Genomic DNA, 66,722 nt, shown 5'->3' with positions numbered 1-66,722 from the left:
TATTGTAATTTTTAAAAGGCATTTAATCAATTGTCATAGCTGCTGTTTTAATTACTTTAGAGCCTTTAAACATTTTATAAAACTAGTGGTTTCTCCACTAGTATTATCCATGATTTATTTGACACATTTTGGACATTTTAAATTTTAACGTTTGAAAACCTTTATTGTTTGCCTGATTTTGAATTTGAATTTGAATCGACTTCGAACTAACTCGAGTTCATCAACAGTAACCGAGGTGACGTGGCACCATTAGCAGAGGTTTACTGTAGCTTGATTATCCGGGCGTCACAATTCTCCTCCACTACAAGAAATCTCGTCCCGAGATTTAAGAGGGGAGTAAGGGGGAAAGTTCTAGTTACGATATTCTAACGGATCTTCTCGAGGAAGTTAATCCCTTTCGTTGATGTCTTCAATTCTTTATTCCAATGCATCATGATAAACTTGTCGTCATTTCTTCGGGAACTCCACCGTACTTACGAAAGGATAAGGGGCAGCTCAGCTACGACAGAATGCTTTTGAGGGAAACAATCTGGGGTTAACCCATGAATGAGCATAGGATTATCTCTTGAGTTGAACATATGAAATTCATTGAGAGTAAGGTACGAAGGTACAATAAGAGGTGCCAAGCGGATAGATAGTTGCTCGAAGCCTGAACCAGAGTGAGAAAGGGGTTCAGAGTAGCGAGAGTAAGTATTGCGTCTGATACCAAAATAGAGCACTAGGAAGGTGGCCCATGAATTAAATACGAAGCCAAGCATGGAGAATAACCATTAGAAACAGGGTGGTACAGGAGAGTCAGGTTTCGATCCTGTGGAACTGTGGGTTATGGGCCCACCATGTGGGTTAAAAGTAGGAAGGGCGCTGACATCTCGCACGGTCAGGGTGGCAAGGCATGTCAAAGGATAGCCTGTCAGTTATGTCGGCAACAACATCGGTACCAAGGGCGAGGAACGAAGAGAACCATTTTCCTGCTCGTTGAAATGAGGCGGACCAATAGGGAAAGTTCTCGTCCATCGGTGGTTACCGGAAGTCATCAACGGTAGAAACAGGGTCTCGCTGACAGAGTTGTACACCGAGGTGCTTCCATAAGCAGTGAATTATTACTGCTTAGCTCATATAGATCACAAGAAACGTTAACCCAACAAATGTAAAGGAAAATATGATTATCAGATTAAATAGAACAATGGAAAGGAAAATGTGTTTAAACACATATTTCAGGGGTATATCCTTCCCACGGTCAAGTAGGGTATGATATCCATGACAGGTTATAAGGTAGAAAACCTTTTAGGTAAGGGGAGAGAAACTTCATGACATTACCCATACAACGGTGTTTGGATAACTGAGGAAGAAACATTAGCATTGGGCTTCAAATGTTCTTGTTGAAAATCAGAGTACCACAGACATGCTTCGAGATAGCATTGACATGGTCATCAAGTAAGGGTCAGAATTTGGATGCACAAAGGATCCATCAGGAACAACTTATAGAATAAGCCTTACGATTTCCTCATGGAAGAATGGACAACCTTGCTGAAAAGGAAACTATAACAATAGTCCTCCAATCAGGTGTGCTAGGCATGACCTTACCTTACCGGGTCATATAAGACCAACGCTATATCTCTTGGATATATGTCCCAACCATCATATCTGACCAAGATTCAGATCTGATTGGTGTTAGGATAACTCAGATTCAGGATGCCTAAGAAGAAAGGTGCAACACAAATTGTCGAGATGACATTGTAAGGTTCTCAGGGAAATGAACTATGGAAACGAGTTACAAGGCAAGAGTTCATCATTAAAACAGGGAGAGGGTGAGGAGATGGCTGATGGACTCGGTGACAATCCATCGAGATTCTCAAAAGATGGATCTCCCCAATTATGTGAATAAGGAGATAACATTTGTTAATTCAAAATGGTATAATGATGTATGCTCGAGGAAAACATACACAATTTAAACATTGGTTTAAAGCAACAGGGTTGCTGGAAGTTTTGAATTCACACATCATAGTTCATTTGTCGGTATTCCGGTTAGGAACAACACGAGGACCCAGAAGGAATGGTGATGGTGATAAGCATTACTCGTATCAAGAATTCTCAGGAGGTGGTGAAATTCTCACGACATTCTTGCCATAAAATGTGGTAATATCCAAGGTAAAGAAGAACAATGTTGGGTATCAAGGAATCTCAAGGTATAACACAAAACATGAACAAGTTTGTGTTGAACAAAAGGCAATAAGTGGTCGATGATAACACAAATCATCGAGGGCAAGGATGGTATTTCTCATCATGAATTCGATTGGTATCCTGGAAGGAGTTAAAATTATGATGATGATCACAACAAATTTTGTCGAGAGGCTCCATGAGGATGCAATCGCTTGGCGATGACATCAAGCCAAGGGGAATGGTGAAGCAAAAGGTTATTATAACCATAGATAAGATGCCATCTCAGAATTCAGAGTTGTCTCTCAAGACAAACAATATGATGGTGAAAGTTCGATGTAAGCTTAGAGCACTGTCGGGATTGTGTCTCGAGGATGAAGGACATAGGTAGAATGGTCAAGCAGTCAGCCTGACGATGATGATGTGGTCAATCAGCTGGGAATGACACGATCGAGTACAAACCCATATGCATTGAAGATTACTAAGAGTTGTTGAATCGCAGTGCGGACTCGATTCAGTTATCGATGTCTTTGAGTGTTAAATTACTCAGAGCTCATGAAAAATTGGAATCAATGAGAATGTAGCACTTGATGAAGAACTCATAAGAGGTTATGCAGTTCCGTGATAATCTTGAGATACCAGGGGGTAATACTCGACGACAGATCATAGTAGTGGTTGGACTAGGGTAATGCTCTGCAGAAGACAAGTGCTTAACTTTGCCCGTGAAATGGGGTCAAATAAGAACATATGGCCGAAACCACGATTGCAAAAGGCGGGATCCCAGATATAAGAACTTATACCAAGGGAAATATTAATTTAAGAGAAGCTTTAATGATAAGATCTACATCGTGTCCATGGGCATGAACACAAAGTTCAAGGTCGACTCCCATTCTTCAATGCATAACCTTTCATTCACTGCTCTAGATAAAAATGATTTCAGTGTCAAAACCTACTTGGTGAATTACCAGAGGAGTATGACCCATGAAAACTTTCGGGTTCACACAGATTAAGAAAGGCATAGGTTCAACCCGTCAGGGTATCGTGGAAACATATACCACAAGCTTCAATCGTAAATACCACCAGCTCGAAAACAGAGCATGGTTGATAAAACAGAGGATGCAATTTACCAAAGGCATTATGTATCGGAGAAAGAACTCACAAGGTGATTAATTATGAAGGACACCGTCGGATAATAATCCAACAGTGGATATGGCGATCCACAATGGAGCTGATGTGAGTATCAATACCCAATCAGAGGAAGAAAGAATGCAAATGCATCGATTTATAGAACATTTGAATAATTCAACATCTAAATAGCATAGTAATTATGATTTTCAATTCAAGGGATTAGGAGCAAAAGCTCTGATCAAGGATGGATAAGTCAACTAGACTTAGGGGTAAGATCGATGGCAATCTGATTGGCCAAGAACCAGCTCATGTTCGAAAGACGTCTGAGCCGGAAGGTAATTTATAATGATCAACTGATGATTGCGTGCATTCACACACATATAGAATCAACGGACTTAAAATGATAGTGACAAAGGATGCCAATAGGATTACTAGACTTATTGGATTAACCAAAATGTAAGCAAGCAAGAATTTCAAGAGCAATAGGCTCCTGAGGATTTTTGGAAGATCGAAAGGTATTTCAAAGTCCTTTGCGGAACACATGAACAACTGGGAATGAGCGGATACTCGATAAGTGCGAGGATTTATCCGTAGAGGTATTCATGTGGGTAATGAATTGCAAGGCAGTAGGCACAAAGTATTCTCGGAGCAATAGAGAGAATTTTCGAGGTATCTTGTAATAACAAGATCAATGGGATTGAAAGGACAAGTGTATGTAGTTATCCATAATAATATAACAGTGGTGGGGAATTTGCAAAGGCGATGGGCACAAGTGTCTCAAGAGAACAACGGAGATTATCTTTGGAATCTTCTGGTGAAGCAGTCGATCATCTGTAATGAAGGGGCTCTCCGGCAGGAAGTCGTAACGAGAACCTAGAGTTAGATTTTAGTAAAATCATTTAACCCGAATAGAAGAGAGATCAGAGTCCCAGAGTATAGGTCGAGGAATAAAAGATCCTAATACCACCCAATGGCGACGTGGGCCCATGGGCCGCACAGTCATGTTAGTAAAGCAGTTTTCATCGACTAGACTCGACTTCGGCCAAGGAGTGTGGAAGGGGGATTCCTACAGGCAGTCGGTTCTGATACCAACTTGTGACGCCCCCGATTTGACCGTACAATAATCATGCACGCAAATGTGTACGATCAAGATCAAGGACTCACGGGTAGATATCACAACACAACTCTACAAATAAAATAAGTCATACAAGCATCATATTACAAGCCAGGGGCCTCGAGGGCTCGAATACAAGAGCTCGATCATAGACGAGTCAGCGGAAGCAACAAAATCTGAGTACGGACATAAGTTAAACAAGTATGCCTTAAGAAGGCTAGCACAAACTGGGATACAGATCGAAAGAGGCGGAGGCCTCCTGCCTGGGATCCTCCTAACTACTCCTGGTCGTCGTCAGCGGGCATCACGTAGTAGTAGGCACCTCCGGTGTAGTAGGAGTCGTCGTCGATGGTGGCGTCTGGCTCCTGGGCTCCAACATCTGGTTGCGACAACCAGGTAGAAGGGATAGAGGGAAAAGAAGGAGAAAGCAACCGTGAGTACTCATCCAAAGTACTCGCAAGCAAGGAGCTACACTACATATGCATGGGTAAATGTGTAAAGGGCCATATCGGTGGACTGAACTGCAGAAAGCCAGAACAAGAGGGGGGATAGCTAATCCTGTCGAAGACTACGCTTCTGGCCACCTCCATCTTGCAGCATGTAGAAGAGAGTAGGCCGAAGTCCTCCAAGTAGCATCGCATAGCATAACCCTAACCGATGATCCTCCCCTCGTCGCCCTGTGAGAGAGAGATCACCGGTTGTATCTGGCACTTGGAAGGGTGTGTTTTATTTAGTTTCGGTTCTAGTTGTCATAAGGTCAAGGTACAACTCCAAGTCGTCCTGTTACTGAAGATCACGGCTATTCGAATAGATTAACTTCCCTGCAGGGGTGCACCACATACCCCAACACGCTTGATCCCATTTGGCCGGACACACTTTCGTGGGTCATGCCCGGCCGTGGAAGATCAACACGTCGCAGCCCCACCTAGGCACAACAAAGAGGTCAGCACGCCGGTCTAAACCTAAGCGCACAGGGGTCTGGGCCCATCGCCCATAGCACACCTGCACGTTGCAAACGCGGCCGGAAGCAGATCTAGCCCCCTTAATACAAGCGCGAGCTTACGATCCAATGCGGCGCGCGCCACTCAGTCGCTGACGTCACGAAGGCTTCGGCTGATACCACGACGCCGGGATACCCATAACTACTCCCGCGTAGATGGTTAGTGCGTATAGACCAAATGGCCAGACTCGGATCAAATACCCAGATCTCGTTAAGCGTGTTAAGTGTCCGCGAACGCCGACCAGGGCCAGGTCACCTCTCTCCTAGGTGGTCTCAACCTACCCTGTCGCTCCGCCACAAGGTAACAGTCGGGGGCCGTCGGGAACCCAGGCCCACCTCTACCGGGATGGAGCCACCTGCCCCTTCAGCCCCCATCTCCGAACAGTATCATAAGTAAGGTAACTGTGTAAAGTATATAGTATATGCCCGTGATCACCTCCCGAAGTGATCACGGCCCAGTAGTATAGCATGGCAGACGGACAAGAGTGTAGGGCCACTGATGGAACACTAGCATCCTATACTAAGCAGTAGGATAGCAGGTAATGGTGACAACAGTAGTAGCAAGGACAGGCTATGCATCAGGATAGGAATAATGGAAAGCAGTAACATGCTACACTACTCTAATGCAAGCAGTATAGAGAAGAGTAGGCGATATCTGGTGATCAAAGGGGGGGCTTGCCTGGTTGCTCTGGCAAGAGAGAGGGGTCGTCAACTCCGTAGTCGTACTGGGTAGCAGCGGCGTTGGTCTCGGTGTCTAGCGAGAGAAGAGGGGGAAGAAACAATAAATATAATGCAAACAGATGCATAATGATGCATGACATGACAAAACGTGATGCTAGGTGTGCCCTAACGCGGTACGAGGGGGTACCGGTGAAGGGGGAAAACATCTGGAAAAGTATTCCCGGTGTTCCGCGTTCTCGGACAGATGAAACGGAGGGGGAAAGTTGCGTGTTTGCTATGCTAGGGATGCGTGGCGGATAAACGGGCTGCGTATTCAAATTCGTCTCGACATTCTGAGCAACTTTCATGTTGAAAATATTTTAATCCGAGTTACGGATTAAAAGATATGATTTTCTAAAGATTTTATTAATTTCTGGAATTTAATTAATTATTTAAATTAATTCGAAAAACATATTAATGACATCAGCATGATGTCATGCTGACATCAGCAGTGACTTGGTCAACCTGACCAGTGGGTCCAGTGGGACCCACCTGTCATACACTGTTTATGTTAATTAGGGTTTAATTAACCTAACTAATTGATTAGATTAATTAACAGGATTAATTAATTAATTAATTAATTAATTAATTATTTTAATTATTTATTATTATTATTATTATTCATCATTTTTTTTGTTCTGGGGCGGGGCCCGCTGTCATAGGCCCAGGGGGCCTTGCGGGTGCTGGGTTAGCGCTAACGGGCGCGGTTGCTGGGGCGAAGCCCCGTGAGCATGCGGGCGCCCGTAAGGGAAGGGCCGGCCAGCTCCGGCGAGCGGCGGGGCCGGGCCGACCACGCGATAGGGGGAAGAGGCCACGGGCGCGGCCATGGCCAGCCAGGCGCGAGGGGGGGCAAGCGGGCACGGCCTGGGCGTCACGAGGAGGCCGGAGATGGCGATGCGGGGCGAGGGGGCGAGGCTAGGCGAGCGGTGGCCGGCGCGAGCGGGTGCAAGAGAGAGCGCGGGGCCGCGGTGGAGGTTCGTGGGCAGCAGCGGACGAGGGTAGCAGCCGGTCAACAGGGGAGGCGAGGCGAGGCCGTGCACGGGGCGACGGCAAGCCGAAGCGGACGGCGCAGGCAGCGGTGGCTGGCCGGGGCGCACGTGGGCAGGAGCAGGCGCGGCCAGCAGCAGTAGGGACGGGCGGCGCAGTGGCTGGCTGCAGCGGGCGGCGCCAGGCGCGTGCGCGAGGGGAGAAGGCGGCGGCCTCTGAGCAGTAGCGGGCACGGGAAGGGGAAGAGGAAGAGATGGCGAGGCCTCACCACAGGGTCGTGGGGTCTAGGCAGTGGAGGGCGAGGAGGACGGGGACGTCATTCCGGCGGGGAGGTAGGCCGTCGTGGTGGCTTCGGGCGGCGGCGGGGTCCGTTGACGACGTCGGGAGAGGACAGCGAGGCGACGGCGGGGACGGGGCGCAGGGACGACAACGACGGGCGTCGGGGCGGCCGTCTCCTCCCGATCCAATCGGGAGAGATGGGGGGAGGGAGATATTTCTGCGAGGGGGGAGTGGGGGTGTGTCGGTGAGTACTGGGGAGGTTATGGGGTGAGAGTGGGTTGGCCTTGGGACGTGGTGGGTTGAGGCCCAACGGGGTGGGGTTTGCTTTTCATTTTTTTTGTTAGTTTTGTTTCCTGTTTTTGTTCTTTTCCTTTTCCTTTTTCTTTATTTTCTTTTCTGTTTTAATTTCTTTTAGTTTTTGTTTTATAAAATATAAATACAACTCCTAAACTAATGTTATAACTTATTCTACTGCCCCAAAAAGTTTGACACCTAAATAAAATAGTTTGCATTATTTTAATTTTTAAAAGGCATTTAATCAATTGTCATAGCTGTTGTTTTAATTACTTTAGAGCCTTTAAACATTTTATAAAACTAGTGGTTTCTCCACTAGTATTATCCATGATTTATTTGACACATTTTGGACATTTTAAATTTTAACGTTTGAAAACCTTTATTGTTTTCCTGATTTTGAATATGAATTTGAATCGGCTTCGAACTAACTCGAGTTCATCAACAGTAACCGAGGTGACATGGCACCATTAGCAGATGTTTACTGTAGCTAATTATCCGGGCGTCACAGGCCTCGCCCGCCCCCGCCCCCGCCCACCCAACCGTGGCCGACGTGGTGGCGGCAACCCACGTCGGGGCCAAGCGGCGACGGGCGGGCCTCGCACCTCCTCCTACTGCCTCCCCGGCTCCCGCCCCGGCCACCGTCACCGCCCCGGCGCCCGCCCTCGCCGCTTCCCCGGCTCCCGCCCCGACCACCAAGAAGAGCCGGCCGAAGGCGGCCTCTCATGGGCCGCGAGGGGCGGCCTCCAAGGTCACCGGCTCGTCCCCGGACGTGAACAAGCCGCGGAAGAAGCCCACGGCCCCGCCCGCCGCCGTCGCTGAACCTCCTCCCGCCCCGCACGAGGTGTTCGAGGAAATGGCAACCCCATCCTCGTTCATGGACCTCCTCCAAAACGCGGAGATGGACCTCGGAGCTCCGCCTCTAGACCCCTTTAGGGTTGGTGACGACTTGGAGGAAAAGGAGGAAGATGAGGAGGATGAAGGGGATGGCGAGGAGGAGGTGGCCGAGATAGGGGAGGAGGCATTCACTGCCGCTTCCCGCCCACACGCGCGGTCGACAAACTACACCGAGGCGGAAGATATCCTCTTGGTTCGTGCTTGGGCAGCTGTGGGAATGGATGCAACCATCGGCACCGATCAAACCGATAAACGGTATTGGCAAAGGATCGAGGACACCTATTGTAGGATCAAGCCGAAGAATAGTGGGTTCATCTCTCGCACTTACCGGTCGCTTCAAGGCCGGTGGGAGTTGACCAAGCCCGATTGTGCTCGTTGGAGTGCAGCCATGGACCAAGTGAGGGATGCACCACCTAGTGGAACCGTGGAGAGTGACTATGTGAGTGCACTATGCTATTGGTGGGTTCTTATGTGATTTATGTGTGGTTGATAGGAGACAATTGCCGGCATGAGGTACAAGGAGATGGCCGCTTCCAAAGGCAAGCCATTCCCATTTAAGCATGCTTGGACAATTCTTCAAACCTTTGACAAGTGGAAGTTGAGGGATCAAGAGACCGCACCCAAGAAGTCGGCAATGCTTAGGATGGATGATAGTGAAGACGAGGAGGAGAGGAACTTGGGCAAGCCCGAGGGAACCAAGAAGGGCAAGCTAAGGGTGAAGATGGAAGAAGAGGTGTCAAGCCTAAGGGAGAAGATGGACCACATGATGAAGGTAAGAGAGGAATTGACAATGAAGACATTGGAGACGAAGCTTCTTATCACCGAGAAGAAGAAAGAGGTCAAGCTTGCACAAATTGAAGCAAAGCGTGAAGAAGCAAAGCGCAAGGCCGAGTTGGAGGAGAGGATGATCAAGTTCAAAGAGGCAAAGGTATGGAAAGAACTCATGATGGAAGAGAAAGAGCACATGATGATGTCCAAAAAGGACATGGATCAAGACCAATTGCAATGGTGGAAGGACTACAAGGACGACATCGCGGAGAGGAAGAGGATGTTCCGTGTTGCGTCCTCTACTTTTCGAGGTGACACTCCGATGAGTAATTGTGGTGATGGCGGTGTGTACGACTCCACCGGTGCCCATGGAGATGCTTGATGGAGTCCGCATGTGGTCCAGGAGATGGCGCCGAGGTGCAACTTTTTGGTGATGATGCCGATGAGAGAAGGAAGATGATAATTTTGTGATATAAACTATTAAACTATGCATCAATGATTGTCATTTGATAGTTTGTTTGGAAGTTGATTGTGTTCTTGTTGTCATAAATTGTGATATGTCAAATGATAGATTTAAAGGTTAGGATCGAGGCAAAGACTAGAACCTTCAAATCCAATCCTTAAATCAGTTTAAGGATTGAGTTTGAGGGTTTTAATATTTGCCTCTGTTTTTCAATCTTTAAAAGTGTCAAAAAGTGACATTTTTCAACTCTTAAAACTGCTTTAAGGATTTAAGGGTTTGAGGGTTAAAGTTCGCCCACCGCGATGGCCTCTCCGCCCCGTTAAGCCACTTGCTCGCTTCGCACCCGACCCGACCCGTTTGAGCGCCTGCCGCCTTGTCGTCTCCACCAAACTCAACTCCCCCACCACTCCCCCTCCCGTCCGCATCTCGCCACTCCCCCGCCTCGTCCCTGTCTCCGGCGACCTCTCCGGCGGCGGAACGCTCGCCGCATGGAGCAGTAGGCCCAGCGCCGAAGCTATCTCCTTGCCCCTGCGCCGTCTGCGGCCATGGCCAACTATCTGGCGCAGTTCCAGACCATCAAGTCCTCCTCGGACCGCATCGTCATCGCCGGTATGCCACCTCCTCTCTTCACCCTACTCCTAACCCCTCGGATCCCATACCTACCATGAACCGCGCTCTCCCGTGCGCTGCCGCGACTCGCAGCATAGCGCGATCTGCGCAGCCGGCCCGCGTGATCTCGGGGCCACGCGGGAGGGTTGCGCCCGATCGGGCGGCAATTGGAGATGAAATGGTGATATTTCTAGATAATATAGCTGAAATGGTGGTTACGGGCTTGCTGTGACATCTTGTTGAGTGATATTCATGGTGGTGTGAGGGCTGGAGGGTTGTGTTTTGTTTCCTGCTGGTCGCATCTCAATTAGTGACAAGTAAGGTTCGCTGTGCTTAAGCTAATGGGGAATGAGTGTTGTCTCCAATTTCCAATGTGGCCAAACAATCTGCATGAAAACCACATAATGCACCAGCATATTGGCACAAACCTGGTTCATATGTAATTTATCTCAAACTGTTCGCACCTGTGTATTGTTGGACAGGCAGATGCCCATTGGTATAGTCCGGAGGCATACAATGAAAGTTGACTAACACAACTAAGGGTGCGTTTGTTTACAAAGTATTTTTGCAGTTTTCAGGAAATACTGTGGTTTCTGAAAAAAACTTTGGTATTACATACTTTGAGGTGTTTGGATGAAACAAAAACAGAAGTTTCATAAACTGCAGTATGCCAAAAACTGTGTTTTTTTGCAGTATCTAAAAAAGTGGTCTAGACTCCTTTTTTCTAAACAGAAGTGAGAGAAGTTATTGAAGAGAGCGCACTTGACGTCCCTGTCTACGTTGAGATAAGATCAGATGCATGCGATCACTCTTTCCGTTATCTTGTTAGCGAATCTTATTCTATCTCCTAATTAATAGGCGAGTCGGTTAAGATTACCTTCTGTTAATTGGTGTCCCAAGCACTTCTTCTGGTGATTGCAAGTTGCAATGCTGCCGGGCGGCATATACATTTGAGATGGTACCGGTGGATGGGAATACAGCACTAATTATTTGTAGTTATCTTGCACACTTTTATCGACTCGTTGGTTGCCGATTACTTCGGAGCGAGTACCACATGTCTCAAGCAAAGATTGATCATGGAGTAGATTGATTCATCGGTACGCAGTAGGTTGGCTAGCTTGCCGATTGATTACAAGCTGTGCACATACACGCACGAAGAGTTTTGCCCCTGCTGGGTTGCACTCATACAGTAGGTGACGTGCACATAGAAGTGATAAGTCAATCTGCTACAGAGATGCGGATGTGCTGACCTTCTGCATGGCGGCTGTTAGCAGACGCTAATTAGTCTGGTCATGTAGCTCCTTTAGTTAGCTGAGTTAGTTTCATCTGTCATCCTGTCTTATAATCCGGTCAAAACTGTAGTATAAGAACACCACCCAAACACCTGGTAGTTTTAGTAAAACTGAGAAAAACCATGGTTTAAAGAAACTGTAGTATTCTTTGCCCACACATCGAAATACTGTGGTTTTCAATTACCACGGTTTTCTAAAAACTTTGTTGCCAAACTAGCCTAGCTTCTCGCCGCACATGCTGACAAAATGCGAGATCAAATTTGTGTATTTGTTGTATAAATTCCTTCTCATACAGCAAATGATCTTTTGTGACAGTTGAGGATGTGAGTGACTTGTGGCTCAACGTCAAAGATAGTTTTGAGCAACGCTTGCCAGTCAAGAAAGCCTGTCTCAATAACAAGGCGAGGAACCCTGTTCTTGTGGAAAACCTACCAGCTGAGTTTATACAGACAACTGATTCAAGGCTGCGTAGTCGATTTCCGCAAGAACAATACTTGTTTTGGTTTCGCGAACCATATGCTACTGTTGTTCTTGTTACTTGCGAGGTACTTCTCTCCACATTTTTAAATATCATGCTGCATGCTGCTCTTCCTGATTCTAGCTTTAGATAACATCACTTGTCAAATGGACCATGACTTTTTGCCATTCTTCATATATATGAAATGTACAGGATCTTGATGAGTTCAAGACCATTCTTAAGCCTCGCCTCAAATTAATTGTGCAAAATGATGAGAGAGAATGGTTCATTGTATTTGTGTCGAAGGCCCGTCCTAGCAATGATCAAGCAACTAAGATGGCAAAGAAAGTATACGCTAGGCTTGAGGCCGATTTCAACACTAAAAAGAGAGAAAGGTATTTCTTTTGCCACGTCTCCATAGTGGAGTTGGCAACACTCGTATCTGTGTGCTGAATATTTGTATGTATTTGTTGTTTGACTGCAACATGCCGTCACCTGTCATCTTGCATTGAATTTTTTATGAGGATGCCTCCATTTATGAATTCTCAAGGAACTCCTTTTGGGGTTCTCGGTTCAGATGTTACTGCAAATAATACTTAATTACATGCAAATTTAAAATGCCCACCTATGATATAGGTGCTGCAAATTTGATCTTCATGTACCTGATGATGAATTCTGGGACGATTTTGACTCGAAAATGGTGGACTGCATAAGAAACACATTGGATAAAAGGGTTCAGTTCTATGAAGAAGAAAACCGCAGGTTAAGTGAGCAGCGATTCACACCAATATGGAACTTCTGCAACTTTTTTATTCTGAAGGTTAGCAATGGAACCATTTCTAGTGCTTATCAATTGTTGTTACTTATTTCATTCTCAGTGGCACTGTGTTCCTTTATGTTTGTGTGGCTTTCTTGAGCTTACACTCTTATTTGTTCAGGAAAGCTTGGCATTTATGTTTGAGGTGACTAACCTTCATGAAGATTCACTCCGTGAATATGATGAGCTTGAACTATGCTATTCAGAATCAGGTTTTTCTTCAACTTTGATCTGGGGCAGTTATGTTGCATTGAGTTTTGAGCTTCATCTCTAATTAAACTTGCATCATCAAAGGATTTTCTTTCTAATATATCAGGGTTCAGTGTAAGGTGATCAAGACTCAAAAGTCATGCGTTTTTTCATGAACTCAGAGTAACTCCATACATCTATTCATAAGGTGTATGCGATTGCTTTGTAGTTTGTAGGGGTAGGACAACGTTAGCCAAGGCTAATGGTTGTGGTTAGCCACTGCTGGTGGCAATACAGAAAAAAATAGCGCAAGGGAGTTATAGGGGTACCGAAGAGAATTTGGGGAAGATGGATTTTTATCATTGCTTGAGAATAAAATGTGCAATGCTAACTGACCTATATAGCATTGCAGAAGTTCGAGAACTAGGCAGACATCCTGGCAAGAAAAGTTAGGCCAGAGTCCAGGGGAGAGATTAGGAGCGAATCCAGTTTAGAAGAGTCCAAACAGTCCTTCCCAAACACGAGTTGTATTTTTCGAGTTGTAGTCTGTCATGGTAGAATCTGCCTGCAGTGCAGCAGTGCTCTCCCTTTTGCAGGTCTGATTCCGGTTGTGTCCAGCCAGTTGGTTCTTATGCGCCAGTGTCATCTTGTTGCTTTCTCCGATAATGTTGACCCCAATATGAATCTGGAACAGTCCTCATTTCCATACGCTAACAATAACTTGTGCTGACAGAAGTGTGACACAGGTTCCTCATTTATGGTACATGTAGTATGGACCGTAGATTAGAAGTAGTTTGCCTTGAGGTTTCTGAATTTGTATTACTATATAGAGACATGGAACTGAGCTTCTTATAGATGACCAGTGATGATCAGTTAGTTAGACATTGCTTATTAGGACACCGAGGAATAACGAGCCAATGTATGGATGAGCATATGACCAGTGGCTCCGTAAGCCAATGCATGAAGCCTAAACAGCCCCTCTTAACTCCTCCTAGGTATGCGTAAATTATCTAATATGCAAAGTAAAATGAAACAGAGTAGCATGAAGACCAAATATGATTATAAATGATTGACATTATTTCCAACCATAAACTTATAGATCTGTTTGTGGAAGCTTGCTTGTTCTTTCTGGAGGTGACTGTGAGTAACTATTTATTTGTCGACTCTTTGGCACGCTTTTCTTTGCTTCAAATACTATAATGGTGATGTCATCAACTAATTCCTTGTCTTCTATGTTAAGAAAAGAAAGAGTGCTACGTTTTGACATAAAGCTTACCCATGCCGCCAGACTTTTTTGGAATATTAAGTTTCCTGTATATGTATTTTATAAGATAGTTTGCTCATTAGTGTCCATATCATTATGTTTGCATGGATGCAGTAAATCTCCCAGGGAAACCTCGAGAATTTGGAGGACTGGATACTGGTGATGATCAGGCTGCGCTGCTAAATCCAGGGTTCAAAGCGTTGACCCAGATTGTTCAGGATGACGTGTTCAGGGAATTTGAGTTTAGGCAATACATATTTGCTTGCCAGGCTAAGGTATGTGCATAATGGATTATTCGTTTGTTGAAATAGTTTGTGCAATATTGTACAACTGCTTAGTATTTTATGTAAGTATGGAAGTACCTCGATTTATTGCTTTATTTTGTAGCAACTAGAGTTACACAATGTTTACGATTAGGAGAGGAGCATGAAACAATAATAATTACTTGTAATTTAGCACAAGCAGTCAAGCATGAAAGGACTGACACTTATTTAATTAATTAGGAGAGGGGCATGCTCTTGTTGTGCTCAAATGGATCCTGTCATATAGAACTACAACCCCTGGCGTTTTAATTTATGCTAAATTTGTTTCTCATACAATTCATTATTAATGGTTCTACGACAACTTACAATTAAATAGTATATTTATCATTTATTTGATTTCACCTTTTCAGTTATTATTTAAACTGTCTCGACCAGTTGAGGTTGCTGCAAGAGGATATGCTTTTGTTGTCAGCTTTTCCAAGACGCTAGCCTTGCATGAGGTATGTAACCATGGCTTCACTATTTTTCTCCTCGCCAAGAATTAAATATGTTCTAGGAAGACTATCACCCTTTGCAAAATACTACTTTTTTAGTAATCCTGAATGTGTTTTCCCTTTTCCTTCAGAATGCACTACCCTTTTGTTTCCGCGAAGTATGGGTGATAACTGCTTGTTTGGGTTTAATTAAATCCACAAGTACACAATATGATGGTGGAGTTGTTGCTATTGATTCAGAGAAGGAGTTCTATCGTCTTCAGGGTGACTTTTATTCTCTCTGTCGTGCTAAGGCAAGTTTTAATAATCATCTGTCTGCAGTTTGTAATGGTTTGAAGTTCAAATGGACACCAGAGAATGCAGTTCTTGTTTGGTGTTTTGTTGGTTTATTAGCTTCTTGCTGCAATCAGATTAAATGTGCCATCAACTCCTTTTTGCTTATCTTTTGGACTATATTTGCCTAATTCGCTGAAAAACATGCAAAACTCTTTGCTTACATATTACTCTTGATGGATATGGCAGTTTATGAGGCTTGCTTATTTGATTGGTTATGGGGTTGGAATAGAAAAAAGTCCAGTCAACAGGTATAAGATCAATGTCACTATTTTATATTCCGAATTCACCCTTCCATCCAGTTTTGCGTTCGAACTAACATGTTTAACGTACCTGCAGTGCCTCATTAAGCATGCTATCTTGGCCAAAGCCAGCTACCTGGCCTTCGATTCCACCTGATTCATCAGCAGAAGTAATGGCAAAGGAGAAGGCAAGCATTTTTCAGCTTTGTATCATGCCTTCTTATTAGGTTTCATCTGCATTTTTTTGGTTCTTTTGCATCAAAAGTCTATTTCGCTCTTATGTGGTCTAATTGGGCCATACCCATGCGAAGTGACAACATCAACATGTTAGAAATCAGTCACTAAATCTAGTCGCCCCTTCCTCTAATATTGCATGCTCAAAAGGCAAATCTTTCTGTACGAAATGGCATGAAATGAAGCATGGGATATGGAAATAGAAAATGCTATTCCATGCATCCATGTTAGGGATCAATACCATTTTCAGTTTTTTGTTCCTGTGAACATGCAATTTTTCATACACGGAAACTTCAGGTTCATCACTAGTATAATTATGCATTTGGGTGTAGAATAATAGTAAAAGAAACTGGAGATGCCAAATCCTGGAGTCGGAATATGGGAATTCTTTTAAGGCTCTCCCTCAGTCTTGGACAAAGGAAAATGCTTCTAGTGTTTAGCTGCTTATATTGCATATTTCATGCAAACTCTGGCTTAAAGTTGTGAAATATTCTCCTTATGCAGACAATTCTTCAAGCAAAAGCAAGAGAAAAGCTCTTTGACATTCAGAGGAAACCACTGCCATTGGAACCTTCTTCTCTTCTACGTGAAGCTAATAGGCGTAGAGCTTTTCTTTCAGTTGGAAATTTGTCTGAATTATATGATCCAGTTGATGGGTACGGGCAGCCATTTCTCCCATTTATGATGCATTTATATCTGGAGTGGGGAATTCAGCATAAACTGTTGGGTTGTCTTATTCATATATGTGTATATTTTTGTCTGGACAGTTCAGGTTTAGGTCCACATTCAAAACTTTCTCCCAACAAATCTTCTTCCAACTTGATGACAAGAACTATGTCTGGGCCAGCAACCTCTGAGACTTCTCTACCAGTTGATCGGCCCATGAGGTTGTCAGAAATTCATGTTGCTGCTGAGCATGCATTGAAACAGACGATATCTGATCCTGATTTTATGACGTCACTTTCATCACCAGAAGAATTTGAGGTGTTATATTTATTCAGCCACAGCTCGTCATGATAGATTCTTTTCTTACTATCCTGTTATATATATTTTGGAATACTTTAATTGTACTTTGCCATTCTGCTCATTTCCCCCCTTAATCTATTTTAAAATTAGTTTGTTGAACTAATTAATTTTGGAGACACTAATTGAATATCATGTTATTTATATAAATTTTCCCCAAAACTGCAACAGTGTTTGTTTCTGTGTTAACAGAGTAGATATATGGAGCTTACTAAAGGCGCAGCTGACAATTATCACCGCTCTTGGTGGAAAAGACATGGAGTTGTGCTTGATGGAGAGATTGCAGCTATATTTTTTAAGCATGGGAATTATGACCTGGCTGCAAAATCCTATGAGAAAGTGTGTGCTCTCTATTCTGCAGAAGGCTGGGAAGAACTGTTGGCAGATGTTCTTCCTGATCTTGCAGAATGCCAGAAGATTCTTAATGATGAAGCTGGTTATCTGGCTTCCTGTGTGAAGTTACTTTCTCTTGAGAGTAGCTTGTTTTCATCTAAAGAGCGGCAGGCTTTCCAGTCAGAGGTTGTTCGGCTTGCTCACAGTGAAATGAGGCATCCTGTACCCCTTGATGTTTCATCATTAATTACATTCGCTGGAAATCCTGCTCCGCCACTAGAATTATGTGATGGTGATCCTGGTACACTATCTGTAGCAGTCTGGAGTGGCTTCCCAGATGACATAACACTTGAGTCTCTCAGTTTAAGATTGTCAGCTTTCTCTAGTGCAGATGAAGGTCTTAAGGTACAGTTAATTTGCTGTTACATTATCAATTACTTTCTGTTTTTTCCTTGTGGGATGTAGACTTCTTGTTTAGTCTGATACACTAGTATGTTTCCAATTCAAATCCAGTTTCATCATTGTAGGACAACTTTCAGAAGTAATTGCACATATGTATTTTGCAGTCACCTAATCAATGAATGATGCCATGTCGTGCAGGCAATAAGGAGTACAGATGCACGTATTCTTGTACCAGGTAGAAATATTATCACCTTCGACATTCCTCCTCAAAAGCCAGGTTCCTATGTGTTGGGCGCTCTCACTGGACAGATTGGCAAGCTGTCATTCAGATCACATGGATTTTCTCAAGATGGTCCAGTGGACACTGATGAATTCATGAGCTTTGAGAAGCCAACAAGACCTGTTTTGAAGGTAATGCATTAAAATTAGCTGGAGTATTATGACAAATCAGCCCTGGTGAATCATGTCAACTTGCCATAAGTCAGCCAGCATTATTTTCAAAATTATAAATAGGCACACTTAAAATAACAGGATAAACCTTTCTTATATCTAGTGTGTGCGCGTTCTATCGGGTCTGTCTCACTTTTTGTGTGTGCGTTCACTCTAGGTGAGAAAACCGAGGGCTTTGGTTGATATTACTCCTGCTGTATCATCTGCGTTGCTTATGAATGAACTCCAGTGGATCGGGTTGATTGTCAAGCCTATAGACTATTCTTTGAAAGGTGGCATACTGCATATAGATGCCGGTGCTGAACTAAAAATTGAGGAGTCTCAGATGATTGAGATAGAAAGTTACAGAAGCGATGGGGAGCATTCTAGTCCTATTGATGCTTCCAAGGCATTATCAAGGCCCACTGATACTGGAAGGGTTGAGAAGGTTCCTATAGAAAATGGGAAGATAAAGGTTGAGAAGGTTCCTATTGAAAATGGGAAGATAAAACTGCCAGATTGGGCTAGTGACGTGACAACGCTTGTTTGGTTCCCTGTTCGTGCTATCGACGATACAATTCCAAAGGGAACATCCCCAGGTTCGTATGAAACAGATAACATCAGGTATAGTAGTGTGTTTCAGGCAGTCAGTTGACATTTTTGTTGTCTTTATTTGTTCAGCATCCCCTCAGAAACATAGCATAGTAGATGGGATGAGAATGATTGCTCTCAAGCTTGAATTTGGAGCTTTCCATAATCAAATATTTGAAAGGTACCCTCAAGTATTTGTGCTCTCACTTCGTTATTTAGATATGCCAAGTAAAGAAATACCATTGTGATTGCTTTCCAGGACCATTGCCGTACATTTCACTAATCCATTCCATGTGAGCACACGTGTTGTTGACAAGTGCAATGATGGAACTCTACTTCTGCAGGTACAGTTCTCATGTTTGCACAATTGTTAGCTGATACATTGTCAAAAAAAAGCACATAAAATATGCTCCTCATCTTGTATTAGGTGTCAGCAACAATGCTGGCAGCTCTAATAACATATTTGAACAAATGCATGTATCAATTGGTATTAATTTCTCTTGGATTATTGGATCCCAATTTATGTTTTATTTCGTGTCCAGGTAATATTGCATTCTGAAGTGAAGGCTACTCTGCATGTAAAGGATGTATCATTGGACCTACAAGCTGGATTTGAGCACCTAGGCAAGGGAGATGGACGTCCTTCTTCGAGTTTGTTCCCTCTGGTTATTGCTCCTTCTTCCAAAGCTGGAATCTTGTTTGTGATACGTTTAAGTGGCACAAAAGGTATGTCTTCTCTAGGAAGTCCACTTCTCATCTTAAGCTGACTTGCAATGGATGATTGCTCACGTCCTGTTACTCCTTGCTACGACTATGAGTCGTATACTTCATCATGGCAAAGCTAACCACGAAAACTATAGTTTGGTGGCCACAATGAACATCTAAAAATGTCCAACGTAAACTCCATTTTCCAACTTAAACTTGAATCACCCATTTGAACTTTCACATTTTCAGACCTAGATGAGCTGGAACAGGCTGACAGCATGTTGCATATTAAATACGGGATATCCGGTGACCGAGCAACCGGAGCACACTCTCCAGTTCCTGTTAAACCTGATGATTCTGAAGAGCTTCTATTCAAGATTTCACTCAAACTGAAGCGCCCTGTTCTAGATCCATGCCTGGCAGTTGGATTCCTTCCGTTTTCTACCGATTGCCTGAGGGTTGGTCAATTAGTCAACATGAAATGGCGGGTTGAAAGGCTGAAGGACCTGGAGGAAGCATCTCTGTCTGACGTAAGTCTGCAGAACATTCCTTTCTTGCGTCCCAGTAGGCATCACTTTTATGTATGCAGATGCCACTGGAAACTTTCTTCCTAACCGCTTGAATTCTATTTCGCAGGATGAAATACTTTATCAGGTGGACGCTAATCCACAGAACTGGATGGTTGCTGGGAGGAAAAGCGGTCACATTTCATTCTCAGAAGCACAAGGTCAGGATCTAGACACATCTGCGGTTCAGTCCATCTTTATTTAGCACCAATTCACAATTATCGTGTGCACCAATATAACAGTAGGCATCCATTTCACCCACAGGATCAAGGATCGAGATCGCCGTGACATGTGTCCCGCTGGTGTCGGGGTACGTACACCCGCCACAGCTAGGCCTGCCCGACGTAGGCGATGCGAATATCAGCTGCAATCCAGCAGGCCCCCACCTGGTGTGCGTGCTTCCTCCCACTCTCAGCACCTCCTACTGCATACCGGCTTGATTCATGAGCCATCTCCGTGCCATTACGTTAGCTACTTATAGAGGCCACCATTTGAGATTCAAGGTGTTCTGTTTTTGCCTGGAGGCTATTCTTTTCTTTCTACAGGTTTACGTGCACGGTGTATATTGATTGACTGGGTGCGAATCCGAATTCTCGTGATGAGCTGGGGGTTTAACACTCAACATTTGCATTGCCCTGAGTAATGAGTTGGGGGTAAACCCTAAGCATTTGCGTTTGCGCTGTCTCCCTTTGAGAATGCTAGCGTTACAGCTGCTTGCTTTGTTCTTAGTCACTGCTACAGACGTTTCGAGGAAAGTCGAATGAAGCAAGTGCAAGGAGCTCTCGTTTCAGCAAGCAGAAGAAGCTCCTTCGTTAAGCTTTTGATGTAAGTTTTGTGGCTGACAACTTGTTTCAGCAATCAGAAAAAGTTTGCTCGCCAATCCCAAAGTGGGCGCTTCCTCCAGTTCTTTTTTTCTATATTGCGCTTCCTCTTGTTCTTGCAACAACAATCGTTTTTTTTGAAACGGAGGCAAAAGATTTGCCTCATATATTAAATAAGGAAGAGAGAGAGTTTGTTACCACACACACCCAAATTACGGCATGACAATTATTCTCGCAATAAAAATGACCCTAGTTTCTTTGCCCCCGCTTTGATCTTGCCTCGTCTTCAATGATGCTGAGCAAGATTTGCGGAAGTGCGCTCTTTTGCCTGAACACTAATACTAGTAATCGATGCCTTTGCTTTTCTGTCGGTGATGCCCATGCCTTTGCTTTTCTGTCGGTGATGCCCATGGTGCATGTGCTCGCCCACCAGGCATGAACGGAGTCAAACAACAACAATCGTTGTAAGGAATGGACACCAATTTGTTTTGCGCGAAAGAACCCCTCAATCTATTAAATTTCAGCAGTACTCCCGTGTGAAAAATGGACATTACAGAAAGGTCTCCAGCTCAACGGCACCACCTGCACAACACCCCCAGGAGCCTCGCAACAACGAGCCTCGCTGCAGAGCCTCGCAACACCCCCAGAAAGGTCTTCACTGCACCAGTGCCTTCCCCGGCTTCTGCACCACCCAGCAGGACGATTTCCACGCCGTAAACTTGCACCCGTGCTTCGGACCTGCGTGGTAACATTTTAAAACCTTGTCATTCTCCTTAACGACCTTTCAAAAAGGAAAATATCCTATCTACAAAGCCAGGGCGCATGAGTTTTTGTGTTATGCACGTTTCCCTGGTTCCAAGCATGACCATTGAGGCTTGAGCTTTCTTCATTGACCTTTGCGCTCGGGCTTAGCCCAAATGATCGTCTGAATGTTGAGGCCTAGCGCCTGCAAGACCAATGTCAAAAATTATCAAGGCGCAATTAGCACCTACTGCCAAGCATGGCCATCTTAAGACATCTCCCAAACCACCCACAACTGTTCATCAGGTCCACGAAGCGGTTTGGGCATTTGTTTTCGCATAACCCAGACACAAAGGCCAGCCACGCATAACAAGGTCACCATCAACAAAAAATTGGAGATGTCATTTCAATATTTCATCCATTTGTAATGTTTGCATGAAATTCATTATTGTGTTCAATTTGCTTATTTCGAAATGTAACATGGTTGGATCATGGCCAGCTTCCTTGCACATTTCCCTCAGGCTGATGAAGTAAAGGCTTCCTTGGATCACAGGATTTGCAAAACAAAGGAATAGGAAAAATGAAGGATTTGATTGCATGACACAGCCAATTCTATGGATTTTTTTTCAGAGGTCGGTCCTCATGCGTAAATTCCCGTAGAATCAGCACCTTGGCGACAAATATTATACTCCAATTATTTTCACACTGTGAGTAGTCAAGATTTTAGAACATTTTGTTAGTAAAATTAATTGTTTAGTGATAAATTATTTACAGAGAGGGGCATATTTTGCCTGGGTTTAATGTTGATTGCTCAGAGGTGATATCGCTCTACATACAGAGTAAACTGCTAACAAGCCATTAACATTTATGAAGCAAATTTGATAAAAACTCAATTCATACAGCCCTTCCTCAGTTCAGGTCTCCAAATCACTTCATCACCGGACAAAACTAACTTTGATTGCTCACACAAAGTAAAGTAACCACAGAATGAACCGAATTACAGATCAAGCAGCAATTTGATAACACTGATTCGCATGAACTGTCAAGCAAGCTTTATTCCACCATGAGTTGGATCCAGATGAGACAGCTGGGAGACAGAGGTTGTTGGCCGTGGCCTAAAATCGAGAAGGGAGGGATGACAGGCGCAGAGGGAGATGTGAGCGGCGGCGGACAGGACAGAAATCACAGAATTTAGAGAGCCTATATTCTAGATTTCTATCACATCCAGCACCGCCACCGAGGTCCCTCCTCGATTTCATTTCACCCACCAGCCAACCACCGCCCACCTCCAAGCTGTATGCAGGGGCATCTCCTCGACACAAGCGGCTGGAAGAGCAATTGGGGTATTGCAGGCGAGCGGGCGACGAGGAGGTCGGCAAAGGAAGGGAAAACAGGAGCGCACATATAAGAAACAAAAACAGGATCGGGCGACGCGGATGTTAAAAATGTGCCAGAAGACAATTGCTCAAACAGCTGTTTAATGTTGGCTGGAGTTACGGTTACTCTACAGGGTACCAAACTGTTAACAAGCCATTCATTCAGAGAAGCAAATTTTATAAAAACTCAAAATCTTTCAGCGTTTCAGTTTCGATCTCCAAATCGCTTCCACACCTGCTATGACAGCGCATCAGAAAAACGGAAGTATTTAGTTTGATCATCACCTGACAAAACTGACATGATTGCTCAAACAACCAGCCAACCACCTCCCACCTCCGAGCCGCATGCAGGGGCAACACGAATCTCATGAAACAAAAACATGCAAATTTGTGTTGAGATGTACCAGAAGACAGGTAACACGACACAGTTTGATTTTGCGTCGTGCTGTTTAATGCTGGCCGGTGTTTCCGTCCGTCTATGCTTCCCTCTACGGGATGACCAGACTGATATCAACAGGCCATCCTTCCAGGTGTGAAGCAACAAACACAAAACAGTTTTTCAAACGCAAAATGCAAGCGGAAAAATTTGAAATGCACCGATATAATAAGCTTTTCCTCAGTTCAGGTCTCCAAATTGCTTCCACACCGCGCCATGAGATAGCGCATCAGAAGAACGAAAGTATTTAGTTTCATCATCATCGGACAGCTTTAGGCATTAGATCTAGCACAAGATAAAACAAAAACAGAATCTCGAAAAGAGATGGTCCCTCAGAAACATTTGCATAGATGTATCAACAGATTGGTATTTTTCAGACAAGGCTGAAACTTAAATTTTGTCCAGTCATCGGGAGGGCGAAAAGTAGTCCAAAACTTCTCAAGCAAATAGCAAAAACGAGAACCCCAGACGAGCAACAATGTCGGGTTGCTTCTTGGCTCAGATCCCTCTGGGTGATAATATGGATCTCATCAATGTATGAATCAGGCCACTACTTTAACATCACAGGTCATCACCGGGATCCGCGAACAACCAACCCCGATCCATGGGAAGGAAAAGAAAACAAAATACGTACAGAAAAATCAAACGGCAACCAGATGCAGTCTCCTCAGTTCAGGTCTCCAGTTCTTCCACATTGTGAATTTCAGAAGAACGAAAGTATTATTTGGGTCATCATCGGAGAACGAGCAGGGCGAGAGAAAATAAAAGCAAATCGAAGCGAAGCTCGTGCCGAATCGAGAAGGAGAGGCGGAGATGCATAGGAGGGAAAGATGGGGGGAAGAGAGATAGTGGGTCTGGCGGCTGGGTTTGCTGGGTGGTTAGGAAGGAGGATTTCTTTTGTATTTATAGGCTCCCGGTTAGGGTTGGGCAGGTTGCCTGCGCCTCCTACGTAATCTGCACCGTCCGATCTCGATCTCGGCGGGGCCGGTGTTTCCCGTTGCAAAACCTGGGCACACCGTCTCGTCCTCCACCGTGCCTCTGAGCTGCCGTCAGATGCTAATGGGACATTTCCATCCCCTATTTTTCGCTGGGCCTCATCTTTACCCTTATTTCATTTGGTGCCTTTATAAAAAATATCTCTCCGTGCCGTTTTCATTCAGTCAAAGATGTTTGACCGTCAGATGGACGTTTTCTCGACATAGTTGCCCTCCTGTGCATGTGCCACTAACATGTGGGACCTAACTTTTCAGTAAAAAAAAATAATAACTCTCTCTCACTCACAAGTGGACCCTAACTAAAAAAACTCTCTCACACACAATCTCTCTCTTTCTCTCTCTGACTACTGGGTCCACCGGGATTAAACTTAATCCTAAATAGACTCTATTATAGATGGCAAATTAAACAAGGGGGTCCCACGTCTCATAGAGTAAGGATTTAGTTAATTGGTTAATTATAACCCTAAAGTAAACACGCCACGTCGACTCACTGGCGGGAACCAAAATCGACGGCGGAGGTGCATCGTTTGCTCGCTGCAGGGCACAAAATTGCACGTATGCTGGTGGTGGTTTTGGTAGCAGCGGTCACCCATAGAAGGGTCGGCGACAAGGTTTGGCGGCGACCATGGCATGGGTTTGACAGGCACGATGCTACATGGTGAACCAAGGCGAGCTAAGGGCGAGTTTGCTTCCTGGCGATGTTAGGAGCACACTGACCTGCTCAGATGCGACAAGTTCGAGCTCTAGCAATGGTGGCGATGAGTCATGGCAACGACGACTATCTAAGCTTGCGGGGACTGTTCCTACGGCTCAAAATCGAGCATGGGGAGATTGGAAATGAGCATAAGCTCATGCTGATGCGTCAGAACAGGTTAGCGAGCCCGGAGAGGGCTTGACGGCTACAAATCAAACGAGGCGACAACCATCAGTTACGAGGAAAAATGAGCACGGATGGCAGCAATTTCGGGCAGCTCGGCTTGAATCCGCGGGCAGGGAGGGCTAAAGCATCGCGAACCGGTGCACGCCTCCATCATTTTACGTTTTAGAGTGTTGGTCATGTATTAATTGTAGTTAATTAGTTCCGCTAAAAATGGTTAATCTCTTTTCTTAGTTGAAAACAAAATAGTTAATCAGTTTAGGCATGTGATACATCTAATGGCTGGGTTGGGGAGTTGGTTTTGGTAATTTTGTGGCCCATGTCAGTCCATCCGCGGCGTCAGAAGGAGGCACAACAACCGTGTCATGCTTAGAGGCACGGTAGAGGAGTCGATTCCCTCGTCTTTGGCCATGCCGAATAGATGATGATCTCGGAAAATTTAGCAAAACGGATTGGAGAGGTCCATGAAGTTCTGATTAAGTTGCCAAGTGGATATGTTGGGGAGTTCATCTGAGTAAGAGTGAAGTTTTGTAAGGGCATATTTATCCCTAAGTGTTTTGATGATTGATGACAACGCATTTGCGGACTAATCGTGTGCCTTGAGTATTCCAGACACTTCATTGCTAGGCACAAGACGGTTGGGTGCCCCTCGAAGACTGATGAAAACGGCGTCTTCTATACGTTTCTTTTTGGTGGATTTGAGTCGTAGGAAAGCCGTACTATTAAGAGGGGGCCCGTGTTGGAAAGGTTCGGGTGGAATCATCATGTACACGCCTCCTTCTTATCCCCTCCTTTTTCCTTGGAGCTTCCTCCGTTTTCTTGCCTCCCTTGTCTGGCTGATGTGGTTGGTCGTGGTAGTACTGCTCCAGGAAAGCGGTGGTACCGTAAGCATCCGCGGTAGTACCGCGCGGTGGCGCGGTAGTACCGCTCCCCTGGAGCCGCACTACCGCTGCCCACCAGGCTAGTGCCGCCCCTTCGCGGTAGTAGGGGCGGATGTAATTTTTTACATCCGCACCTACCGCGGTAGTACCGTTTTCGCCGCGCGGTAGTACCGCGCTATGCAGTCAGGCAGTAGTACCGCCCCTCGGCGGTACTATTGTGACGGGTTTTTGCTAGTTCCGTTTCTTTGTGGAATTAGGCACGGAAGTTTCCTTTCCCCTGGCTGGGGTTTTTTGCCTTGCGGTAGTACCGCGCTTGCGGAAGTACCGCCCCTAGTTCTCGCGCGTCTGTTTATCTTTACTATCGCTGGGGTTGCAGCAGTACCATGGGTCGGTACGATAATACCGCATAGTCGTGCGGTAGTACCGCTTGGTTGCAAGCAGTAGTACCGCGCGGCCTTGCGGTAATACCGCGCGGCCTTGCAGTATCATACTTGATATGCTGTCTTGTGGTAGCTTTGTCCAACCGTAGTACCGCCGCGGTTTCGCGGGCTTTTCTCAGATTTGAACTTGTTCAGATCTGACGCGGTGCGGTACTACCGTGTCTGATGTGCGGTACTACCGCCTGTCAGGTGCGGTACTACCGTGCTAGCTTGTGCGGTACTACCGTTTACTACCGTGCTAGCTTGTGCGGTACTACCGTTCAGCAGACGCGGTACTACCGCGCTAGCTGAGGCGCTAAGGTCGTACTACTGCTCCTAGACCCGGTACTACCGTGACCTTGCACGGTATTACCGCGTCTAAGAGCAGTACTACTATCTTAGCTTCGCAGCACTTGGCAGTACTACCGTAGGGATCAAATCTCTCTCTAGGCATTTATCATGTGTGCTTTCTGCTTGTTTCTCTTGCTTTGTTGTGGTCTTTGCATTAATCCCTCTTGGTTGTTGTGGGTGTTTTGCGTTTTTGTGTCTCAGGTGGTGGCTCTCGCCGTTCCAATCCCAGTCGTGACACTGGCTCCAAGCGTCTGCGCAACCCCCAAGATGAAGCCCCCGAGGGCTCCAATGCCCCCAAGCGCAATGTCAAGACCACTGCCAGCAAGCAAAAGGAACCTGCTAAGGGCATGGATGAGATTTCTGTCTCTGAGTATGTCGAACGCTGGAGGATCAATCCCTATGTGACTCCTCGAGCTGTGCTCAGAGGCACCGAGATGTTCTAGAACAAGCAACAGGTTCTCATCTATCTGGATGTGATCAAGAGCAAGCAGAATACCTTCGTGGATGTCAAGTGGATAGACATGCATCACATGCGGAAGGACAAGTTTCGTGACTATTTTGGAGAGGCTCTTGACTTGGTGGAGCAGTTTGCTATTGAGCCGGTGATCTCCTTTCACCTTGACTATGACCCTGAGCTCATCTGTCAGTTCTTTGCCTCAGTGTACTTTCATCCCGGGGAGGAGCGGAGGATGACCTGGATGACCAATGGCCGTCAGCTGTCCGCTACATGGAAAGAGTTCGTGGATCTACTGCACATTCCTGATGACGGGTTTCACACCCCCGTTGGTGTTCGCCCCCATGCCAACTCTGAGTCTGCTAACAAGAACCTGCTTCAGCCTTTCCTTATTGAGAAGGTGCTCCCCAATGGCAAGTCAACTTGGGTGTTAAACTCCTTTCTGGATATCATGCATCGCATCTTCCGCAACACTCTGTTCCCAAGCATTGGCGACAAGGACAAGGTCCATGCATATCTAGTGGACATGTTGCTCCTGTGTGCAGAGGCACGTTCTTCTCAGACTCAGCCACTTGATGTCTCACACATCATGTGGTGTGAGCTTCGTTTTGCGGTGTTCACTCGCAAGGTACCTATCTATGGACCGTACCTGTTTCGGCTGCTCTCCACCACTTGGGAGAAGATGTACCCTGGTGATGAGTTCCTTGCTCCAGACTGGATTCGCCATGAGTCCATCAGCCTCCGCGTCAAGCCTAACTGGGCCAACACCACTACCCATGCTGAGGCCTCTTCTGCTAGGAGGGCTGCTGGTGAGGAGGAGGCTGCTGCTGAGAATGTTGCTGAGGACCGTGCTGCTAGGTCCACCACTCCTTCCTCTGAGCCGTCATGTGCCAAGAAGCTAGAGGACAAGATGAAGACTCTTCTGCATGCAGGCAAAGGGACAGTACAGGGCTCACGTGGCAGACAAGGAGAGTCGCCGCCGTGACAAGAAGGTTATGAGGCTCTTTGGAGAGGATGTGTCTGGCGGGTCTGAGGACGTCATCATACCTGAGGCTATCTGGATGTCAAAGCAGGGATACAAGTGGACCAGTTCAGAGGATGACTTCGAGGAGCCTATCCTCGCCGCTGAGTCTGACGAGGAGCACGAGGAGCAGTGGGACGACTTCTCTGCCTGAGCGACCCCGTGTGTGTAGGTGTCCTTTCTGCCTTTTTGGCGTCTCGATGCCAAAGGGGGAGAGAGTGTAGGGATTTGCGTTGTGTCGTGCTTTGTGCGTTTATTTGCTTTGTCTTTTGGACCTCGTTTGTGCTTGTTTGCTCTTGTTTGGTTTGTGCTTTCAAGACCTTTCCTCATATGGTGTAAGACATATGCACTTTATCTATCGTAGTTAACTTATGTTTGTGCTATCTTGTCTAATGATAGATATGCCTTGTCTCTATAATATAGGGGGAGCTTTGTTCCTAGTATTCGTGTGCCGTGCAGTCCAAAGCACTCATCCAGGTGGCACACATCTAGGGGGAGCCCGTCTATATTCTAGAGAGGAGGGGTTTGCATTTACTTAATATTATTTTCCTTGTGCAAATCCCGTATTGTCATCAATCCACCAAAAAGGGGGAGATTGTAAGGGCATATTTATCCCTAAGTGTTTTGATGATTGATGACAACGCATTTGCGGACTAATCGTGTGCCTTGAGTATTCCAGACACTTCATTGCTAGGCACAAGATGGTTGGGTGCCCCTCGAAGACTGATGGAGACGACGTCTTTTCTACGTTTCTTTTTGGTGGATTTGAGTCGTAGGAAAGCCGTACTATTAAGAGGGGGTCCGCGTTGGAAAGGTTTGGGTGGAATCATCACGTACACGTCTCCTTCTTGTCCCCTCCTTTTTCCTTGGAGCTTCCTCCGTTTTCTTGCCTCCCTTGTCTGGCTGCTGTGGTTGGTCGCGGTAGTACAGCTCTAGGAAAGCGGTAGTACCGTAGGCATCCGCGGTAGTACCGCGCAGTGGCGCGGTAGTATCGCTCCCCTGGAGCCGCACTACCGCTGCCCACCAGGCTAGTGCCGCCCCTTCGCGGTAGTAGGGGCGGATGTAATTTTTTACATCCGCACCTACCGCGGTAGTACCGTTTTCGCCGCGCGGTAGTACCGCGCTATGCAGTCAGGCAGTAGTACTGCCCCTCGGCGGTACTATTGTGATGGGTTTTTGCTACTTCCGTTTCTTTGTGGAATTAGGCACGGAAGTTTCCTTTCCCCTGGCTGGGTTTTTTTGCCTTGCGGTAGTACCGCATGGGGGGCGTGGTAGTACCGCGCTTGCGGAAGTACCGCCCCTAGTTCTCGCGCGTCTGTTTATCTTTACTATCGCTGGGGTTGCAGCAGTACCATGGGTCGGTACGGTAGTACCGCATAGCCGTGCGGTAGTACCGCTTGGTTGCAAGCAGTAGTACCGCGCGGCCTTGCGGTAGTACCGCTGGCCGCGGGCTGGTTGGTGGGTAATGGTTGGATCTTTGTCACACACTATATAAGGGGTCTCCTTCTTCCCCGTTGACTTACCTCTTCCACCCCAAGCTCCATTATTGCTCTAAGCTCCATTTTCGCCCGATCTCACTCCCTAGCCGACCAAACTTGTTGATTTGCTCGGGAGTGGTTGAGAAGGCCTCGATCTACACTTCCACCAAGAGATATTTGATTCCCCCCACTAATCCCTTGTGGATCTTGTTACTCTTGGGTGTTTGAGCATCCTAGATGGTTGAGGTCACCGTGAAGCCATAGTCCATTGTGGTGAAGCTTCGTGGTGTCGTCGGGAGCCTCCAATTGAGTTGTGGAGATTGCCCCAACCTAGTTTGTAAAGGTTCGGTCGCCGCCTCCAAGGACACCAATAGTGGAATCACGACATCTCGCATTGTGTGAGGGCGTGAGGAGAATACAGTGGCCCTAGTGGCTTCTTGGGGAGCATTGTGCCTCCACACCACTCCAACGGAGACGTACTTCCTCTCAAAGGGAAGGAACTTCGGCAACACATCCTCGTCTCCACCGTCTCCACTCTTGGTTATCTCGTGCCTTTACTTGTGCAAGCTTATTTGTTTCATATATCTTGCTTGCTTGTGTTCCTATCCTTGTTGCATCATATAGGTTGCTCACCTAGTTGCATATCTAGACAACCTACCTTGATGAAAAGTTTAAATTGTTAAAGAAAAGCTAAAAATTGTTAGTTGCCTATTCACCCCCCTCTAGTCAACCATATCGATCCTTTCAAGCTTGACGTGAAAAAACTTCTTACTCGGTGGGTTAGTTTCACAAAAGGTGGAGAAACTGAATTCTACTAGTGAAATACCAGAAATTGCCGATTTTCTATCGAGTGTTTGGGAAGATGGGGCATTGGCATGAAGAGTGTGGTACTAGCGAGTATGAAGAGTCGCAATTGGAATGGGGACCTTTTATTTTACTCAGAGAGGAGGTCGAGGAAGGGGTCACCCTATGGGCGGGTCGTGGGTCTTATCAATGGAATGACCCTGCACCTGGACGTGGTCATTGTCAGGGAAGGACAGATGGTAATCAAGCAAATAAGGGTGATGAATGGTGCAACAATATGAGCCAGAATCTGAGAGAACGTGATGACATGGACCATGATGCGCTGGAAAAAAAATGACACGATTCTGAGTGTTGATGGACTTAGGAAACAACAATCGCAAGTTGACCCAGAGTCCTTGCCCCCCCCCTCCGAAGAGCTTCCACACATTCATACGTTTCGTGATTGCAAAAGATGCATGGGGGCATATCAACTCCATGTACAAAGGGAAGCTCGAGCATTCAACGCTCCAAGTTTGAAGTCATTCTTGATGAAGCAGATGAGTTTGTCATGAATGAAGAAGAAGGTCCCCATGATTTATATTGGAGGTTGAAGACTCTTGCGGTTTCTCTTTGAAACCATGGGAGCAAGGACATAGATGACAATTGTGTCAAGTGCAAGTTTCTTAAGGCGATTATGCCTTACAATAAAAGCATGTCTTTTGTGATCCGCCAAAGACCAGACTTTCACTCCTTATCCTCCAATGATGTGTTGCATGAATTAATTGATACAAACATCTTGAACAAGACCGCCGACAATGCTCTTGCTCGCGTTCGATTGAAGAAACCCAACCTTGCTTTGAAGGCCAGGGTGATCCAAGAAGAGGAAGAAGATGAAGAGGAGGAGGATTACCCTGAGGACACAAAATATGCTTACCATGAGCACATGGCTCTTGCATCAAGGTAATCTTGGGGAAACAAGAGGGACTTCAAGTCCAACAACTCAAGTGGCTACAAGCCAAAAGGTCAATGAGTGAGGACTTTTCGCAATTGTGAGAACTTGAGTTACTTCCTTGTGGAGTGTCCTTATGATAAGAAGGAAGACAATTTGGGCAATCTTATTCGCGACGACAAGACCAAGTATTACCCAAGCAAGAACAACAACTTCGCGAAGGAGAAGCCCTACAAGGTGTTGGTGGCACAATAAGAGTGCTACTCTGATGATGATTATGATGATGATGACGATGACCCAATGGTGAAGTGGTTGCTTGGCCTCCGTAGACATTGCCATTACTTCCACTCCATTAATGTCTCTCTTCGACTCCCCCAACGAGAACCATCACCACCCACAAGTGCCTCATGGACAAGGCATCAAATGCAAGCCCTCCCACCAAGCTTATCATTACTACTAACCCATCCTTGATGGATTGTGTTGAAGATGGTGTGGAGGTGCCCGAAGAGGAAGAAAATGAGTTTGACAAGTTTATGGCTAGACTCAAAGGTAAAACCAAGAAGCATTATGTTGCTCTCATGGGAACAACGATTTGCACCTTGTTGATCTCTTTGGCAACAACTAGGTGAAGCCCATGTTGTTGTGATGCATTACAGGTAGGCGAGGACTTCTGAGACTGTTCCTGGCTTCACTGGGAAAGTTCCGGGGGCGATTCGGTTCCCGTGGTATGGCCTCCTGGGAGGTGCGTCGTTTGTCTTGAGCTCTCATTGTACCTTTTGTTGTGCTTCATCTCTATAGACTATAGGTATTGTGATGCCCTTTGCTTGCTTCCGTTGCGGTGATTTTTGGACCGCTATTTTTCAAGGTGTCTGCATTTCTTTGGTCATTTTTGTGTGCTTTATTTCATGAAGTGGGTGTTGCTAATCCTTGTTTCTTTGACAGGTTCCGATGTCGTTGTTGTTTGGTTTTTAAAAATTTGTTCATGTTTTAATATTTTTATTAACAACTAAAAAAAGGATTCAATTTCTTTTCAGTTTCAAGAAAATGTTCATAGTGTATAGAAATTTTGTAGAGTTTGCATATGAAAAATGTGTAGCGTATATTAAAAACATGTTCATTGTGTATTTAAAAAATGTTCAACGTATACTAAAAAAAGTTTAGTGTTCTTTTTAAAATTCACCTTTTTCCAAAATTGATCACATAAAAAAATGTCATGAACTTTTGAATTTGTTTGTTTTTGTTGCTAGTTTTTATAGTCCTGCGCTGCCATTTAGTCACCAGCACCATCAGCTTGAGTATCTTTCCACACGTGCTCGAAACCATGTACGATCCTCCCTCACTTGCAGGATTTTTTTTCAAATTTCCACATGTGCCTAGATCTTTCCCAACCACATGATGCTTGCCAACTAGAGAATAACAGAGGTTGAATGAGGATGTATACTATTTACTCTTTGCATAAAAGTAAATACAAAAAAGTAAAAGATATGCCCTTCGCAGAGGGAAGCAGAGGTTGTCATGCACTTTTTATTTGGATGCCCAAGCTCTTAGTGCAAAGGAACATCACGTTATATTGCCCCTTATGATAGAAACCTTTCTTATGCAGTCCGTCAATTTTATTACTTTGCCATCACAAGTTTGTACAACGCTCAATTTTCCCTTACAATAAAAGATCAAACATATTTAGAAGCAATTTTTATTGCTTTTATGCACCGATGACAACTTACTTGAACGATCTTATTCAATCCATAGGTAGGTATGGTGGACACTCATGGCAAGAAACTGGGTTTAAGGGTTTTGGATGCACAAGTAGTATCTCTACTTAGTACGAATTTTTGGCTAGCAAAAGATCCTAGGCAAACACCACATGTTGGAGGATCCATGACAATATAACTTCTATGCAAATATACCCAAACATAACTCATTAAGTTGTTTTCCTTGTCCAACTTCAACTAATTTGCTCAAGTTTGAAAATAATTAATGGGTGCCACAATCATAGAAGATGTCAAAGATAATATATCTGTATGTGAAAGTTCTCTTCCTTATACTAATCATTCATGAATTACTTGTATGACCAATTGTCACGCCCTCGATGCGGCTATATCTCCCACGTGTCGAAGCACGACTTAGAGGCATAACCGCTTTGAAAGCAATGTCGCAAGTGAGGTAATCTTCACACAACCCATGTAATACATAAGGGAAAGAGATACATAGTTGGCTTACAATCGCCACTTCACACAAATTACAAGAATAAAGCATTACATCATCCAGATACAACCAAGGTCCGACTATGGAACCAAAATAAAAAAAGACTACCCCAAATGCTACACAGATCCCCGATCGACCCCAACTGGGCTCCACTACTGATCAACTAGAACGAAGCAACACAATAGACAAGATCTTCATCGAGCTCCTCCTTGAGCTTGGTTGCGTCAACCTGCTTGGTTCAACGGCACCTGCAAGCTGGTTTTGAAAGTATGTGTGAGTCACGGGGACTCAGCAATCTCACACCCTCGCGATCAAGACTATTTAAGCTTATAGATAGGGTAAAAGGTATGAGGTGGAGCTGCGGCAAGCGACTAGCATATATGGTGGCTAACATACGCAAATGAGAGCGAGGAGAGAGAGCAAAAGCACGGTCGAACAACTATGATCAAGAAGTGATCCTAGAACAACCTACGTCAAGCATTACTCCAACACCGTGTTCACTTCCCGGACTCCGCCGGAAAGAGACGATCACAGTTACACATGCGGTTGATGTATTTTAATTATGATAAACTTCAGGTTTTCTACAACCGGACATTAACAAATTCCCATCTGCCCATAACCACGGGCATGACTTTCGAAAGTTCAAATCCCTGCAGGGGTGTCCCAACTTAGCCCATCACAAGCTCTCACGGTCAACGAAGGATGTTCTCCCAAGACAATCCGATCAGACTCGGCATCCCGGTTACAAGACATCCTCGACATGGTAAAACAAGTCCAGCAACACCGCCCGAATGTGCCGACAAATCCCGATAGGAGCTGCACATATCTCGTTCTCAGGGCACACTCAGATTGTCCAAACTTCCGGTAGGCCAACCCAGAGTTGCCCCTGGTGGCCACCGGCGGCTGACAGGTTGGACCAACACTCGGAGGAGCACTGGCCCGGGGGTTTAAATAAAGATGACCCTTGAGTTTGCAGAACCCAAGGGAAAGAAAAGGCTAGGTGGTGAATGGTAAAACCAATGTTGGGCATTGCTGGAAGAGTTTTATTCAAGGCGAACTGTCAAGGGGTTCCCATTATAACCCAACCGTGTAAGGAACGCAAAATCCGGGAACATAACACCGATATGACGGAAACTAGGGCGGCAAGAGTGGAACAAAACACTAGGCATAAGGCCGAGCCTTCCACCCTTTGCCAAGTATATAGATGCATTAATTAAATAAGAGATATTGTGATATCCCAACAAAATATCCATGTTCCAACAAGGAACAAAACTCCAATCTTCACCTGCAACTAGCAACGCTATAAGAGGGGCTGAGCAAAGCGGTAACATAGCCAAACAACGGTTTGCTAGGATAAGGTGGGTTAGAGGCTTGGCTTAACAATATGGGAGGCATGAAAGCAAGTGGTAGGTATTGCAGCATAGGCATAGCAAAAGAGCGAGCAACTAGCAAGCAAAGATAGAAGTGATTTCGAGGGTATGGTCATCTTGCCTGAAATCCCGCAAGGAAGAAAAACGAGTCCATGAAGAAGACAAATGGACGTAGTCAAACGGGTCCTCACAAACGCGACATAATCGGAACCAACCCGAAGAAGCAACACCGAAAAGAAGCACACAACATAGTAAACAACCAACACATGAACATGGCATGATATGCGGGATGCGGTATGCAATGCATATGCATGATTTGGAAAGGAATGATTGAACCTGGACTCAACTTGGAAATCCAAGAGTGCCACTGGAAAGAGGAGTTGATTTCGGTTGAAATTGATATAAAGATCACCGGAATCGGATGCACGGTTTGGAAATGGCAAGCAAAACAAATATGGCACCGGTCTGCGATGATTAGCAAGTAACCATCTAAATGCATCATGATAAATATGCTACAGCACTCATACATGGAAACAAATACATGGCAGGGATCTACTCATGAATCTTGACAAAAGATGAACACTGAGCTACGGCTAATTCACTCATTAACAGGTTCAAACAAGCATGGCAAAAGTGCAAATGATAACAGGTTTCAGACTTAGTGAAATTAACAGGATGTCAGGAATTTATCATCAGGAAGCAATCTTTAGAGTATGAAAACTACATGCTACAGGAACATAACATGGCAAAGCAAGGCATGGCATGAAGCTACTCAAAACATATAACAAAAGTCCCTTAGTGACCATGAGCCAAAAGGGATCAGAAAATACAATTGCAAGCATGTGAACATAGCAAAAACATAAACAGATTCAGACTTAGTGAAAAACTGGAACATGCAAAACAGATAACAAGTAGGCATGTTTACGAGCTCGATGAACTCACTACAGAGCATGGCATGACAAACTAAGCATACATCCATCAAGAAGACATGTCATAGAAGCTAGACATGGCAAGAACAACATCATAGCATGCACGGATCAATAGCAACATCCTCGGCAAAATCGCTAAACATGTCAACAATCTGCCAGGATCATTTTATAGGAAAAGCAGAGCTTGATTGACTCAAGCTAGGGTGCTCCATAAATGCAAACAAAGACATGGATGGATAGAGCACTACAATATTAACAAAACATCCTTACTGATCATCCTCAAAAGAGGCACAGATCACTAGGAAACAACATGAACATATGGCATAACAATAAAATTAGGACAAGGACTTGGTGAAATTCTAAGTCCCTGAAATCAGCATCAACGATTACGCTACTTTGCATGCTTGTGCTAGTCACCACAAAGATCACAAAAATACATGGAATACACCCCTATAAAGATGGCATGGCATTCAACAAAACACATGTAGAGCTCAGGATCATAGCATGAACACATAAATCATGGCAAAAATGACAAAAGGCCATTTGCTGAAATAGATCTGACATAATCATCACATAGCCCTCTTCCAACAGCATTTCGGGCATCAAGATGAGCTCAAATGAAAATGATGCAATGAGTTTAAATGATGCTATGAAGAATGCCAAAAATTACAGAGAATAGGGCAAAAAGTCAACCCTAATCCAAATCTGGATCTGGATCTGAGGTGGCGCGCTTCCCGAGGATCGACGGAGTTGGGCCGCGCGGTGGCCGGAGCTGCGGGATCCGGCCGGGGTCGGAGGAGAGGACGACGGGGCGGCGGGCTCGGGCGCTGGCGAGGCGCGCGGTGGCCGGCGAGGCCCTGCGATGGCCGGAGCGAGGAGAGGCGGCGAGGTGCGCCGACGAGGTCCGATGGGTGAGGCAGCGCGGCGACCGGCGGCGTGCAGGCGCGGTTGCGGGGCGGCGGAGCGCGACCTCCGGCGGGGAGCGGGGTGGCGCATGGCGGCGAAGGGCGGCGCAGGCGAGAGGAGCGCGCGGGCGGCTCGGGCCCGGAGCGGCTCGGGCGAGGGCCGGAGATGGGCCGGCGGGCCAGACGCGACGAAGTGGGGCGCGTCGCCGGACAAGTGGCGGCCCCTGAGTGGAAGGAGGCGGCGGTGATGCTGAGGTGTCTTGCTCCCATTGGTCGGGTGAGGTGGCCGGGCGAGCGGACACGTCCGGCGGCATGCGGGGAGATTCTTAGGGTTTCAACTGCGCGAGATTTTTGGAGGGGATCACATATATATATATATAGGTAGAAGGAGCTAGGAGAGTCCAAATGAGGTGCGGTTTTCGGCCACGCGATCGTGATTGAACGATCGAGATGATAGAGGGGGTTTAGGTGGGTTTTGGGCCACTTTGGAGGGGTGTTGGGCTGCAACACACACAAGGCCTTTTCGGTCCCTCGGTTAACCGTTGGAGTATCAAACAAAGTCCAAATGGCACGAAACTTGACAGGAAGTCTACCGGTAGTAAACCAAGGCCGCATTACAAGTCTCGGTCCAATCCGAAAACGTTTAACACCCGCACACGAAAAGAGGTAGAAAGGGACACCGGGTGACATAGGAGCACCGGATTGCAAAACGGACAACGGGGAAAAAGCTCGGATGCATGAGACGAACATGTATGCAAATGAAATGCACATGATGACATGATATGCAAAGCATGACATGCAAGCAATGACAAGGCAACAACAGCGAATAACTGGAGGACACCTGGCACATCGGTCTCGAGGCGTTACACCAATATTGTGATTGTCAAGCTTCAAAAGATTTCACTTTCTAAACCCAATGTGAAGCTACTACTAGGCATGATATGAACATATAATTTCAAATTCATGATATTCAATTCATTCAACAATGTACTCATAGGATATAAGTGAAGCACGAGAGGAAATGACAAGCTACTCCAAAAAAATATAAGTGAAGATCAAGCGAGTAGTTATGTAAATGGGTAGCTATTTGAGGACTCTCTCTTATTTAAAAGTTTCAAATCTAAGTATTTTATTAAAACATCAAGCAAAAAAATGAAATCCTAATAATGGAACACATCATGTGAAGAAGCAAAAACTTAGGCTCAACCGAGGCTAACCGATAATTGTTGATGAAGAAAAGTGGGATGCCTACCGGGGCATCCCCGAGCTTTGATGTTTGATACTTCTTGGAATATTAATTTGGGATGCCTTGGGCATCCCAAGCTTGAGCTCTTGTGTCTTTTTCATTCTTATCATAACACGGTTTCCCTAATTCTTAAAAACTTCATCCACACAAAACTCAACAAGAACTCGTAAGATACGTTAGTATAAATCAATGCAACACCTTATCATTATCTACTGTAGCAAATCACTAAAATTATAATTTACATTGCATACTAAATGCCTCTTCATATTTAATAGTACTATCATTATATAGAATCATTAAACAAGCAAACATATGCAAACAATGCAACCATAACAACAATTTGTCAAAACAACACGTCTGTAAAGAATGCAAGAACATTCATACTTTTGTAACACCAAAAATTCTAAAAATTTACCACACTTTAGAAAATTTATCATAGATTATTGTGCAAAAGGTTTAAAAATTTTATGACATTCTTACTTTTCTAGAGAATTTTTGCAACAGCGATAAACTTTCTATTTTCAAACAGCAACATGTAGACTTGCAAAATAAGCATAGTAAAGGCTATCATTGCCACTTTTATCGAAATAGAAGATGCAAAATGTCGTGGATATGGGACACATGTATCCTCATGGAGGTAGGCCGCGGCCCATAATGGGAGGTGGACCAGCAAGCCGACTTAAACAGTTTGAATAAGACCTGGATTGCTATCCGTCTTGTAATAGAAAAGAGACTAGTCCTAATCCTACTAGGACTCTACATGTAAGCCAGCCCCTTCAAATTATATAAGGAGGGGCAAGGCTCCCCAAGGTGAGACAAGTTTGACAAGTTAGGGTTAGACAGACAAGTCTTTAACTCTCGAGATAGAGCACCCTTGTAATCATGTTCATCATCATCAATATCAAAGAAGCAGGATGTAGGCTTTTACCTCCACCGCGAGGGGCCGAACCCAGGTAAAAACATCGCGTCTCTTATCCTACTCAACCCCTCTCAAGCTACCACATAGATGTGTTGGCCTCACGACTAAGTCCTTTCAATGAGGACATCTGCCGTGACAAATCCACGACAGTTGGCACCCACCGCGAGGCTTGGTGCACGGTGGTGATGAGTTATTGGAGGGATCTTTTCTCAGGGATCGAGAAGTTTGTAATTTTTCCGGATGAAGAAAGATCGGTTTGGAAGGATCTGCATCAGCTTTAAGTTTTTCAGTCCAAAATTGCAGTTTCAGAGAAATTAGGGTTGGGCGTGAACGTGAGCCGGTGAGCCGTCATATCCACAAATATCGATATATGTTTTAATGGTCGCCCTGCAAACTGAGGCAAAGGTTTGCTTTGACGAAGTCGCCAATATTCGTATATCCACTGGATGAACAAAACAACATACAGGAGCGGCTCTAGAGAAAATTGGATTTGATCATTGTTTTAGATACACGGGAACACCAGAGGTATTGAAAGGAGCTTATTTTTTGGCATGCAATGCCTCAACAACCAGATTATCCACGGGTTCAGGTTTCTTCGTCTACCTGTTGGGGAACGTAGCAGAATTTTAAAATTTTCTACACATCACCAAGATTAATCTATGGAGTCATCTAGCAACGAGGGAGAGGGGAGTGCATCTACATACCCTTGTAGATCGCGAGCGGAAGCGTTCAAGAGAACGGGGTTGATGGAGTCGTACTCGTCGTGATCCAAATCACCGATGACCGAGCGCCGAACGGACGGCACCTCCGCGTTCAACATACATACGGTTAGGGAAGACGTCTCCTCCTTCTTGATCTAGCAAGGGGAAGGAGAGGTTGATGGAGATCCACTAGCACGACGGCGTGGTGGTGGAAGCAGCAGTTATCTCGGCAGGGCTTCGCCAAGCTCCAACGAGAGAGAGAGAGAGGTGTTACGTGGGGATAGGGAGGCGCCAGAGACTTGGTGCGGCTGCCCTCCCTCCCCCCACTATATATAGGGACCCTAGGGGGTCGCCGGCCCTAGGAGATCCAATCTCCAAGGAGGGCGGCGGCCAAAGGGGGACTTGCCCCCCAAGTCAAGTGGGGCGCCCCCCACCCCTAGGGTTTCCAACCCTAGGCGCAGGGGGAGGCCCATGGGGGGCGCACCTGCCCACTAGGGGCTGGTTCCCCTCCCACTTCAGCCCATGGGGCCCTCCGGGATAGGTGGCCCCACCCGGTGGACCACCGGGACCCTTCCGGTGGTCCCGGTACAATACCGATTACCCCCGTAACTTTCTCGATGGCCGACACTGAACTTCCTATATATAATTCTTCACCTCCAGACCATTCTGGAACTCCTCTTAATGTTCGGGATCTCATCCGGGACTCTGAACAACTTTCGGGTTACCGCATACTAATATCTCTACAACCCTAGCGTCACCGAACCTTAAGTGTGTAGACCCTACGGGTTCGGGAGACACGCAGACATGACCGAGACGACTCTCCGGTCAATAACCAACAGCGGGATCTGGATACCCATGTTGGCTCCCACATGTTCCATGATGATCTCATCGGCTGAACCATGATGTCGAGGATTCAATCAATCCCGTATTCAATTCCCTTTGTCAATCGATACGTTACTTGCCCAAGATTCCATCGTCGGTATCGCAATACCTCGTTCAATCTCTTAACCGGCAAGTCACTTTACTCGTACCGTAATGCATGATCCCGTGACCAAACACTTGGTCACATTGAGTTCATTATGATGATGCATTACTGAGTGGGCCCAGAGATACCTCTCCGTCATACGGAGTGACAAATCCCAGTCTCGATCCGTGCCAACCCAATAGATACTTTTGGGGATACCTGTAGTATACCTTTATAGTCACCCAGTTATGTTGTGACGTTTGGTACACCCAAAGCACTCCTACGGCATCCGGGAGTTACACGATCTCATGGTCTAAGGAAATGATACTTGACATTGGAAAAGCTCTAGCAAACGAACTACATGATCTTGTGCTATGCTTAGGATTGGGTCTTGTCCATTACATCATTCTCCTAATGATGTGATCCCGTTATCAATGACATCCAATGTCCATAGTCAGGAAACCGTGACTATCTATTGATCAACGAGCTAGTTAACTAGAGGCTCACTAGGGACATGTTATGGTCTATGTATTCACACATGTATTATGATTTCCGGATAACACAATTATAGCATGAACAATAGACAATTATCATGAACAAGGAAATATAATAATAATCATTTTATTATTGCCTCTAGAGCATATTCCCAACAGTCTCCCACTTGCACTAGAGTCAATAATCTAGTTACATTGTGATGAATCGAACACCCATAGAGTTCTGGTGTTGATCATGTTTTGCTTGCGGAAGAGGTTTAGTCAACGGATCTGTGACATTCAGATCCATATGTACTTTGTAAATATCTATGTCTCCATCTTAAACATTTTCACGAATGGAGTTGAAGCGACGCTTGATGTGCCTGGTCTTCTTGTGAAACCTGGGCTCCTTGGCAAGGGCAATAGCTCCAGTGTTGTCACAGAAGAGAGTGATCGGTCCCGACGCATTGGGTATGACTCCTAGGTCGGTGATGAACTCCTTCATCCAGATTGCTTCATGCGCTGCCTCCGAGGCTGCCATGTACTCCGCTTCACATGTAGATCCCGCCACGACGCTTTGCTTGCAACTGCACCAGCTTACTGCCTTACCATTCAAAATATACACGTATCCGGTTTGTGACTTTGAGTCATCTAGATCTGTGTCGAAGCTAGCGTCGACGTAACCCTTTACGACGAGCTCCTCGTCACCTCCATATACGAGAAACATATCCTTAGTCCTTTTCATGTACTTTAGGATGTTCTTGACCGTTGTCTAGTGTTCCATGCCGGGATTACTTTGGTACCTTCCTACCAAACTTACGGCAAGGTTTACATCAGGTCCGGTACACAACATGGCATACATGATAGACCCTATGGCTGAGGCATAGGGGACGACACTCATCTTTTCTCTATCTTCTGCCGTGGTCGGACATTGAGCTGAGCTCAATTTCACACCTTGCAATACAGGCAAGAACCCCTTCTTGGACTGATCCATATTGAACTTCTTCAATATCTTATCAAGGTATGTGCTTTGTGAAAGACCTATGAGGCGTCTCGATCTATCTCTATAGATCTTGATGCCTAATATGTAAGCAGCTTCTCCAAGGTCCTTCATTGAAAAACACTTATTCAAGTAGGCCTTAATACTGTTCAAAAGTTCTATATCATTTCCCATCAAAAGTATGTCATCCACATATAATATGAGAAATGCTACAGAGCTCCCACTCACTTTCTTGTACACGCGGGCTTCTCCATAAGTTTGCATAAACCCAAACGCTTTAATCATTTCATTAAAGCGAATGTTCCAACTCCGAGATGCTTGCACCAGCCCATAGATGGAGCGCTGGAGCTTGCATACCTTGTTAGCATTCTTAGGATCGACAAAACCTTCCGGCTGCATCATATACAATTCTTCCTTAAGAAAGCCGTTAAGGAATGCCGTTTTGACGTCCATTTGCCATATCTCATAATCATATTATGCAACAATTGCTAACATGATTTGGACAGACTTCAGCTTCACTACGGGTGAGAAGGTCTCATCGTAGTCAACCCCTTGAACTTGTCGATAACCCTTAGCGACAAGTCGAGCCTTATAGATGGTAACATTACCATCCGCGTTTGTCTTCTTCTTAAAGATCCATTTATTCTCTATCGCTCGCCGATCATTGGGCAAGTCTGTCAAAGTCCATACTTTGTTTTCATACATGGATTCTATCTTGGATTGCATGGCTTCAAGCCATTTGTTGGAATCTGGGCCCACCATTGCTTCTCCATAGCTCGAAGGTTCACCGTTGTCTAACAACATGATTTCCAAGACAGGGTTGCCATACCATTCTGGTGTGGAACGTGTCCTTGTGGACCTTCGAAGTTCAGTAGCAACTTGATCCGAAGTACCTTGATCATCATCATTAACTTCCTCTCTAGTCGGTGCAGGCACCACAGGAACATCTTCCTGAGCTGCGCTACTTTCCGGTTCAAGAGGCAGTACTTCATCGAGTTCTACTTTCCTCCCACTTACTTCTCTTGAGAGAAACTCTTTCTCCAGAAAAGACCCGTTCTTGGCAACAAAGATCTTGCCTTCGGATCTGAGGTATAAGGTATACCCAATGGTTTCCTTAGGGTATCCTATGAAGACACATTTTTCCGACTTGGGTTCGAGCTTTTCAGGTTGAAGTTTCTTGACATAAGCATGACATCCCCAAACTTTTAGAAACGACAGCTTAGGTTACGGTGTTGTCTCAATGGATTTAGACGGTGCCCTATTTAAAGTGAATGTAGCTGTCTCTAGAGCGTATCCCCAAAATGATAGCGGTAAATCAGTGAGTGACATCATAGATCGCACCATATCCAATAGAGTGCGATTACGACGTTCGGACACACCGTTACGCTGAGGTGTTCCAGGCGGCGTGAGTTGTGAAATGATTCCACATTTCCTTAAGTGCGTACCAAATTCGTGACTTAAATATTCTCCCCCACGATCTGATCGTAAGAATTTTATCTTTCGGTCACGTTGATTCTCTACCTCATTCTGAAATTCGTTGAACTTTTCAAAGGTCTCAGACTTGTGTTTCAACAAATAGACATACCCATATCTACTTAAGTCATCAGTGAGAGTGAGAACATAACGATAGCCACAGCGAGCCTCAACGCTCATTGGACCGCACACATCAGTATGTATAATTTCCAATAAGTTGGTTGCTCGCTCCATTGTTCCGGAGAACGGAGTCTTGGTCATTTTACCCATGAGGCATGGTTCGCACGTGTCAAATGATTTGAAATCAAGAGACTCCGAAAGTCCATCTGTATGGAGATTCTTCATGCGTTTGACATTGATGTGACCAAGGCGGCAGTGCCATAGATATGTGGGACTATCATTATCAACCTTACATCTTTTGGTATTCACACTATGAATATGTGTAACATCACATTCGAGATTTATTAAGAATAAACCATTGACCAGCGGGGCATGACCATAAAACATATCTCTCATATAAATAGAACAACCATTATTCTCGGATTTAAATGAGTAGCCATCTCGTATTAAACGAGATCCAGATACAATGTTCATGCTCAAAGCTGGCACTAAATAACAATTATTGAGGTTTAAAACTAATCCCGTAGGTAAATGTAGAGGTAGCGTGCCGACGGCGATCACATCGACCTTGGAACCATTCCCGACGCGCATCGTCACCTCGTCCTTCGCCAGTCTCCGCTTATTCCGCAGCTCTTGTTTTGAGTTACAAATATGAGCAACTGCACCGGTATCAAATACCCAGGAGCTACTACGAGCACTGGTAAGGTACACATCAATTACATGTATATCGCATTTACCTTTAGTGTTGCCGGCCTTTTTGTCCGCTAAGTATTTGAGGCAGTTCCGCTTCCAGTGTCCCTTTCCCTTGCAATAAAAGCACTCAGTCTCAGGTTTGGGGCCATTCTTTGGCTTCTTCCCGGCAGCTTGCTTACCGGGCGCGGCAATCCCCTTGCCGTCCTTCTTGAAGTTCTTCTTACCCTTGCCTTTCTTGAAACTAGTGACTTTATTGACCATCAACACTTGATATTCCTTTTTGATTTCCACCTCCGCTGATTTCAGCATTGAAAATACTTCAGGAATAGTTTTCACCATCCCCTGCATATTGTAGTTCATCACAAAGCTCTTGTAGCTAGGTGGGAGCGACTGAAGGATTCTGTCAATGACCGCCTCGTCCGGGAGGTTAATGTCCAGCTAGGACAAGCGGTTATGCAACCCAGACATTTTGAGTATGTGCTCATTGACAGAACTATTTTCCTCCATCTTACAACTGTAGAACTTGCCGGAGACTTCATATCTCTCGACCCGGGCATGAGCTTGGAAAACCATTTTCAGCTCTTCGAACATCTCATATGCTCCGTGTCCCTCAAAACGCTTTTGGAGCCCTGATTCTAAACTGTAAAGCATGCTGCACTGAATGAGGGAGTAATCATCTGCACGTGACTGCCAAGCGTTCATAACGTCTTGGTTCTCTGGGATGGGTGCGTCACCTAGCGGTGCTTCTAGGACATATGCTTTCTTGGCAGCTATGAGGATGATCCTCAGGTTCCGGACCCAGTCCGTATAGTTGCTGCCATCATCTTTCAGCTTGGTTTTCTCTAGGAACGCGTTGAAGTTGAGGTTGACATGAGCGTTGGCCATTTGATCTACAAGACATTTTGCAAAGGTGTTTAGACTAAGTTCATGATAATTAAGTTCATCTAATCAAATTATTTAATGAACTCCCACTCAGACAGACATCCCTCTAGTCATCTAAGTGATACATGATCCGAGTCAACTAGGCCGTGTCCGATCATCATGTGAGACGGACTAGTCATCATCGGTGAACATCTTCATGTTGATCGTATCTTCTATACGACTCATGTTCGACCTTTCGGTCTTCCGTGTTCCGAGGCCATGTCTGTACATGCTAGGCTCCTCAAGTCAACCTAAATGTATTGCGTGTGTAAATCTGGCTTACACCCGTTGTATTCGAACGTTAGAATCTATCACACCCGATCATCACGTGGTGCTTCGAAACAACGAACCTTCGCAACGGTGCACAATTAGGGGGAACACTTTCTTGAAATTATTGTGAGGGATCATCTTATTTAAGCTACCGTCGTTCTAAGCAAATAAGATGTAAAACATGATAAACATCACATGCAACAAATAGTGACATGATATGGCCAATATTATTTTGCTCCTTTTTGATCTCCATCTTCGGGACGCCATGATCATCATCGTCACCGGCATGACACCATGATCTCCATCATCATGATCTCCATCATCGTGTCTTCATAAAGTTGTCTCATCATCTATTACTTCTACTACTATGGCTAACGGTTTAGCAATAAAGTAAAGAAATTACATGACGTTTATGTTGACACGCAGGTCATAAATAAATTAAGACAACTCCTATGGCTCCTGCCGGTTGTCATACTCATCGATATGCAAGTCGTGATTCCTATTACAAGAACATGATCAATCTCATACATCACATATATCATTCATCACATCCTTTTGGCCATATCACATCACATGGCACATGCTGCAAAAACAAGTTAGACATCCTCTAATTGTTGTTGCAAGTTTTTACGTGGCTGCTATAGGTTTCTAGCAAGAACGTTTCTTACCTACGCCAAAACCACAACGTGATATGCCAATTTCTATTTACCCTTCATAAGGACCCTTTTCATCGAATCCGATCTGACTAAAGTGGAAGAGACAGACACCCACTAGCCACCTTATGCAACTAGTGCATGCCAGTCGGTGGAACCAGTCCCACGTAAGCGTACGTGTAAGGTCGGTCCGAGCCGCTTCATCCCACGATATCGCCGAATCAAGATAAGACTAGTAACGGCAAGTAAATTGACAAAATCAACGCCCACAACATCTTGTGTTCTACTCGTGCATAGAAACTACGCATAGACCTAGCTCATGATGCCACTGTTGGAAAACGTAGCAGAATTTTAAAATTTTCTACGCATCACCAAGATCAATCTATGGAGTCATCTAGCAACGAGGGAGAGGGGAGTGCATCTACATACCCTTGTAGATCGCGAGCGGAAGCGTTCAAGAGAACGGGGTTGATGGAGTCGTACTCATCGTGATACAAATCACCGATGACCGAGCGCCGAACGGACGGCACCTCCGCGTTCAACACACGTACGGTTAAGGAAGACGTCTTATCCTTCTTAATCCAGCAAGGGGAAGGAGAGGTTGATGGAGATCCAGCAGCACGACGGCGTGGTGGTGGAAGCAGCGGTGATCTCGGCAGGGCTTCGCCAAGCTCCAACGAGAGAGAGGGGTTACGTGGGGAGAGGGAGGCCGCCAGAGACTTGGTGCGGCTGCCCTCCCTCCCCCACTATATATAGGGCCCCTAGGGGGGCGCCGGCCCTAGGAGATCCAATCTCCAAGGGGGGCGGCAGCCAAAGGGGGGACTTGCCCCCCAAGTCAAGTGGGGCGCCCCCCCACCCCTAGGGTTTCCAACCCTAGGCGCAGGGGGAGGCCCATGGGGGGCGCACCAGCCCACTAGGGGCTGGTTCCCCTCCCACTTCAGCCCATGGGGCCCTCTGGGATAGGTGGCCCCATCCGGTGGACCCCCGGGACCCTTTCGGTGGTCCCGGTACAATACCGATTACCCCTGTAACTTTTCCGATGGCCGAAACTGAACTTCCTATATATAATTCTTCACCTCCGGACCATTCCGGAACTCCTCGTGATGTTCGGGATCTCATCCGGGACTCCGAACAACTTTCGGGTTACCGCATACTAATATTTCTACAACCCTAGCGTCACCGAACCTTAAGTGTGTAGACCCTACGGGTTCGGGAGACACGCAGACATGACCGAGACGACTCTCCGGTCAATAACCAATAGCGGGATCTGGATACCCATATTGGCTCCCACATGTTTCACGATAATATCATCGGATGAACCATGATGTCGAGGATTCAATCAATCCCGTATTCAATTCCCTTTGTCAATCGGTACGTTACTTGCCCGAGATTCGATCGTCGGTATCCCAATACCTCGTTCAATCTCGTTACCGGCAAGTCACTTTACTCGTACCGTAATGCATGATCCCGTGACCAAACACTTGGTCACATTGAGCTCATTATGATGATGCATTACCGAGTGGGCCCAAAGATATCTCTCCGTCATACGGAGTGACAAATCCCAGTCTCGATCCGTGTCAACCCAACAGATACTTTCGGGGATACCTGTAGTATACCTTTATAGTCACCTAGTTACGTTGTGACGTTTGGTACACCCAAAGCACTCCTATGGCATCCGGAAGTTACACGATCTCATGGTCTAAGGAAATGATACTTGACATTGGAAAAACTCTAGCAAACGAACTACACGATCTTGTGCTATGCTTAGGATTGGGTCTTGTCCATCACATCATTCTCTTAATGATGTGATTTCGTTATCAATGACATCCAATGTCCATAGTCAGGAAACCGTGACTATCTATTGATCAATGAGTTAGTTAACTAGGCTCACTAGTGACATGTTATGGTCTATGTATTCACACATGTATTATGATTTCTGAATAACACAATTATAGCATGAACAATAGACAATTATCATGAACAAGGAAATATAATAATAATCATTTTATTATTGCCTCTAGAGCATATTCCCAACACTACCGAGTTTGACTCCGAGTCGCCAACAGAGGACCGGGCGAGGGCGAGGCCAAGCTATGACTCACGGTGGAGCGTGGCCGGCTCTACATGGCCCTAGAGGAGGCGCGATTAGAGGCGGGGCCGAATCTGCACCCTGTTACGTTGACGGCGCGCCCAGCCGCTGCCGTGGTCGGCATTGCGCTGCTACGCTGCGTCGCGCGCCTCAGGGCCTTCTCAACTTGCCGCTCGATTGTGGTTGCCTTCAACTGCATCGTGGTCTCGCCGCAACCACCCGCCCGCGACAGCCTTCGATCGATTTTGGTTCGATTGTGGTTTCATCCCCCGCCTGCTAACGAAGTAACAGTCCGTTTTGCTGCAATCTGACAAAGTGAAGGGCTCTGCTGAACTTTCTTAAAGCGCTGCAAAGATATTGATATTTTGAACAAGGATGATTGTTCCTAAAAGAATAAGATGCCCGTACTGTTGACAAAAATTGAAGGCCGTGGTAATGGCATCAAGACCAATACTAAACCGCCGCAGCGGTCTCTACTTCCGCCGCGGCCTCGTGCCTCCGAGCCGCCCCCGCTCGGCCTCGCGCCGCTGCCGCCGGCCGCCTCCATCTCGCCTCCTCATGCTGCCCAGTAACTGGCTCTGCTCCGCTGGTTCCATTTCCTTGAAGACCGCCGAGGGCGTGACCCGCCGGCGCTCCTGTTGAGCCGTCGTTGCTCTCCGCTTTTGCTGCGGCCCTGCATCGTTGAGCCGCCCCCGCATAACCTCCACTGGAGAATCGCCACCACAGCGAGCCGCCGTGATCCGCCGGTGACCCCCGCGTCTCAACCACAACAGCAGAGCCGGTGCCTCATCAACCACGTGCCGCCGTCATTGCGAGTCGCCGGTGCGCCTCGTCTGCGGCCACGGCCAAGCGCTTCCATGGCGCTCGCTTCGCTTCTGTCGCAGATTGCTCCGCCTCGCCGGTTTACCTCCGCCGTCCAGCCTTGCATGAAGTCGCTACCGTGGCTCGCCTCAAGCCGGCTCTGCCTTCGCTCCCGCTGATGCCACCAACATTGTCGTAGGTGGAACTGACGGCGTGATGCTCAATGGCGAGACTGCATCAGGGGCATATCCAGAGTCAGCAGTGCAGACAATGTTCAACATTTGTTTAATGGCAGAGACCTATGTGGATCACGAATTCACGATGCAGCTTTCAAACATTACGGTAGCAGCACGAGCCCCCAAATCAATTGATTTTTCAAGCATCCCATGCGAGAGATCAAAGTACTGAAAGTACTACTTCACAAAGGCGGACAATACAATGGATTAAGATTAGTACTAGTATATGTACTCACTCTCCAAGATCCAACTACATGTCACCTGATGTGGAGCCCGTGCACTACTTCATCTGGAGGAAACCAAGAGCTGCCGTCCGAGGGCCGCCGCCGACTTGTTCACCGGTTTTTGAACCGCCTCTGTTACCGTGGGCCGTTTCCACGCGACCCGGCCACAGTTGCCGCCAGCGAGGCGCTGTGACTTCAAACCGTTGTGCTTACCCGTCTCCGCCTCGCATAGCCAGTGTAGTTCCGCTGCTGCTATGGCCGTGCCTGCCGCTTATTCTGACGAAACTGAAGAAAGAATGAACACCTAGCTAACTGAAGGAATGTGCAACAGGATTCAGTGTTCAATAATGCCAAATTGCAGCTCCCAGCGCGCCCTGACAGCAGAGCTTAATCAACATCAATCAAGCTGGCTTGCACTGCGCCATCTATTCTCCTGTTCGGTGGTTTTTCGGCTACATGTCTTCAAAAATTCCAGCTTTAGCCGCCAGCTCGAACCGTCAGCTGGGTTATCAATTTGTGACTCCTATGCGGGATCGTCTATTGCCTCGCTGCGGTCGACCTCAATGGTCCGATGGCTTATGCCACATCATAAAAACAAGCTAAGTCACTTTTATATTTAAATTTTATTTTTTTCCAGTCAATTAAATATATCGGGCACCTTTGAGTTAATCTCGGGGGCTATCGTTTCTTCTCATAAAGTTGAGTCGTAAGGTTACCAAAGAGGACTATTTGCCATGATGCACAGTTCAAACATGGGTGCCCTACATATCAGCGAAATAATTTTATGTTCATTCTTTACTAAGTCAGATGCAACTCGTAACCGACCAAGTAGTGGGTATGGTATTGCCAATCGACTCTGATGCCTATCATGGACTTTGTCGACCCTGAACATATCATATTCCATGAAAAAAGTCCACGCGAAAGCCTACTTAGTCGAGTCAAACGATTAACAACTTGAACACAAGTTGACAAAGTCATCGAAATTATTATTTAATTTTGTTTTATACATCATGAACGGTGTAATGCATTCATGTGTTTTATTTCAGGAACAAAAAGCTTGAAGACGACTTCTCGAGTCGCCTCGAGCCTCGGGGGCTATCAAGCCAGAATTTGTGAAAAAATGGACTTTGTTCGTTACCAAAACACAAGTTCACATACCCCCGGGTTGTTAAACGCCTAAACAAACCCGGCGCTCGGGGGCTACAGATGACATACATGCTATTGGGGTTGGAAAAAATTCAGAAAGACCCGGCTTGGAGACAGAATCCAGCCTGGGAGGACAACATGGCAACATCAACGTCGATGCTTCATGACCCGGCAATCTCTTCATCCACATTTTGGCATCCATTACGTCAACGGCCTGGAAAAAAGCTCCATGTTCAAGGAAGACAAAAGCATCAACAAAATCAAGACCTTCCACCCGACTCTTCGAGTCACCCGAAAACTCGGGCGCTACTGTCGTGGATATGGGACACGAGTATCCTCATGGAGGTAGGCCGCGTCCCATCATGGAAGGTGGCCTAGCAGGCCGACTTAAATAGTTTGAATAAGACCTGGATTGCTATCCGTCTTGTAATAGAAAAGAGACTAGTCCTAATCCTACTAGGACTCTACATGTAAGACAGCCCCTTCAACTTATATAAGGAGGGGTAAGGCTCCCCGAGGTGAGACAAGTTTGACAAGTTAGGGTTAGACAGACAAGTCTATAACTCTCGAGATAGAGCACCCTTGTAATCATGTTCATCATCATCATCAATATCAAAGAAGCAGGATGTAGGCTTTTACCTCCACCATGAGGGGCCGAACCTGGGTAAAACATCGCGTCTCTTGTCCTACTCAACCCTCTCAAGTTACCACATAGATGCGTTGGCCTCATGACTAAGTCCTTTCAACAATGACATCTGCCGTGACAAATCCACGACACAAAACATTATTCTGAATAACAGCAAGAAAATACTAGTAAAATAAAATGATGCATCAAGGAGAACATATAGCATGTGACGAATGAAAATAAAGCTCCAAGTGGGGTTACCGATAATGTTGGTGAAAAAAGAGAGGATGCCTTCCGGGGCATCGCCAAGCTTAGTTGCTTGGACCTTCCTTGGATATTAAATTGGGGTGCCTTGGGCATCCCCAGTCTTAGGGTCTTGTCTGTCCTTATTCTCCTCATATCGATGTCTCACCCAAAACTTGAAAACTTCAATCACACAAAACTTAACGGAACTTCGTGAGATAGGTTAGTATGATAAAGAGCAAACCGTTCACTTTGGTACTGTAAAAGACAAGATTCATAATTGTTCTCACACAATGCCTACTGTACCCTATCATTTCTACAGTTTATATTGAGCAATATAAGCCATAGAAACTAGAAAACAAGCAAACTATGCATTGAAAACATAATTTGTCAAAAATAGAACAGTCCGTAGCAATATGTACTCCAACCATACTTGCTTAGTCCAAAAATTCTGAAAAATTAGGACAACATATGAAATTTGTATAACTATCACCTATAAAGAATTCAGATCAAAAGCACATTCCAGTGAATTTTTAAAATTCCTGGTCTGAGCGCAAAAGTTTCTGTTTTTGCACAGAATCAAGTCAACTATCATCCACACTATCCCAAAGGATTTACTTGGTAGTTTATTGAAACGAACGCTATAAAACATGATTAATAAAGTATACTAATCATGTGAACACACACAAATAGTAGGGGTAAATGTTGGGTTGTCTCCCAACAAGCACATTTCTTTAATGCCTTTTTAGCCAGGCATGAAGATTTCAATGATGTTCACATAAAAGATAAGAATTGAAACATAATGGGAGCATTATGAAACACATGGCAAGAACATTTAAGTCTAACCCATTTCCTATGCATAGGGATTTGTGATCAAAAAATTTATGGGAGCAAGAATCAACTAGCATAGGAAGGCAAAGCAAACATAACTTCAAGATTTTCAACACATAGAGAGGAAACTTGATATTGTTGAAATATGTAGAAGCATATATTCCTCTCTCATAATAATTTTCAGTAGCATCATGAATGAATTCAACAATATAACTATCACATAAAGCATTATTTTCATTATTCACATGCATAAATTTTTTTACTACTCTCCACATAAGCAATTTTATTCTCACGAATAGCAATGGGAGCAAACTCAACAAAATAACTATCATGAGATTGAAAATTAAAATCATGATGACAATTTTTATGGTTATCACTATTCTTTATAGCATACATGTCATCACCATAATCATCTTAGATAGGAGGCATGCTTTCATCATAATAGATTTTCTCATCGAAACTTGGGGGACTAAAAATATCATCTTCATCAAACATAGCATCCCCAAGTTTATGGCTTCGCATATCGTTAGCATCATGGGTATTCAAAGAGTTAATACCAACAACATTGCAATCATGCTCATCATTCAAAGATTTTTTGTATAACATTTTATAGAATTCTTCTTCTATCAATTGAGCACAATTTTCTTTTCCATCATTTTCAAAAGATATTATAAAGATGAATAATATGATGCAACCTCAATTCCATTTTTGTAGTTTTTTTATAAACCAAACTAGTGATAAAACAAGAAAATGAAAGATTCAATTGCAAGATCTAAAGATATACCTTCATGCACTCACCTCCCTAGCAACGACGCCAGAAAAGAGCTTGATGTCTACTACACAACTTGTTCTTGTAGACTCGTGTTGGGCCTCGAAGCGCAGAGTTTTGTAGGACAGTAACAAATTTCCCTCAAGTGGATGACCTAAGGTTTATCAATCCGTGGGGGGTGTAGGATGAAGATGGTATCTCAAAAAACCCTGCAACCAAATAACAAAGAGATGATACATAGCAAATACAATGGTAAATTGTATAGGTGCACTAGTTTAGCGAAGAGATGATGATACAAGTGTAGTAATGATAGTAGATATTGATTTTTGTAATAGGGACAATAAAAAACAGCAAGGTAGCAAGTAACAAAAGTGAGCAAAAATGATATTGCGATGCTTGAAAATGAGGCCTAGGGCCCGTACTTTCGCTAGTGCAATCTCTCAACAATGTAATATAATTGGATCATATAACCATCCCTCAACGTGCGATGAATAATCACTCCAAAGTTCCAATCTAGTGAAGAACATAATAAGAAAATTGTTTGTAGGGTACAAAACCACCTCAAAGATATTCTTTCCGATCAATCTATCCTAGAGTTCGTACTAAAATAACACCAAGCTATTCTTTCCGATTGATCTAACCAAGAGTTCGTACTAAAATAACACCATATGATACACATCAACCAAGTCTAATGTCACGTAGATACTCCAATGTCACCACGAGTATCCATGAGTTGATTATGCGATATGCATTAAACAATTCCAGACTCATAATACTCAATCCAACACAAAGAACCTCAAAGAGTGCCCCAAGATTTCTACCGGAAAAACAAAGACAAGAACATGCATCAACCCCTATGCATAGATTACCCCAATGTCACCTCAGGAATCCGCGAGTTGAGTGCCAAAACATATATCAAGTGAATCAATATGGTACCCCATTGTCACCATGGGTATTCATAGCAAGACATACATAAAGTGTTCTCAAATCCATAAAAGTATTCAATCTGATAAGAATGAAATCTCAAAGGGAAAACTCAATTCATCACAACAAGATAGAGAGGGGAAAACACCATACGATCCAACTATATTAACAAAGCCCGCGATACATCAAGATCATGACATCTCAAGAACATGAGAGAGAGAGAGATTAAACACATAGCTACTGGTACAAACCCTCAGCCCCGAGGGTGGACTACTCCCTCCTCATCATGGTGGCCATAGGGATGATGAAGATGGCCACCGGTGATGATTTCCCTCTTTGGCAGGGTGTCGGAACGGATCTAGATCGGTTTTTCGTGGCTACAGAGACTTGCGGCGGAAGAACTTCTGATCTAGGGTTATTTCTGATGGTTTCTATATTTATAGGATTTTTTGGTGTCGGTTTCTGCTACCTCTTGAGCACTGCGTTGGTTTTCCCTTGAAGAGGAAAGGGTGATGCAGCAAAGTAGCGTAAGTATTTCCCTCAGTTTTTGAGAACCAAGGTATCAATCCAGTAGGAGGCCACACGCAAGTCCCTCGTACCTACACAAACAAATAAGAACCTCGCAACCAACGTGATAAAGGGGTTGTCAATCCCTTCACGGTCACTTACGAGAGTGAGATCTGATAGAGATAATAATGATAAGATAAATATTTTTGGTATTTTTATGATATAGATTGAAAGTAAAGATTGCAAAGTAAAATGGATTGGAAACTTATATGATGGAAGATAGACCCGGGGGCCATATGTTTCACTAGTGGCTTCTCTCAAGATAGCATAAGTATTACGATGGGTGAACGAATTACTGTCGAGAAATTGATAGAAAAGCGAATAATTATGAGAATATCTAGGCATGATCATGTATATAGGCATCACGACCGTGACAAGTAGATCGACTCCTGCCTGCATCTACTACTATTACTCCACACATCGACCGCTATCCAACATGCATCTAGAGTATTAAGTTCATAAGAACAGAGTAACACATTAGGTAAGATGACATGATGTAGAGGGATAAACTCAAGCAATATGATATAAACCCCATCTTTTTATCCTCGATGGCAACAATACAATACGTGTCGTTTCCCTTTCTGTCACTGGGATCAAGCACCGCAAGATACAACCCAAAGCTAAGCACTTCTCCCATTGCAAGAAAGATCAATCTAGTAGGCCAAACCAAACTGATAATTCGAAGAGACTTGCAAAGATAACCAATCACACATAAAAGATTTCAGTGAAGAATCAAATATTGTTCATAGGTAGACTTGATCATAAACCCACAATTCATTGGATCTCGACAAACACACCACAAAAAGAGTTACATCGAATAGATCTCCAAGAAGATCGATGAGAACCTTGTATTGAGATTCAAATAGAGAGAAGAAGCCATCTAGCTAATAACTATGGACCCGAAGGTCTAAAGTAAACTACTCACACATCATCAGAGGGGCCATGTAGTTGATGTAGAGGCCCTCCGTGATTGATGCCCCCTCCGGCGGAGCTCCCGAAAAGGCCCCAAGATGGGATCTCTTGGGTACAGAAGGTTGCGACGGTGGAAATAGGGTTTCGTGGTGCTCCTGGATGTTTTCGGGGTATGTGAACATTTATAGGAGGAAGAAGTAGGTCGGTTGAGCCACGAGGGGCCCACGAGGGGGAGGGCGCGCCCAGGGGGATAGGCGCCCCCCTGCCTCGTGGACTCCTCGTATGTTTCTTGACGTCCACTCCAAGTCCTCTGGATCACGTTTGTTCCAAAAAATTTGCTCCCGAAGGTTTCCGTTTGGACTCCGTTTGATATTCCTTTTCTGCGAAACACTGAAATAGGCAAAAAAAACAGCAATTTGCACTAGGCCTTGGGTTAATAGGTTAGTCCCAAAAATAATATAAAAGTGTAAAATAAAGCCCATTAACATCCAAAACAGATAATATAATAGCATGGAACAATCAAAAATTATAGATACGTTGGAGATGTATCAGCATCCCCAAGCTTAATTCCTGCTCGTCCTCGAGTAGGTAAATGATAAAAACAGAAATTTTGATGTGGAATGCTTTCTAACATGTTCTTCAATGTATTTTTCTCTAATGTGGCATGAATGTTCAGATTCCAAAGATTCAAGATAAAAGTTTATTGTTGACATAAAAATAGTAATACTCCAAGTATGCTAATCAAGCAATTATGTCTTATCAAAATACCATAGCCAAAGAAAACTTATCCCTAAAAAATCATATAGTTTGGCCATGCTTCATTTTCGTCACACAAAATGCTCCCATCATGCACAACCCCGATGACAAGACAAGCAATTGTTTCATACTTAGCCTTTTCAAACTCTTTCAACTTTTACGTAATATATGAGCGCTAGGCATGGACATAGCACTATGGGTGGAATAGAATATGATGATTGAGGTTGTGTGAGAAGACAAAAGGGAGAAAGTCTCACATTGACGCGGCTAATCAATGGGCTATGGAGATGCCCACCGATTGATGTCAATGCAAGGAGTAGGGATTGCCATGCAACAGATGCACTAGAGCTATAAATATATGAAAGCTCATCAAAGAAACTAAGTGGGTGTGCATCCAACTTGATTGCTCGGGAAGACCTAGGGCATTTGGGGAAGCCAATAATTGGAATAAACAAGCCAAGTTCTATAATGAAAAATTCCCACTAGTATATGAAAGTGACAAAATAAGAGACTCTATCATAAAGATCATGGTGCTACTTTGAAGCACAAGTGTGGAAAAAGGATAGTAACATTGTCCCTTCTCTCTTTTTCTCTCATTATTTTTTTTTGTTTGGGCCTTCTTCTCTTTTATATGGCCTCTTTTTATTTATTTATTTATTTATTTTTCATCCGAAGTCTCATCCCGACTTGTGGGGGAATCATAGTCTCCATCACCCTTTCCTCACATGGGACAATGCTCTAATGATGATCATCACACTTTTATTTACTTACAACTCAAGAATTACAACTCGATACTTAGAAAAAGTATGATTCTATGTGAATGCCTCCGGCGGTGTACCAGGATTACGATGAATCAAGAGTGACATGTATGAAAAAATAAGCATGGTGGCTTTGCCACAAATACGATGTCAACTACATGATCATGCAAAGCAATATGACAATGATGATGCGTGTCATAATAAATAGAACGGTGGAAATTTGCATGGCAATATATCTCGGAATGGCTATGGAAATGCCATAATAGGTAGGTATGGTGGCTGTTTTGAGGAAGATATAAGGAGGCTTATGTGTGATAGAGTGTATCGTATCACGGGGTTTGGATGCACCGACGAAGTTTGCACCAACTCTCAAGGTGAGAAAGGGCAATGAACGGTACCGAAGAGGCTAGCAATGATGGAACGGTGAGAGTGCGTATAATCCATGGACTCAAAATTAGTCATAAAGAACTCACATACTTATTGCAAAAATCTACAAGTCATCAAAACCAAGCACTACGCGCATGCTCCTAGGGGGATAGATTGGTAGGAAAAGACCATCGCTCGTCCCCGACCGCCACTCATAAGGAAAGCAATCAAAGAACACCCCATGCTTCAAATTTGTCACATAAAGTTTACCATACGTGCATGCTACGTGACTTGCCAACTTCAACACAAGTATTCATCAATTTCACAATTACTCAACTAGCACACCTCCAATATTACCACCTTTATATCTTAAAACAACTATCAAGCATCCAACTTCTCTTAGCATTTAAAATTTATAACCAAAGTGAATTACCATGTTGTTCTAAAGGACTCTCAAAATGATATAAGTGAAGCATGAGAGATCAATTATTTCTATAAAATAGAACCACTGTCGTGCTCTAAAAGATATAAGCGAAGCACTAGAGCAAAAATTATCCAACTCAAAAGATATAAGTGAAGCACAGAGAGTATTCTAATAAATTTTGATTCATGTGTGTCTCTCCCAAAAGGTGTGTAGAGCAAGGATGATTGTGGTAAACTAAAAAACAAAGACTCAAATCATACACGACGCTCCAAGCAAAACACATATCATGTGGCGAATAAAAATATAGTTCCAAGTAAAGTTACCGATGGACGAAGACAAAAGAGGGGATGCCTTCCGGGGCATCCCCAAGCTTAGGATTTTGGTTGTCCTTGGATTTTACCTTGGGGTGTTTTGGGCATCCCCAAGATTAGGATCTTGCCACTCCTTGTTCCACAATCCATCAAATCTTTACCCAAAACTTGAAAACTTCACAACACAAAACTTAAAGAAAAATCTCGTGAGCTCCGTTAGTAAAAGAAAACAAACCACCACTTCAAGGTACTGTAATGAACTCATTCTTTATTTATATTAGTGTTAAAACTACTGTATTCCAACTTCTCTATGGTTCATAAACTCTATTACTAGCCATAGATTCATCAAAATAAGCAAACAACACACGAAAAATAGAATCTGTCAAAAACAGAACAGTCTGTAGTAACATGTAGGTTTCGAATACTTCTGGAACCCCAAAAATTCTAAAATAAATTTCTGGACGTGAGAAATTTATCTATTAATCATCTTAAAAAATAATTAACTAAATATCACTCTCCAGTAAAAAATGGCAGCAAATCTCGTAAGCGCTAAAGTTTCTGTTTTTTACAGCAAGATCGCAAAGACTTTCCCAAGTCTTCCCAAAGGTTATACTTGGCACAAACTCTAATTAAAAGCATAAAACCACTTCTAAACATAGGCTAGATGAATTATTTATTACTAAACAGAATCAAAAAGCAAGAATCAAAAATAAAATTGGGTTGCCTCCCAATAAGCGCTATCGTTTAACGCCCCTAGCTAGGCATAAAAGCAAGGATAGATCTAGGTATTATCATCTTTGGTAGCCAATTCTTCAATAGAACACTTATAACCCTTAGGAGTTTCCTTCTTTCTATTAATGATTAAGATCCTAGGCAATAAATCAAGAAAATCATTTGTAGCAAAAGGTTCCTTAATGATAGTGAGAAAGTTGGGGTGAACACTTATGGATTTGAGATCCGCATTTTCCTTACTAGAAGTTTCACCCTTATTCTTAGGAACGCACATTAGTTTGGCAAATTTGGTAGGAGGATTTGAAGTATTCCTTACGACAGAAAAAGCGGACCCCAAGTTGGTAATAATACCCTCAAGTTTATCAATCCTAGTGGATCTTGGTCAATTCTTTCATTAACTACATGTTCTTTTTCTTTAAAACTTTTTAGAGGAACTCCTACCTTAGATCCATATTGGGTAATTTGGTTATGGATCTTTTTGTCCAAATTCTCAATCAATTCAACAGTGGCAATTTTATTTTCAATAATATCGAGCCTTAGCATAACATGTTCCAAAGTTAACATAGTTCCATTAACCAAGAGAGGTGGTGTGCCAAACAAATCTATCATAGCATTGTAAGAATCAAAATTGTGGCTACCCAAGAAATTTTCTCCGGTAATGGTATTAAGAATATATCTATTCCAAGGAATGATGCCTACATAAAAATTGCGAAGAAGAACGAAAGTAGATTGCTTCCTAGTAGATCTATTTTGTGCATTGCAAATTCTGAACCAAGCATCTTTTAGATTTTCTCCCTCCCTTTATTTAAAATTAAGGACCTCATTCTCGGGAGATAAAGGAGTAGATAAAGGACTAGCCATAACGACGAAACAAGCGAAAGAAAAGGCGAAAGGAAAAGAGGGCGAATAAAACGGCAAGGGTGAAGTGGGGGAGAGGAAAACGAGAGGCAAATGACAAATAATGTAATGCGAGTGATAAGGGTTTGTGATGGGTACTTGGTATGTCTTGACTTGTGCGTAGACTCTCCGGCAACGACGCTAGAAATCCTTCTTGCTACCTCTTGAGCACTGCGTTGGTTTTCCCTTGAAGAGGAAAGGGTGATGTAGCAAAGTAGCCTAAGTATTTCCCTCAGTTTTTGAGAACCAAGGTATCAATCTAGTAGGAGGCCACACACAAGTCCCTCGTACCTACACAAACAAATAAGAACCTCGCAACCAACGTGATAAAGGGGTTGTCAATCCCTCCACGGTCACTTACGAGAGTGAGATCTGATAGAGATAATAATGATAAGATAAATATTTTTGGTATTTTTATGATATAGATTGAAAGTAAAGATTGCAAAGTAAAATAGATTGGAAACTTATATGATGGATGATTGACCCGGGGGCCATATGTTTCACTAGTGGCTTCTCTCAAGATAGCATAAGTATTATGATGGGTGAATGAATTACTGTCGAGCAATTGATAGAAAAGCGAATAATTATGAGAATATCTAGGCATGATCATGTATATAGGCACTACGTCCGTGACAAGTAGACCGACTCCTGCCTGCATCTACTACTATTACTCCACACATCGACCGCTATCCAGCATGCATCTAGAGTATTAAGTTCATAAGAACAGAGTAACGCATTAGGTAAGATGACATGATGTAGAGGAATAAACTCAAGCAATATGATATAAACCCCATCTTTTATCCTCGATGGAAACAATACAATACGTGTCGTTTCCCTTTCTGTCACTGGGATCGAACACCGCAAGATTGAACCCAAAGCTAAGCACTTCTCCCATTGTAAGAAAGATCAATCTAGTAGGCCAAACCAAACTGATAATTCGAAGAGACTTGCAAAGATAACCAATCATGCATAAAAGATTTCAGAGAAGAATCAAATATTGTTCATAGATAGACTTGATCATAAACCCACAATTCATCGGATCTCGACAAACACACCAGAAAAAGAGTTACATCGAATAGATCTCCAAGAAGATCGAGGAGAACCCTGTATTGAGATTCAAAGAGAGAGAAGAAGCCATCTAGCTAATAACTATGGACCCAAAGGTCTGAAGTAAACTACTCACACATCATCGGAGGGGCCATGGAGTTGATGTAGAGGCCCTCCGTGATTGATGCCCCCTCCGGCGGAGCTCCGGAGAAGGCCCCAAGTTGGGATCTCTTGGGTACAGAAGGTTGCGGCGGTGGAAATAGGGTTTCGTGGTGCTCCTGGATGTTTTCGGGGTATGTGAACATATATAGGAGGAAGAAGTAGGTTAGTTGAGCCACGAGGGGCCCACGAGGGCGGAGGGCGCGCAGAAGGGGGTAGGCACGCCCCCTGCCTCATGGACTCCTCGTATGTTTCTTGATGTCTACTCCAAGTCCTCTGGATCACGTTTGTTCCAAAAATCATGCTCTCGAAGGTTTCATTCCGTTTGGACTCTGTTTGATATTCCTTTTCTGCGGAACACTGAATTAGGCAAAAAACAGCAATTTGCACTGGGCCTTGGGTTAATAGGTTAGTCCCCAAAATAATATAAAAGTGTAAAATAAAGCCCATTAACATCCAAAACATATAATATAATAGCATGGAGCAATCAAAATTATAGATACGTTGGAGACGTATCAGTTTCACGCGAAGATGGGCCTCGAGGTGAGCACAACCCACCGGGGCTTACCTGGGCCCCCTGGCGCGCCCCGGTGTCTTATGCCCTACTCCTTCACCTTCTCGTCCTTCCACGAAGCTTCGGGGGTCTCTTTTGCTCCAAAAAAATTCGTCAAAAAGTTTCAGCTCATCTGGAGAACTTTCATTTCTGCATAAAAAACAACACCACGGTAGTTCTGCTGAAAATAGCGTCAGTCCGGGTTAGTTCCATGCAAATCATACCAAAATGATATAAAATTATTGTAAACATGGCATGAATACTTCGTAAATTATAGATACGTTGGAGACGTATCAAGCATGAGTCAAATAGGTTTGGTCCTTGAGACACACTACAAAGCAACATGTAGTTTAAGATGCGGGTAGAGGATAAGAATCATTTAGTGGAGCTGGAGAAGCAATGAAAATATGAAATGGCAAAAAGTTTTCTCAAGAGTGAAATCGGTAACGTCGATCCGTTTCCATCGGTGACACCGAGTTGGCAGTGTCATGGATGATGCATATCGGTCAGACCGGGTTAGTCCATGTTGGTTGTACCGATGAACTTTCCACAACATTCTCTTGTAGTTCGGTCGAGCCTATAGGCTTGGATTGGTGAGTCCGAGTTCAATGTAGAGGAAAAGTTTTGTCAACTCATATCACTTGGCAAATTAAATTTCACAAGGATTTGTAAGGACTTAACTAAAAGATTTGCAATGAATTTGATGAAGAAAATATAGAGAAAAACATAAGAGATCTAGATGAAGTTTTTTTTGATAAGGGGAACAATCTAGCAAGATACATATGCAAAATGCAAGGTAAGAGAACAAAGAAACACTAGAAAACTTCATCTAGAAGGGGTCGGCGACAAAGTCACCTATGTTAGAGTATATCGAGTGAGGAGTCAAGTGATAACACTTGATCGTAGGTCATACTCATCGTTTAAGCTCAAAATGGGGTTACCATTTTTCGTTTAAGCATTTTGATGTATTCACATCTCGTTGAGTTGCTTTGACCCATGACTTGGAGTAAATCTTCTCTAATATGGAATAACATACCTTGGGTGGTGGTGTTGATCTTGATCATGTAGTCGAACTTGTGTTGGATGCTCAAGGTTGATGTAGTTCATCAAGAGTTTGGAGGACCACTTGTAGTTTGAGTTCATCTTCCTACATGGGTTAGTTTTGCAAGGAAGAGCACTTGTGTATCCGGAATGACAATCATGAAACTTCACACCAAATGAAATTTGATATATAGAAATTGTCAAAGGATATGTTGAGTGGATTCATGCTTCCTTGTATTCAACAACCATATAGCAGGAACTTGGTGATGTAGAGATTGCTCAAGATGTGAGTGACTTGCAATCTCATAGATTTGGGCTCATCCAAGTACCTACAAGGGTTAGATAACATGCAAGTGTACAAGTATAGATCCAAGACATATGATCATCATCATAATATAAATATCAAGGATTAGTCACAAAAGGCTCATGCCTTGCATGTATCCAAATGGAGTTTCTACTCCAAGTTTGATGCATCAATGATATTCAATTATCCTCTCAAACGGCAAAATACTTTCTCATCAAGCGGTTTGGTGAATATATCTGCCAATTGCTTATCGGTACAAACATGCTTAAGATTGATGTCTCCTCTAGCAACATGATCTCGAATGAAAATATGCTTAGTTCGAGAATGTTGCACGTGATTGTGAGCAATATTAATGGCACTCTCATTATCTCAAAGCAACGGAATATGTTTCACATGTATCCCATAATCCTTAAGGGTTTGGTCATCCAAAGTAATTGAGCACAACATGATCCGACGGCAAATGTATTCCACTTTGGTGGTGGATAAGGATACCGAGTTTTGTTTCTTGGAGGACCAAGATACAAGAGATCTACCAAGAAATTGACAAGTACCCGAAGTGGACTTTCTATCAACCTTGTCACTGGCATAGTCCAAATCGGAGTAGCCAACAAGATCAAAAGAATACCTCTTAGGATACCAAATGCCAAAATTTGGTGTATGGATTAAGTATCTCACTATCCATTTGACAGCCTTAAGATGACATTCTTTAGGGGCTGCTTGATATCGTGCACACATGCACACACTTGGCATAATATCGGGACGGGAGTCACATAGATATAACAATGAACCAATCATAGAGCGGTAAACCTTTTGGTCAACCGGTTTGCCGTCCCTAGTCAAGTCAAGATGTCCGCTAGTAGGCATGTGTGTTTTCATACCTTTGCTTTCTTACATGTTGAACTTCTTGAAAAGGTCCTTGGTACACTTTGTTTGAGAATCAAAGGTACCTTCCTTAGTTTGCTTTATTTGCAAACCAAGAAAGAATTTGAGTTCACTCATCATAGACATCTCAAACTTCTTCGACATTAGCCTTCCAAACTTTTCACTAAAATGAGGGTTAGTGGAACCAAATATGATATCATCCACATAAATTTGGCACACAAATAATTCACCATTAACCCTTTTAGTAAAAAGTGTAGAATAAATCTTCCCAATTTCAAAGCCTTTTTCAATAAGGAACTTGGTCAAACATTTATACCATGCTCTAGGTGAAGGAAATATGCCCTAGAGGCAATAATAAAGTTATTATTTATATTTCCTTATATCATGATAAATGTTTATTATTCATTCTAGAATTGTATTAACCGGAAACTTAGTACATGTGTGAATACATAGACAAATAGAATGTCCCTAGTATGCCTCTACTTGACTAGCTCGTTAATCAAAGATGGTTAAGTTTCCTAGCCATGGACATGTGTTATCATTTGATGAACGGGATCACATCATTAGAGAATGATAGGATGGACAAGACCCATCTGTTATCTTAGCAGCATGATCGTTCAGTTTATTGCTATTGCTTTCTTCATGACTTATACATGTTCCTATGACCATGAGATTATGCAACTCCCGAATACCGGAGGAACACTTAGTGTGCTATCAAACATCACAACGTAACTGTGTGATTATAAAGATGCTCTATAGGTGTCTCCGGTGGTGTTTGTTGAGTTGGCATAGATCGAGATTAGGATTTGTCACTCCGATTGTCGGAGAGGTATCTCTGGGTCCTCTCGGTAACGCACATCACCATAAGCCTTGCAAGCAATGTGACTAATGAGTTAGTTACGGGATGATGCATTACGGAACGAGTAAAGAGACTTGCCGGTGACGAGATTGAACTAGGTATGATGATACCGATGATCGAATCCCGGGCAAGTAACATACCGATGACAAAGGGAACAACGTATGTTGTTATGCGATTTGACCGATAAAGATCTTCATAGAATATGTAGGAACCAATATGAGCATCTAGGTTCCGCTATTGGTTATTGACCGGAGATGAGTCTTGGTCATGTCTACATAATTCTCGAACCCGTAGGGTCCGCACGCTTAACGTTCGATGACGATTTGTATTATGAGTTATGTGATTTGATGTACCGAAGATTGTTCGGAGCCCCGGATGAGATCACGGACATGACGAGGTGTCTCGAAATGGTAGAGACATAAATATTTATATATTGGACCATGTTATTCGGACACCGGAAAGTGTTCCAGATAAAACCGGAGTGCCGGAGGGGTTACCGGAACCCCCCGAGGAAGTAATGTGCCTTAGTGGGCCTTAGGGGGAGAGAGAGGGCAGTAGCCAGGAGGTGGCGCCCCCCAAGGGGAGTCCGAATAGGACTAGGGGAGGGGGGGGCGGCCCCTCTTTCCCTCTCCCTCTCCCTCTCCTTCCTTCTTCTCCTACTTGGACTAGGAAAGGGGGGACCGATTCCTACTTGGAGTAGGATCCCCCCCTTGGGCGTGCCCCTTGTGGTTGGCCGGCCTCCTCCTCCCCTCCTTTATATACGGGGGAGGGGGGCACCCCATAGACACACAAGTTGATCTTTAGCCGTGTGCGGTGCCCCCCTCCACAGTTTTAAACCTCAGTCATATTGTCGTAGTGCTTAGGCGAAGCCCTACACAGGTAACTTCATCATCACCGTCACCACACCGTCGTGCTGATGAAATTCTCCCTCTGCCCCAATTGGATCAAGAGTTCGAGGGACTTCACCGAGCTGAACATGTGCAGATCTCGGAGGTGCCGTGCGTTCGGTACTTGATCGGTTGGATCGCGAAGACGTTCGACTACATCAACCGCGTTACTAAACGCTTCCGCTTTCAGTCTACGAGGGTACGTAGACACACTCTCCCCTCTCATTGCTATGCATCTCCTAGATAGATCTTGCGTGATCGTAGGTAATTTTTTTGAAATACTGTGTTCCCCAACAGTGGCATCCGAGCCAGGTCTATGTGTAGATGTTATATGCACGAGTAGAACACAAATAGTTGTGGGCGATAATAGTCATACTGCTTACCAGCATGTCATACTTTGATTCGGTGGTATTGTTGAATGAAGCGGCCTAGACCGACATTACATGACCGTGTTCATGAGACTGGTTCTACCCCCGTGCTTCGCACACAGGTGGCTAGTGGGTGTCTGTTTCTCCAACTGTAGTTGAATCGAGTGTGACTATGCCTGGTCCTTATTGAAGGTTAAAACAACACACTTGACAAAAAATCATTGTGGTTTTGATGCGTAGGTAAGAACGGTTCTTGCTAGAAGCCCGTAGCAGCCACGTAAAACTTGCAACAACAAAGTAGAGGACGTCTAACTTGTTTTTGCAGGGCTTGCTGTGATATGATATGGTCAAGACATGGTGATATATAAATTGTTGTATGAGATGATCATGTTTTGTAACAGTTATCGGCAACTGGCAGGAGCCATATGGTTGTCGCTTTATTGTATGAAATGCAATCGCCATTTAATTGCTTTACTTTATCACTAAGCAATAGCGATAGTCGTAGAAGTAATAGTTGACGAGACGACAACGATGCTACGA

General features: G+C 44.4%; 1 protein-coding gene, 1 long non-coding RNA gene, 2 other non-coding genes and 2 pseudogenes across 5 annotated transcripts; 1 reads left to right on the top strand and 5 right to left on the bottom strand.

Annotated features, from left to right (window-relative positions):
- The first annotated feature begins 10,167 nt into the window (after nucleotides 1-10,167).
- On the top strand, nucleotides 10,168-20,722 carry LOC125508167 (trafficking protein particle complex II-specific subunit 130 homolog). Of its 2 annotated transcripts, XM_048672774.1 has the most exons (22): nucleotides 10,168-10,413; nucleotides 12,021-12,250; nucleotides 12,376-12,557; nucleotides 12,799-12,982; nucleotides 13,101-13,191; nucleotides 14,547-14,707; nucleotides 15,106-15,195; nucleotides 15,321-15,482; nucleotides 15,712-15,773; nucleotides 15,862-15,952; nucleotides 16,503-16,654; nucleotides 16,766-16,982; nucleotides 17,214-17,759; nucleotides 17,955-18,167; nucleotides 18,364-18,624; nucleotides 18,661-18,784; nucleotides 18,867-18,957; nucleotides 19,036-19,120; nucleotides 19,319-19,502; nucleotides 19,731-20,011; nucleotides 20,118-20,208; nucleotides 20,312-20,722. In XM_048672774.1, exons 1-22 carry the CDS (start codon nucleotides 10,350-10,352, stop codon nucleotides 20,485-20,487), a joined length of 3,738 nt encoding a protein of 1,245 aa, XP_048528731.1. In that variant the 5' UTR covers nucleotides 10,168-10,349; the 3' UTR covers nucleotides 20,488-20,722. The 2 variants fall into 2 exon arrangements, with proteins under 2 accessions (XP_048528731.1, XP_048528730.1); XM_048672773.1 differs by having other exon boundaries at nucleotides 18,364-18,784.
- Nucleotides 20,723-22,450: 1,728 nt separating this feature from the next.
- On the bottom strand, nucleotides 22,451-24,509 carry LOC125508168. Its single transcript, XR_007283234.1, has 2 exons — nucleotides 23,271-24,509; nucleotides 22,451-22,935 (listed from the first exon to the last, which is right to left on the bottom strand). It is a non-coding gene; the product is annotated as an uncharacterized LOC125508168 (long non-coding RNA).
- Nucleotides 23,185-23,275, bottom strand: LOC125511772 (annotated as a pseudogene).
- Nucleotides 23,382-23,527, bottom strand: LOC125511895. The gene has a single exon (XR_007285166.1). It is a non-coding gene; the product is annotated as a small nucleolar RNA snoR137 (small nucleolar RNA).
- LOC125511765 lies at nucleotides 23,596-23,691 on the bottom strand (annotated as a pseudogene).
- On the bottom strand, nucleotides 24,083-24,164 carry LOC125511764. The gene has a single exon (XR_007285111.1). It is a non-coding gene; the product is annotated as a small nucleolar RNA Z159/U59 (small nucleolar RNA).
- Nucleotides 24,510-66,722: the final 42,213 nt, after the last annotated feature.

The sequence above is a fragment of the Triticum urartu genome, chromosome 5, assembly GCF_003073215.2.
Source record: "Triticum urartu cultivar G1812 chromosome 5, Tu2.1, whole genome shotgun sequence".
Taxonomy (NCBI): Eukaryota; Viridiplantae; Streptophyta; class Magnoliopsida; order Poales; family Poaceae; genus Triticum; species Triticum urartu.
The sequence above is the reverse complement of the archived record's forward strand: the minus strand, read 5'-3'. Positions and strand labels throughout refer to the sequence as shown.

What these genes read in the sequence shown, in the direction of transcription:
- LOC125508167 (XM_048672773.1), top strand. Translation starts at nt 10,350, where the DNA reads ATGGCCAACTATCTGGCGCAGTTCCAGACCATCAAGTCCTCCTCGGAC. An exon ending in AAGTAATGGCAAAGGAGAAG is followed by an intron (nt 15,953 to 16,502) that starts GCAAGCATTTTT and finishes CTCCTTATGCAG; the next exon opens with ACAATTCTTCAAGCAAAAGC. An exon ending in CATCACCAGAAGAATTTGAG is followed by an intron (nt 16,983 to 17,213) that starts GTGTTATATTTA and finishes CTGTGTTAACAG; the next exon opens with AGTAGATATATGGAGCTTAC.